Consider the following 72089-nt stretch of genomic DNA (forward strand, 5'->3'; position numbering starts at 1 on the left):
ATCATGACCTGAGCCGAAGGCAGATGTTTAACCATCTGAACCACCCAGTTGCCCCAAACCATGATCCCTTCTTACTAATATTTTGATAAGTCAGTCCATTGACTGTCAAAAAGCAGCTTACTCTAAAATTAATAGAAAAGTGCCCAATGCACACTAAATAAATGGCCTGACTACTTTAGTAGTTGTACAAGATAATTGATATTGGTAGGATCAAGCCCCTATGACGCACTGCTGGAGAACTGATATCAGACGTCAAGAAGCCATTTCATGCGCTGCCACTGCAATGCCTTCATGTTCCTGGATCATATTGTTCCCATTATCTGATTCTAGACACACCACAGGAATATCAGTGGGGGCTGAGGTCAGCTTAGCTGCTTGCTGGGCTAGAACAGGTATCACCCCAGCATGCTCATCTGACAGGGTCCCCCAGCTGCCCAGATTAATCCTTGTGAATCTGTGCACAGGACTCAACAATGGATTCTTCAGTGTGTCCTTCAAGTGCTGCTCCAAGGGGGCCTCCACCCCACCCGTCGACTACCTGGCTCGGGATCCCCCATGCTGTGTATTTCAATGTTCAGAAACAGATCTGTGTTTCCATTTCTGGCAATACTAGATGGTAGATATTCTTCAAAACCCCCAACTAGGGGACATATATGAAGCCTGGATGAAAATACAACAAATTCCTTCTGTCTGTCCATCTGTCTATTTACTGAAACAAACTCCTTTAAAATATACAGCTGGATTTGAAGGCAGTAAAGAACTCCAGGGGTCCAAAGATGGAGGGGATGCTGTGAACCAGAGTGATGAGCAGACGATGATGGTGCTGGCTGCCCTGCCCAGATTGAATCATTTTTGGACCTTGGTAACCAGGAGACTACTGGGCAGAGTTTACTAAAAAACAAAACAAAACACAAACCAAACCAAAACAAAACAACATTAAAAACTGGGGATCCTGGGTGGTGCAGTCTGTTAAGCATCCAATTCTTGGTTTGGGCTCAGGTTGTGATCTCAGGGTCATGAGATTGAGCCCCGAGTCTGGCTCCACACTTAGCAGGGAGTCTGCTTCAGATTCTCTCTCTCCCTCCGCCCCTCCCCACTCCCTAAAATAAATAAAAATAAATCTTAAAAAAATTAAAAGTATTTTTTTAAAAAAGGGAAAGTGATATGTGATGAACCAGGAGTCTATGGAAGTCTATCACCAGCAGGACCAAGAAAGAAGCCTGAGGCCCAGACAAGTCTGGAATCCTTCTGGGGCTACCCACTCAGTGAAATGGCAGGAAACAATCCTCCTACCAGCAATGGAGATACTAAACAGTTTGATAGACTTGGACTCGCTTAGAGTGAGAAAAAAATCTCCCCTTAGTTACAGGCGCTCCCTCTCACAGACCAGGGCTGGAATATCTGCTTTCCCCCTGCACTGACAGAAGCTACAAATGACTCTCCAACTGCCAGACCTAATGGACATTTTTCCCTCCTTCCCCTTGTGGATTGTCCTGAGGCATTTGACACTGTTGTCCATCAGTTCTTTCTAGAAAGTCTCTAGTGTCCTCACTTCAATAGCATTGCCCTCTCCCGGTCCTCTTTTCACTCCCCGGGGATAATGTTCCTCTGTCACCTTAATGTTCCTCCCCTGATCTACTGGATTCTTTCTAGGGTGCCACCCTCAGCCCATAACTTATCACATATGGCTTTCCTTTTTAAATTTTTAATTTTATTTATTTATTTATTTATTTATTTATTTATTTATTTTTAGGTTTTTATTTATTTATTCACAAGAGACACAGAGAGAGAGTTAGAGGCAGAGACACAGGCAGAGGGAGAAGCAGGCTCCATGCAGGGAGCCTGACGTGGGACTAGGATCCCGGGTCTCCAGGATCACACCCTGGGCTGAAGGCGGCGCTAAGCCACTGAGCCACCAGGGCTGCCCTAATTTTTAATATTAAAAAAAAAAAGTAAAGTAACCTCTACACCCTATGTGAGGCTCGAACTCACAATCCCAAAATCAAGAGTCTCATGCTCTAACAACTGAGCAAGCCAGGTGCCCCACTGCATATTGCTTTCTGATTGATCTTACGTGATCTCATAGATTTAATCACACCACTTTTAATCTGCATCCTTGCCCAGAACTTTAGAGTACTTTATCCAAATTCCTGCTGTGCAAGCTCTCTTGGATGTTCCCCAGATACATATAACCCCAAAAGTCCAAAACAAAGCTCATCAGTCTTTCCCCTAAAATGTTCTCTATCTTTCATCTACCAAAGGACACAGAGCTGGAACCCTAAGGATTATACTAGAATTCTCCTCTCGCCATCCAGACACTGAGCCCTGGTAGTTCCACTTACTAAATATACCTCAAACCCACCACCCATTTCCCCAGCCCTGCTACCACTGCTTCAGTTCAAGCCATCTTTTTCTATAGATCGTTGCAAAAATCTCCCAACTGGGTTTTAGCTTCTACTCATGCCGACTTCACATCCATACCCAGTGCCACCTGAATGACTTACCTAAATGGTAAATCTGACATTGTTAAATTTGTTTTCTATTTTTATTCTTTTTTAAGATTTTATTTATTTATTCATGAGAGACAGAGAGAGGCAGAGACATAGGCAGAGGGAGAACCAGGCTTCCTGTGGGGGGCCCCGATGTGGGATTCGATCCTGGGACCCAGGGATCACACCCTGAGCTGACTGCTGAGCCACCCAGGCATTCCTGTTTTCTATTTTTAAAAAGTATTTTTATTTTTTATTTTAATTTTATTTATTTATTTATTTATTTATTTATTTATTTATTTAATTTTAATTTTGAAAATAGTTTTTGAGACATAAGTGACCTATAACATTGTGTGTTGCTTTGATACATTTACGTATCACAATATGGCTACCACCATGGCTTTAGCTAATACCTCTATCATATGACATAATTATCATTTCTTCTTTGTGGTGAGTGCATTTAATATCCAGCCTCTTTGGAAAAAAAAAACAAAAACAAAAACTAGTCTTTTGCTAGTCTCTGAAGCATATAATATTGTTGACTATAATCACTATGCTATGCATTAGATCTCCAGAACTTATTCAGCCTCTAGTTACAAGTTTGTACCCTTTGATCACTATGTCTCCGATTGCTCCATCCGCCAGCCCCAGTAACTACTACTTTACTCTCTGTTTCTGTAAATTCAGCTTTTTTAGATTCCATGTATACTTAATACCTCGAAATACTGTCTTTCTCTGTCTGGCTTATCTCAATAAGCTTAATGCCCTTGATGTCCATCCCTGTTGTTGCAAATGGTAAAATTTCCTTCTTTCTTGTGGCCGAAAAAGATTGTATATACATGCCACACTTTTCAATCTTGGAAAATAGTATATATATACAATGGTGTATATATACCACACCTTTCGTATGCATTCATTCACTGATGGACACTTAGGTTCTGTCTGTGTCTTGGCTATCATGAATAATGCTGCAATAAACCTGGGAGCCCAGATATATTCTCCATCTGTTTTCCTATCTTTTGGATATATACCCAGAAGTGGGATTGCTGGATCACACGGTAATTATATTTTTAATTTTTTCAGGAACCTCCATACTGTTTTCTGTAGTGGCTGAATCAATTTATATTCCCACTGTCACTTTCTTTTTTAAAACCCTTGCACACTGCCTCATTTCCTGCCAAGCTGTAGAGCATGGCATAGCTGGCTTGGAATAGCAAAAAAGCCCTTCGTGAGCTGGTCTTTGGACAGCTGTCTAGTATCTTTCCATACCAACTGTGCCCAGCACGTTCTTCACCAGCAGTTCCAGTGCGGCTTGCAGCAAGCCACGCACAGCGTGCTGTTTATTATCTCTAGGCCTTTGTTCATGCTGTCCCCTCTGCCTTTCCTGCCTCCAGCCTCCTGGTCAGTTGTTATTTGTCCTCCTCGTCACGCCCAGGCCCTCTCTTCCAAGAGAACACGTCCTGTTACCATGGTCCCCTATGCATACCACCAGCATAAACATTTTTGTCCCTGTATGTTTTTCTCTCCAACTGAGCTGAAAGCTCCTTAAGGGAGGAGACCCCCATCTTGCTCAATGTGGCATCTTAGCATATAATAGACACTCAATACATGTTTACTGTCTGAACTGGAACTGAAACACAGAAAGTAAATATCCGTAAATCAGGTAATGACATATTGATCTTATAAAAATGAGAAATGCTCTTTAAGAAAAAAAAACAAAACAAAAACCTTTTTCAAGGAATACATCAAGGTATGAAGAAGAAAGTGGTAAATTCCCCAGAGTCCCAACATTTGGAAAGAGCCAGCAGCAACAGATCCAATGACGGAAACAGAGACCATAACAATCCAGGCACCCTGAAATAATTTCCTAAGAATACAGTTGGATTAGATATGTTAGATCTAATAGGGTATGTGAACTGAAATGACACTGTACTGCAACTTGAGGAAAATAAACAAAACTGGAGTGAATCTGGAGGAATATTCTGAACCATCCATGAATGTTTCCACACCATGAGCAACATTAGTGAGCTTTTAAAAGTGATTCAAACTCCCAAGCAAATGATCTGCATTTGGTAGAGTAGTTAACAACTTCAATTACTGTGTAACTTTGGGATTGGTTAAGGTGTTCCCAGGAGGAAAGGAAAGTTTTACTCAGAAACAAAATGTGTTGAGTTAAGCAATGGGGAGTTCAAAAACAATTATTATTAAGAGCTTCACTGTTTTTTTTTTAACTGTGCAAAATTGGTTTTCATTACTTTCACTCTTGGTTCAATAAAAAGGCTTTTAAATTGGCTCTTTTTAGAATTTAATAAGCTCCTTAAAAGCGATGCAAATATTTCCTAAATCCTGAAATAAGCTTTCTACTGCATTCAGATGTGCCCATCCAAAAAGTTTGATTGCAATCAATAGAATTTAAGAGATGCTCCTAACTGAAGGATTACTTAGGGGGAACATTACAGAATATAATGTAGGAGAGCCACCTTCCCTGCTTCTCAGGAGCTTACATTCTGGGACAAACATGTTCTTTTGTTCTGTAAATATTTTTCACAAAAGGTGATAACGAGTCTGGCACTGGGCAGTACACAGTAGTGATGTTTCTGTAGCACCAACAGTAAATAGAGACTCAACGGGTCACTACTATATAGTTACATAGCTCAAATATCTCATCTTCACCTTTATGGCAGCATCAGTACCAGAGACAGGAAAATCATAAGAGGAACTAGGTTGAGTCAGTATTGCCAAGACTTTTTTCAGTTGCCTGGTCTCACAACTTCAGAGCAAATGGCAGTTTCTGTTTTAAGTAAATTGATCGGGGAATCCCTTTGAGGAATTCACAAGAAAATAGCTAGTCCTCCATCCTTCCAAATCCAGCAATTGGTTTTGGCAATTGGTTTCTCGACTCTGAACCAAAGGGTTCTGCTTTGTAGGTGCTTTCTACAGAGTGATCAAACAGTTAAAAGTCTGGACTCTGGAGCCAAGCTATCAGAGTTTCAATCTCAGCCTCTCCCCCTTAAGAGCTCTGTGATTTTGGACTACTCCACATCTTTCTGCTTCCATTTTCTCATCTTTATAACGGGGATAATACTACTATCTATTGTAAGGGAGCAAACTTTGGTATCCCAAGCTCTATTGCTTATTTCAAGCTGGTTATTTTTAAGAGACCATGGACACCCTTTTGTAAGAGACATTTACATGTATAAGGGAAATCTCCATTTGTAATGGATCTCCCTCTCTGTAGCAGGAAGAGGAGGATATCTACAAATCTCTAGAAACTCTGTGGAGAAGGGAGGGAGTTAAATCTGCATAACAACCTTACCCTTCATTACTGAGTTTTTCCTGGTACCCTTATAACTGACTCCCATCTCTTTTGTTTTTAGCTCAAGATGGTTTTTAAGGTGATGGCTTCAGTCATTTGTGGGAGTTACTCAGTTTTCCTGGGTCTCTCCCATAAACACAGGAGGCATACATATTGTTAAACTTGTGTTTGATTTTCTCCTGTTAATCTGTCTCGAGTCAGTTTGATTTTTAGACCAGCTGAAAGAATCTTTGATGAGTAGAAGAAAATTTTTGCTCCCCAATAGTATATAAGGTTAAAATCAATAGTAAATGCTTGGTAATTTGTAACTATCTTATTTTCCAAGGGAGGGAATGGAGAGAGAAAAGGGCCATGGATAGAATAGGAGTTAAATGAACACACTTAAGAGGTGGGAGTGTGTGTGTGTGTGTGTGGGGGGGGGGATGATGGGAGAGGGGGAGGCAAGAAGGCAAGCCAGAGAAGAAAGTAGAGAAGGGGCAGTGAAACTGGAAGATGGATAACAGGGTGGTGTCCTAGAAAGTAGGGAAAGACGAAATCTCAGGAAACAGGAAGGCAACAGCTTCAGACACTGTAGACAGTTTAAGAAGGAAAAGACCACTGTATGTAGGAGGTTCTTGCTGAACATTAACAGGTCAGCACCACTAGTCAATATTCCTTTCTTGTTATGTGGTTTGCTTTGAAATAGTATAACTGTTAGCCCTTTGCTGGAGCGGGTGGGTGGGGAGTTTTTCCTCTACCCTTCTAGGTTCTTAGTTGAGACCTCCTCCTGCTCATGATAAAAAGACAAATTAACAGGAGAAAACAAAGATACATTTAATAACTATATACCACCTGTACACATGGTAGAAACCCAGGCAAACCGAGTAACTCCCTAAAATGGTCCAAGCCACCATCTTAAAATATCACCTTCAGCTAAGATAAAAGAAATGTTTTGGGGTGGGGGAGCCAGTTATAGTAGGTGACAGTAAACAAGAGTAGGGTTCTTGTGAAGATTTAAGTCCCTGCCTTCCCCACTGATCAGTTTCTAGAGATTTAGAGTCCTCTTCCTCTTCCTGGTACTGAGAGGGAGACACCCTTACAAATGGAGATTTCCCTTATACATGTAAACATCTCTCACAAAAGGGAAGCTTTTGCTCCCATTTCAGAGCTTCTTCTGTATCTACAGTTTCTTAAAAATAACCAGCCTAAAATAATCTTTATGCCATAAAGGCATATTTTGGGGTGGCATGTTCTGCTCCCCTTTATCTGCTTCCTCCATGATCATATTTGGTCACTTTCTAAAAAGGTAAAATATTGTGTAACCACATACTGTCTGGCTCTATAGCAAGAGCTAGAGCAATGATTCTCAAGTTCGCATTTTCAAAATGCCAAGACATGTAGTTTTTATAATAATAATACAAACTCTCTACCATGATGATGACTAATAATAATAATCAAGAGCAATTTAGCACCGTATACTTTTTCAAGAAATTTTCAAAACCATGATCCCATTGAATTACATCTCAGAGTACCACAATGAATATAAGGTCCCACAAACATATTTAAATTAAGCAATGAACCAAAAAGATGCCTAGTAATTCATTTAATATTATGTGACAAACTGTTTCTGGGTACACGCTTTTTGCCACATACTAAGGTAATAATCTGGGAACTGATGGATGGAAAGACCTAGTCCTGACCTCAAAGTTCAGAAGAGAAAGAGATAACCAACCTTAATGTAATGTGATCACTCTGTGGAAGAGCAAGACATAAAATACAATGTGGAAAAAATAAAGGACCCACTTAGCCTGGGGGAGTTTAGAAGGTTGAACTGAAGAGGTAACATTTGAACTGAATCTTGGAGGCTGAGTAGAGATTTGCTGGGTGGAAAAGAGAGAAAAGGAAACCTTGCTTTTTAGAAAGTAGTCAGGTATTTTGACATCAAAACAAAATATCCCTAAAGGGTTGTGCAAACCTACAGACTTTCTTGCTAAGACAATTACAATATTCAGACACTTTAAGTTTACACAGAACCAGATGGCCTGGGCAGCCAGGTGGCTCAGCGGTTTAGCGCCGCCTTCAATCTAGGGTGTGATCCTGGAGCGCCCGGATTAAGTCCCACATCAGGCTTCCTGCATGGAGCCTGCTTCTCCCTCTGCCTGCGTCTCTGCCTCTCTGTCTCTCATGAATAAATAAATAAAATCTTAAAAAAAAAAAAAAAGAACCAGCTGGCTTATTTGGAAGGAAATTTTTTTAAATTTATTTTTTATTGGTGTTCAATTTGCCAACATATAGAATAACACCCAGTGCTCATCCCATCAAATGCCCCCCTCAGTGCCCGTCACCCAGTCACCCCCAGCCCCTGCCCACCTCCTTGGAAGGAAATTTTTTAAAAAATTTTTATTGATTGATTCATGAGAGACACAGAGAGAGGCAGAGACACAGGCAGAGGGAGAAGCAGGCTCCATGCAGGGAGTCCGATGTGGAACCCTATCCCCAGTCTCCAGGATCACGCCCTGGGCCCAAGGCAGAGGCTAAGCCGCTGAGCCACCCGGGCTGCCCTGGAAGGAAATTTCAACTTTTAACTATATTTTGTTTTGTAGCACTGTGTGCCTAACAATGAAATATTAAAAAGAAAAAAGCGGGTTCTATTTTAACTGGATCTTTGCAGTGCACCAAAAGAGGAAGGAAGATAGGCTACAACAGGGTCTGAGAATATTCAGTAAGAATAATTTTCATATGAGATCATAAAAGAGTCTGCATCTGGTGTCTGAGGGTGTGTCAGGGATCCCCAAGACCACAAAATGTTTGATAATTCACTGAGAGGACTCGTAGGACTCAGCATGTAGTCTGGGCTAAGATTTATCATAGTGAAAGGACATGAAGCACAGTCAGCAAAGAGAAAAAACACACAGGGAGACCAGGTGCAATTTTCCAAAAGTCCTTTCCCAGTGGAGTCACAAACAAGTTACAATAACACGTGTGAAATGTTCCCAACCCTGAAAGCTCATTAGAGACTGAGCCCCCAGGGTTTTTATTTGGGGGTGGTCACGTAGGCACCCCTTGCCTGGCACGTACCCAAATTCCAGCCTCTCAGAAGGAAAGCAGGTGTTCAAGCATAAACCTTAATGTTTGCACAAACTGTTTAGGCCCAGCGAGCCACTCTTATCAGTTCTGGAAATGGTGGGAACTCTCCCGAAATTCAAGTTCCCAGACTCCAATCATGGGCCAACCTTGAAAGGAGACCTTTCTAAGGATAAGCAGTTAGGCATCACATCTGTGTTAACTCTTTTCTGTAGTAGGGGCAATATTTTTCTCGTATTTTTCCTCCCCACAGGTTGTGTCATTCATTAGTCCAGTCTTTTAAGATCTGAAGCAATGGCCTATGAGTATGCATACTCTTTACATATTTGGGCTTGAGGGTGTGTGTGTGTGTGTGTGTGTGTATGTGTGTGTGTTTTAAACAGTCATAGTACCGAACATGGCCTAGACATTTTAAGACATTTTAGTTGCAAATATTTGCAAATATTTGTCTGGCTTTCCATGGCTAATACTTTTGAAGTCCTTAACCAGATGAGTAATTACAAGAAAGTATTATGGCCTAGTGTCAATGTTCTATTTTAAAATCATTCTTCAGCCATTAAATTTTCTTCGCTGGCTCCTAACATTGGTTTTCTATATGCGAGTACTCAGGGCGAGAACAGTAAAACACACCGCTGAACAACATTTCTTCTTTACTCCAGTCACAGTTGTTTCTTTAAAGTCCACACCTCATCTGTCACATGTGGAACAGTAACTACATTTTTAGTTTGCTTGTGGCTCTGATTTTTACTTTTCTTTCTTGGTTTGCTGTGTGCTTTTTGTGTATGTAACACATAATCCTATATAAAAGCAAAATCAAAGCTTCTCAGGCAGGTAAGTATTTGAAATCAGTGATAATCACATTTTATTCAAATGAATGTTTCACTTCCTGATAATTCTTCTAGATGATCTGATGCCCAAACCTTACAAATCAATTACCTTCAACTTTTACTCCTGGGAGATTATTTCAAATAATGAAACTTCCTATATATGCTCTTCTTCAGATCTTTATCCCCCAAAACTTATTTTGATTGATTATGTATTTATTTTTTATTTATTCTTGGAATAAACATTTATTTAATGTACATCATATGCCTTCTAGGTGTCAAGTACACAAATAATAAAGAAAACAAGGTCACAACCTTCAAGGAATTGAAAGTCTAATAGGAAAATCAAACAAATTTTAAACCTTACAAATATCTAGAAAACATCTGGTATACAAGTGTAGAAGAGGAAAAATTTTTATTCTACCATTCTAGGTTCTTTTGGCTGGTCTATTAAATTGACATATTAAATTGACATAGAGAGATGAACAGAAGAAAAGCAAACTTAATTTTGTACTTATGGGATCCCCACAAGTACATGAGAGGCCCAAAGATAGTCAGGCAATTGAGATTTATATGTCATCCTGAGCTAAGGAGAAGGGAGCAGGGTCTGGGGCTTCAAAGCAGAGGAAGTAAATTTATAGGAAGATGAGATGAGCAAATGTTTGGTAAACAAATATTTGTCATGCCAGGTAGATGCAATAGGACACAGAGAGGACTTGGAACAAACAGACCCTGGTGAGCCCCCCCACCCCCCTTACCACACCTAGCCCAGACTCTTTGTAGCTATCTCTGGCAATAGCTCTCTTCCTGGACCAGGCCCTCTCTCTAAATTGTTAGAGGCAGTTAGGAGGGAGCTAAAAAACTCTTCCTGAGTCCTTTGGGTCTTGATTAGGACAATGTTAGCTAATCCCAATGGGGGATTAGGAGGGCCTGACCAAAGGATAGAATTACTCCTAATTCAAGTCCACATTTTAAGCTGTATTCAAAACATAGAGACTATGATTGGTTTGGACAACATATATAAAATGCTATCTCTTGGGATCATCTTGAGTAACATATATATTGTCTAGCAAAGAGTGGCCAGTCACACAATACATGCTTTGTGTCACTTCCCTTTCACCATCCCCTATAGAACACACCTTGAACTCGGGGCACCTGGGTGGCTCAGTGGTTGAGCATCTGCCTTTGGCTCAGGGTGTGATCCCGGAGTCCTGGGATCGAGTCCCACATCGGGCTCCCTGCAGGGACCCTGCTTCTCCCTCTGCCTATGTCTCTGACCCTCTCTGTGTCTCCCACAAATAAACAAATAAAATCTTTTTTTTAAAAGATTTTTATTTATTTATTCATGAGACACACACACACACACAGAGAGAGAGAGAGAGAGAGAGGCAGAGACACAGGCAGAGGGAGAAGCAGGCTCCATGCAGGGAGCACAACGTGGGACTCGATCCCGGGTCCCTAGGATCAGGCCCTGGACTAACTGAAGGCAGCACTAAACCGCTGAGCCACCGGGGCTGCCCCATAAATAAATAAAATCTTAAAAAAACACCTTGAACTTTTGTTTCCTTCCCCTTATTCATGTGCCGCAGGCTGCTCATGATGGCAGTGTGGGTGTGGGTGTGAATGTGAGGAACTAGTGATGGTGAGGACAAGTTAAGAAGCTTTGATGGAAAGGAGACTGAAGACCATATGAGGCAAAAACCAAACCAACCAACCAACCAAACAAAAACACCTCTTTATGGGGCATTTTTTTTCCAACTAATTTTTGCATTTGAAAAAAAAAAATGTGAGTTGTAAAAAAGGACCAATGCCAAAGTCCATTTAAAAAATTGAAAATTCCACCCTATTCTACTCCCATCTTCATGAATAACCAGTGCTAAGAATTTGTGTATCTCTTTCCAGAATTCTTTTATATACCAAAACACATATACGCAGAATTTGGTTGTTTGGTTTTACAAAAATATCACATTATACATACTGTTGCGCAACACACTTTTTCCACCCAAATATATCCCTTGGAGATCGTTCTTGTTAGTACATGAAGAGTTAACTTGTTCTTTTAACCAAGGTATAGAATTCCATAGTATGGCTAAACTGTACATTTAAACAATCTCCTACTGATGGACTTTAAGATTGTCATTACTATTATTATTTTTATTATTATTACAAAGTACTATAATTGCCATCTTTGTGCATTTATCTTTGAATGAGCGTACAAGTATTTCTGCATTATAGATTCCTAGAAGTAGAGTCAACAGTATATATTTCAAACTTTCATAAATAACATTGGGTCTTTCTTTAGCCTAGTGATTCCCAGTGGAGTGAGAGAGACCTGCCTCTCTGTGTTGCCTGGGAAACTTGTCAAAACCACCTGTGCCCACTTCCCCTGGGCCATCCAGACATGCTCACCCCCAGCAGACTGGTAAGTAGGGAAAGGGGGAGAAATGATGTGTATAGTTCCCTAGGTGATTTTCCGCCATGCCTTCCTCTCTTGAGGACCATTGCTATGGCTGCTCTAATTAGGAGATTGATGCTGTGAGTTAATTCCCTTCCCACCGGAGAGAATTGTTGGCCACAATCCCTGCAAGAGAAAGTGTTCCTTTAATATTTGTGAACCCTGTATTCTTCCAGAAGCAACTCTTTTTTCCCTAGAGTCAACATCATTTACTGTGAACATCTCCCTGTTCAAAAGAATAGGTCAGTGATGGTCCCCAGTGCAGGCCTCCGGTCAAAACCATATTTAAGTACTTACAGCCAAAGGGCCTGACTTGCCTCACTTCTGTCCTGACCACATACTCTGGGCAACTTTCTGGAACACTCATCAGTAAGAATGTTGATTTTTTTGGGGAAACAAAAAAAGTAAATAGAGAAAACAGTAATGATTGCTCTCAGCAATATAGGAACCGAGAATTGAACATAAAAGGCAAAAAGATTGTTAGCTCTCTCAACGACTTGCAGATGGACAATTTCATGTTTCTGTAACTTCTCTGAAAAAGAAACTTTAACCTAAAGGGGCAACACACTTTACTAAAATTCAAAGGCCCAAGATTTAAAAGAAAGGACTAAGCTTTAAGAACTGCATTATTGGTGAACCCTCTTGCTCTGTCATAGACCCCAACAATTAAAACCAGCAAAAGGGGCCTGGGTGACTCAGTACATTAAGCCTCTGACTCTTGATTTTGGCTCAGGTCATGATCTCAGGGTATTGAGATGAAGCCCCTCACGGGGCTCCCTGCTCAGCACAGAGTCTGCTTGGGATTCTCTCTCTCCCTCTCCCTCTGACTCTCTTCCCCACTCACTCTCCCACCCTCTCTCTAAAATAAATAAACAAATAAAATCTTTTAAAAAAAACAAAACAGAAATAGACAAGACTGCTTACCTCGTGGTCTTACTGAAACCCATTGTGCTTATTTATTATCACACTTTCTTGAGGCATTGGCAATTTTGCAATGACTGGAACATTCCAACCACCAGAACGGAAAAACCCTGATAGCAACAGAATGCCTAGGAACCACACTTCACGTGTCCCCTTCTCTGTCCATGATCATGGGCTGAATATATAACACCCTGACCCATGGTCATGTGCTCTCTGCACACTCTCTTGCACATGCCCCTTGAGCCTCTCTCTATAAAACTCTAGATGTCCATTTTGCTGGTAGAGAGGCGGTTGTTAAGATTTGAGCCTGCCACCTCCCCCGGCTGTTGGAACCCAAAATAAATTTCTCCTGTTCTCTTTTCCAAAACCGAGTTTCTTGAATTATTGGCTTCTCTTGCAATGAATTTATCTGAGTTTGTTCCGGCAACAGTGTTGGCAAATCAGCCAGGAGCTGGGCTTTTGATGTGTCCAGCCCCCTGGGGATCCCCAGAATGAAGCAGGTGGCAGTGGCAGTGCCAGGGCCCACCTGTTCGTTTCCTGAGTTAGTGGCTGTGATAGATCAATTACATGATTAGTTAAGAAGAAAGAAAAATGGAAGGTGGGGATATTAAAAAAAAAAGTTTTCAAGCACAGGAAACACAACAGTATAGAGGATGATCAATAGCTGCTCTGTTTTCACCATGAATGAGTCCCTTAGACATAGATTTGAATGACACATGAAGGCAGATTTACTGCATTTCTTTTTTTTTTTTTTAAGATTTTATTATTTATTCATGAGAGACACACAAGGAGAGAGAGAGAGAGAGAGAGAGAGAGGCAGAGACACAGGCAGAGGGAGAAGCAGGCTCCACGCAGGGAGCCTGACGTGGGACTCGATCCCGGGACTCCAGATCACACCCCAGGCCAAAGGCAGGCACTAAATCGCTGAGCCACCCAGGGATCACCCCTACTTCTGACAAAGACTCGCTCCTTGACCAAACGTGAGTCAGGCTCCTCTGGGCACTCTTCTCAACTAGGCCCGAAATTTGTTTTTTTTTTTTCCCTTGGTCCACTGAGATTCGTTTTAATAAGAACCCTGCTAGGTCAATTTAGCAAAAATCCCCACTCTCAATATCAGGTCAAATTCCTCATCCCTCACCCTCCATATTTTATTATTCTGGTCTGCCTGAAGGCAGGAATCCTGTCCAATCAGTTTAGCCAGAATGTTCCTTACCCCTGATGTTACTCCTTCTAGTAATTTTCTGTCCACTTACCCCTACCCTGCTCCTTGGCCATCATCTCCACTTGTCCTTTGTATTCAGAGTTGAGCCTAATCTCTTTTTTCTTGTTATCCGCACCCCCCCACCACCACCACTGTGGTCCCTCTTAAATAGAAGGAACACTTTATGTGAAGTTATTAAGAAAAACACAGTAAATAAAGGTAAGGTTGTTATGCAGATTTAGGTCATTGCTTTCTTCATTGTTAAGAGTTTCTAGAGGTTTAGTCATTCTCCTCTTCCTATTAAAGAGAGGGAGACACCCTTGCAAATGGAGATTTCCCTTATATATGTAAAAGTCTTTTTCGGAAGGTTAACTTTTACTCAGTTTTCAGAGATTTTCCTATGTGTGCAGGAGGGTTCATTTTTCTCCACATTCTCACCAGCACTTGCCATTTCTTGTCTTTTTGATTTTAGCCATTCAGATTAGGTGTAAGGCCATATCTCATTGTGGTTTTGATTTGCACTTCCCCGATTAGTGCTGTTGAGCATCTCCTCCTGTCTCTGTTGGCTAAATAAATCTGTCTTAGTCCACTATAACAGAATACCATAGATCAGGTGGCTTATAAACAGCAGAAATTTATTTCTCACAGTGCTGGAGGCTGGGAAGTCCAAGATCAAGGCACCAGCAGATCTGGTGTCCAGAGAGCCTGCTTTCTGGTTCACTGACAACTATCTTCTTCCTTTGTCCTCACATGGCAGAAGGGAACAGGGAGCTCTCTGGGATCTCTTTATAAGGGCACTAAACTCAATCATGAGGGTTCCACTTTTGTGATCTAATATCACCTCCCAAAGACCCCCACATCCAAATACCATCATATTAGGATTAGGTTTCAACAGACATAAACAGTTAGTCTATAGCATTCCATCCATCCAACTGGAATGGTATGTAGCCATTAAGATGACAACTGGTCGTGATTGGCAATAAAAAATCTATCACATATTGTTCATCAAATATAACAAGTCATAGGACAACACATAACATATGATCCCTGTTATATAAAATTATACACATAGGGGTGAAAATGTATAAGAGGAAACATCATTTTCACATATCAGAGATGTCCTAAGGCCTCGACTTCCTGTTTATATAAAACTTGCATCATTGGGAGACCAAAAGTTGACTTTGTTCCCTGAGGAAAGGACTCAATACTTTTCCTAAATGTCCTGGAAAAATTTAAAAAATCATCAAAATGCTTCGTTTACAATGCTTTAGTCCCAGAGAGTGTTTGCCTATATGAGTATGCCCTATATGATGAAGAATTTGAAGTTTTATTAGGAAGAAAATCAGTTCTTTTTTTTTTAAAGATTTTATTTATTTATTCATGAGAGACACAGAGAGAGAGTCAGAGACACAGGCAGAGGGAGAAGCAGGCTCCATGCAGGGAGCCCGATGCAGGACTCGGTCCCAGGACCCCGGGATCATGACCTAAGCCAAAGGCAGGTGCTCAACCACTGAGCCACCCAGGTGCCCGAAAATCAGTTCTTTAAGTGGCACACCTTAATTTCTCATTTTGGACAAGTCATACAATGCTATCTGAAGACAATGCTACATTTGGATTCACATATTCAAATACTAGAACCTCCAGATTTTTTTTAAAAAATAGCCCAAGAAAAGTAGGGACGGTTCATTTTCTCTGAAAGTGTCCTTATGTTCTATGTCTCAAAGGTGGCTCCTATGGCTTCAGGCAGACCCTTTCATCCTGTCACTGAGCCCTGTTACTTCCTTGGGTTCTTTCAGGGCAACTTCTTTGTTACAAAAATAGAAGTGTTGGCCAAACTATTTAACAGCAACGGTGTACCAGCCTCTAAGTTTGAGCTTCAGTATAAAAGGAGCGCTATGTTTCAGGAATTCATTTTAAAGTTTCACCTCTTGGTAAAATATTCAGTGTGCTTTGGGATATCAAATCCCCTATGGGGTTTGTCTGTTTCACAGGCCTCTGAACTCATGTGTTCGGGGAAGAAAATATCAGGCAAAACTCGAAGCTAGAATTTAGACTGGAGAATATAATTGTAGATAAGATTTTAATGGCACATGTTAATTGCTAAGAGACCTGGGAGGGCCCCGTAGAGTATGCAGCATCCAGAATAAATGGCTAGAACACAGCATCTAAAAGAATCAAAGCATCCTCTCGTACCCCCATCCTTTCCAGTAACTTTCATATATTTTGCTTCTGTATCTCCCTATAAATGGTGAGCACATTGCTGCGTTATTGGGCAGTCTTGAGTCGTCTAAGAGAAGCTCCTCTGGTTAAAAAATAATAATGCCATTGTTCCTTCTGTGCATGACACAGTAGCTTTACCCTCTGGCAAAATGGTGTCTGGGTTGCCTGCAGCTCTCATATAGGGGTGCAGGGGTAGATACTCGAGCCCTGCAGAGCCACACTGGCCTCATTTAAGGCTTAGTGCTAAACACCAAGTTAGCTGGCGCATTGGTCACTGCAGAGGTCCATGGTCCCCAAGCATCTATACTTCATTTGCCTTCACCCTTGGCACTTCAGTGCACACCAGCCTGACTTCTACTTCCAGCACCTTCATTTCTTAGGCTGAGGGCATGCTCTGACCACCAGAGCCAGCTTTCCCTGCCAGGAATTAATGCCCCATCCCCTCCTAGCAACCTCAAAAAATGATGGACAGGAGTTGACCACATATAAATACAACTTTAAGAGAGTAGATCCTTTTTTTTTTTTTTTTTTTTAAGAGAGTAGATCTTAAAAGTTCTCACCACAGGAAAAAAAATGTAACTATGTAAGGTAACAGATGTTAATTAGACTTATTGTGGTGATCGTTTTGCAACGTATATAAATATCGAATCATTATGTTATGCGCCTAAAACTAATATCAGTTTATATGTCAGTGATAGGTCAGTTAAAAAAAAATACATCGACTTTCTAGTCCCCCCCCAGGCAGAATAATTCATTTTCCAAAGTTCCCCCACAGGGCTAGGACAATGACCCACAGTAACAACTCGCCCAATGATGGACTATGCTTTCTGTTGCTTTCTGTTCTCTGCCCTCCTTTCCCACTTCTCTGGGATCACCTTCTGAATAAACTACCTGCTTCCAAATCCTTATTTCAGGATCACTTCTGGGAGATCCCAAATGAAAACACAAACAGTGATGAAGTGCAGGAAGGAAAGCAACCAATATCCCCTTGGGTCTTGGGTCATAAAGATGGGGGAAGACAAGCATAGCCTTTGGAATCTGACATGGCTGGATTCCAATCCCGAGCTGTCTATATCCGAATTCTGTGACTGCCCAGGTTTATATATTATCTCAGAGCCTCAGTTTACTCACTGGTAATGTTCTCCCCCTTGGGCTGTTGTATTTGACAAGATAACAGGTGTAAAGGGCTCGGAATATGGGATGAATTTGGAAGTGGATGAGATTATAATGACTGCAAACCCCCCAAGGCCTGCCCCCCAGGCTACAGGATGAAACATAAAGCTATACTTTCCATAGTAAATAGCTTCCCAAAGAGAATATTTTTTCACACTTAAGGGCATTGTTCCAATTTCTCCCAAACACTCAACGTGGAAACACCCCCTACTCCGGCCTGATTCCTGCAAACGATATCTTTTAACATCTAAGAGATGAAAATTCACCAAGTTTCTTGAGAGGTTAATGTCTGCTCTAACTCATCACCTGAAATCAAGCCGATAATCCTCAGTCACACAGATCATGTGGGATTTTTTTTCCACATGTAAATATACGTGGGGGGAACAATAAGCCCATCACATAGAAGTGGTAAGCTTTGGGGAATGTGGGGAAGTGTGAAGAATATCTCTCATCCGGGATCCCTGGGTGGCGCAGCGGTTTAGCGCCTGCCTTTGGCCCAGGGCGCGATCTTGGAGACCGGGGATCGAATCCCACGTCAGGCTCCCGGTGCATGGAGCCTGCTTCTCTCTCTGCCTCTCTCTCTCTCTCTCTCTGTGTGTGTGTGTGACTATCATAAATAAAAATTAAAAAAAAAAAAAAGAATATCTCTCATCCCCAAGGGACCCCAATGTCCACTGTGATCTCATCCAATCCCTGGGGGGTACTTGGGGCTTGTATTTTGAGATTCACACCCATTGTGAAATCAATTATGTTTATTACTGCTTTGGTGTGTTTTAATGGTGAGGATACCCTCATCTCCCTTAAGGGCTGAATCATAAGGATGCTTTGAATTTGCACTGTACTTGTACTCCTCCAAGTGTGTCAATACATGGTATCTTATTTTATTTTGTATTCCAAAAGTTCTCACATACAGAAATTGGTCCTTTTTCTCAATCAGAATTTTTGTAAGCTGTTCCACACTTCTCCTGGTTATGTCCCTCTGGGATTTATAAACCAAATAAATCCCTCCCCCATATTAACACCTTTCAATATCTGCAGACCACAGCCATGGCCTGTTCCCTTCCCTCCTTTTGTTCTTTTATCCATCAAATTCACCTCAAACTGATTTGAAAATCAGGGTTGGGGAACTGGGTAAAAGCGCCATAAAGCACCATAAAACTCCATCGGCAGTGTCTTCACATAGATTTCTACATTTCCTCATCCGTCTTTCCTCTGATTTCTTATCAACATTTTTGTGCCCCTTCTCTGGTTTCAAGAGAAAACAAATATTCTAGGTCAAAATGTCAGCAACACCACAGTACGAAAGAAAATTTCAACCCTCGGGCCTGTAAAATCTAAGACAGAAAGAACTCCAGCCGTCTTGGACTGTCTCTCTCCTCCATTCCTGGTTGAAGGCATTGCAATCCTTTGCAACATGTCCACAAAAATCAAAGAACACAGCTAATGTGGATTTAGCATTTCTATTCCTTGTAGTCCATTCAGACATCTTAATCTGACAGGACTGACGGCTGAGCAGACTTCCCTGTAACTGTACACACACACACACACACACACACACTCACGCACATACGTGTCATTCTGCCTCTCTGCACTTCACCATCCCATTCTCACTGCGAGTCTGGTCTCCACGTGACTGTGCCATAGCCAATCTCCCACCAGGCTGTGTCCTAGATTCAGCTTCTGCCTCAATTAAGGAAACATGGGAGACAAAGCAGCACTTATTTTTAAATTAAAAAGCCTCCCGGCTTCCTCCCTTACAGACTGCCCTGAGTGTGCTGCCCTGATCAAAGCCGCTTTGAACACTCCTCTGTCTGGCAGGCAAGGGAAAGGAGGTTGCCTGTAGAAACCGTTCATGTAAAACATTAGAGCATCAGGAACATGGGAGGGGCCAAAGTCCGTGTGGAAGAGGCTCATAAGTTTGTCTTGGTTTCAGGAGTTCTCGAAGGCCATGATTAAAAACAGAAGGTCCGTGGTTCTAACTCTTTTTACTTATTCTAATTCTTACAGGCATTTCTTACAAAAAAAAAAATCATTCCTTCCTTCATTTGTTTGTTTATGTATTGCTTTTTCCTATCCTTGTCCACTTTAATTCTTCTCTTTTTTCTTTTTAAAGTAATCCTCCCACACAATATCTTTCTCAAAAGATTCTTTTGTTCCAGTTTTTATTACCCTTCCCAGTCTTTTAACTGCATTCCTTGCTTCTCTTTCTATTCTAAGAAAAAGAATCACTGACCGATTTGTCATTTCTTACCATTTCTCACCCCCTCTAAAATTGACTTGAAAAAAAAGTGTTTAGAGTGGTAGGATTCATAATAGACCCAAATTGGAAACAAGGCAAATATCCATCAACGGAGAATAAACAAGTTGTTATCTATCCATACAATGGAGTATGACTAGCAATAATGAAGAAACAACTACTGATAAACACAACATGGGTGAATCTCAAAATAATTGAACAAAAAAGAAGCTACACAGAATGGAGTATGTACTGTATAGTTCCATTTAGATGAAGTTCAGGAATAGGCAAAACGAATCTGTGGTGAGGGCCATCAGAATAGCCTTGTGGGGAGATAGATTATTGAACGGAAAGAGGCCTAAGGGCACTTTTGGGGGTGATGGAAGTATTCCTTACCTTGACAAGGGTGTGTTTTACATTTGTCAAAACTCATCAAACTGTATGCTTCAGATCTATGCATTTCACAGTCTAAATGATGTCTCCATTTTAAGAGATATGGTTTAAAGAATTTTAAAAAGGAGGCAATTATTAACTGTGGCACTTACATTATGTGGCTTATAACATCACTATTTAAAATAATTTTTCTGGGGCACCTGGGTGGCTCGGTTGGTTGAGCATCTCCCTTCAGCTCAGGTCATGATCCTGGGGTCCTGGGACTGAGCCGCACAGAGGGCTCCCTGCTCGGTGGGGAGCCTGCTTCTCCCTCTGCCTGCCACTCCCCCTACTTGTGCTCTCTCTCTCTGTCTCTGTCAAATAAATAAATAAAACCTTTTGTTTTAATTTATTTATTTTTAAAGATTTTATTTATTTATTCATGAGAGACACACAGAGAGAGAGAGAGGCAGAGACACAGGCAGAGGGAGAAGCAGGCTCCCCACAAGGAGCCCGACGTGGGACTTGACCCTATGAGCCTGGGATCAGGGCCTAAACCAAAGACAGATGCTCAACCACTGAGCCACCCAGGCATCCCAAATAAAACCTTTGTAAAAAATCATTTTTCTGAAGACCAATACTGTGGGAAAGTTCTTAAATGTGAAAGGGGCAGGATGCAAAATCCTACGTAAGAATGGCTCAGTTTTTCATAGGGAATGTTTCCTACAGCATATGCCTGGAAAAAATGGAGGAGTTAAAAATGATTTAAAGTGAAAGCACTCCTCTTCTTTCCATATAAGAAGTTCTGCCTTCCTAAATGTTTGATTCTGACAGTTACACAGAGCAGGACCGTGAAGAAAAGGCAATAATTCTTCCAGAGAACCACAGGCTGTAGCTTTTTGTCTACTATGGTCACCCAAAGGGTTGTACGGCCTTGCCTGGAAAGTGAATGGATCCTGGAAGTCTGCTTTGTTTTCTTCCCAAAGTCCCTCTGTTTGGTTTAGCAAATCTCTCACTTGCTTTCTATTCCTTTGTCCAAGTGACCAGAACCCTGTTAGCCTGCCCTCCAGTGGGCTGATGACCCATAACTCCCTTCCTTCCTTTTTTTTTTAAGATTTATTTATTTATTTTAGAGAGAGAGAGAGCAAGAGCACGTGCAAGTGGGGATGAGGGGAGAGCAAAGAGGGAGGGAGAGGAAGAGGGAATAAATCCCAAGCAGATTCTTGCTGAGCGTAGAGCCTGACAAAGAGCTCATCCCAAGACCCATGAGATCATGATCTGAGCCAAAAACCAAGAGTCCAATGCTCAACTGGCTGAGCCACCCAGGAGCCCCACCACTGGTTGCTTCTTAAACCAGATGTGGTCAACCATGATATCCAGGCCATAGGCACAGGGTTTTCTAACCTTCACTAATCTAAGTAATTTCAGAAAAAGTGAAATAACCGTGGGAGAACTAAGATTCCTGCAAAATGCAACTGACAAGTCCACAGTATTTTCAATAAGCACTGATGGGGGTGGTGGGGCTTCTTCTTCTTTTTTTCCGCCCAGATAGAGTTTAACAGAAGAAGGTGCAAAACCTACAGGAAGTGATAAAGGGTTTATTTTGGTGATTCTTAGACTTTTTTTTTTTTCCCAGAGAGGATACAAAGAAGCTGATCACTCTTAAAAAGAAAGAGTAAGAGAATAGGTCACAGGTGAAAAGAACTAAAGCACGATGGGGTCTTTGATGCATACCAATCAAGAAGAAAGTGAATTAAAAAAAAGCATAAACATTTGAGAAGGACAAACTACATTTTCTCATTCTGTCCTTATTCCTTAATTCACTGATGAGTATATCTTTAGGAGAGAATCAATCCTCATTTTTGTGGAGATAGAGGAATACTTGTCTTTGAATGACTACTTTAATTCCTCTTTGAGGAAGGGGTGTTCCGGGGATTGAAATGAATAAGTAGAGCACAGAGGATTTTTAGGGCAGTGAAGATCTTCTGTATGATACTATCATGATGGATACATGTCATGATATATTTGTCCAAACCCGTAGAATGTGGAACACCAAGAGTGAACTCTAATGTAAACTATGAACTTTGAGTGATAATGACATGTCAATGTAAGTTCCTCAATTGTAACAAATGTACCCCTCTGGTGGGGAATTTTTTTTTTAATTTTTATTTATTTATGATAGTCACACACACAGAGAGAGAGAGAGAGGGGCAGAGACACAGGCAGAGGGAGAAGCAGGCTCCATGCACCGGGAGCCTGACGTGGGATTCGATCCCGGGTCTCCAGGATCGCGCCCTGGGCCAAAGGCAGGCGCCAAACCGCTGTGCCACCCAGGGATCCCTGGTGGGGAATGTCGATAGTGGAAGTGACTAGGCAGGTGTGGGGGCAGTTGGTATGTGGGGAATCTCTGCACCTTCTTCTCAATTTTGCTGTGAACCTAAAACAGCTGTAGAAAAATAAAGTCTTTAATAAAAGAAAAACCTATAAAGAAATATAACAATAGTAATTTCTAAAAGAAGTGCTGTATTGGGGTAGACACTGTTATTTACATACACAGTATCTATTTCCCTCTGTCCTTCTGAACAGAACCCAATTCTGTTCAAGCATCCTCCTCACCTCCACAGAGCCCAACTGACCCAAGACCCCTTCCTTAGCTCCAGTAATAGGTCTTGATTGCTCTCAGCTATTCAAGGCAATTGCACTACATTAGCCAGTGATTGGTCCAGAAATCCAAGTTTAAAGGCAATCAGTGGATGGCCTTCCCCAAGCAACTGCACCCATGTGACCTTAACCCACCTGATCACACTGTAGGAAAGGACTTTTTGGCCATGGTTCGGGGAGATGCTTTCTTGTTATCTCCCACTGAACATGATGAGCATGCTGGTACTGGCAGCCACTTTGCGACCATGAAAGAGGTCAGACTGAGGACAACAAAGAAAACAAACAAAAACACATGAAGGAAGGCAGAGCTAAGAGAACTGAAAGAAGGAAAGCAGAGTGCTGCTCAAATGGTGCCTTGAGCTTGCATTACCATTGGGCATTTTGACATTTTTAAGCCGGTTTAAGCCTTATTTCTGTTACCTGCAACAGGAAATAATCTGATACAGGTTTTCCCTACTTGAGAAGTATATGTTGGTTTCTACGGCATTTTTTTTGCTCATATAGATCAATAATTACCTTGGCTGCACTCTGTAGCAACCAAGTATTTTCAAAATCCATCACGCGCAGTTAATTGTGTCAGTCATTAGTAATAAAGCTCCAATAAGTCTAACCAAGATTGTAAACTCATAGGGCTTGATAAAATCTGCCAAAATGGTCAGTCATTTATTTACTCATCCAACAAGGAATTATTGAGAACCTAATATGCATCAAGCATTAAGTAATGAGAAGTGTGCTACACCCTGATTCTGTCCCTTTAAATTACATTTGAGTACAAAGAAAATAGGGCAATCTGTGATTATGCATATATTCATTACAAACTACTGCACAAATATTTGGCTCATAACTATGAGTTAAATGGTATGACATTTCCATGAGAAAATTAATTACTTGAACATGTGCTGTATAAAATATGTCAAATCACTTATTTGGATGTTGTAGATTGCACATTAGTTTTTAACCAAAGGAAATACATGAGAAATAAACATAAAATGCACACTCTATGTATTGTAAATGTCATGTTATGCCCAAGGGCCTCTTGCAAGTGAACAATTCTTTTCTGGATGAGGAGAGTGGTGTCTGAAAGATCATAAGATCACAGATCCAAAAAAGAGAGTCACGTTGCAATGGCTTCTTCATGCATTTAAAGGTTGCACCTATTGATAACATGTCTATTTAAAGACTATGTTTCATACAAATAGCTATGTGTGAAAGAATGGGTAGATTAATCATTTCAGAGCCCAACCTGTCATCTAGAATCGTTTGGAAGTCTATCTGCCTAGGAATAAAAAATAAAGATTTATGGTTTGATATGAGTACCTACAGTCTGATGCTTTTTATGGTTTCAACGACTTTGAGAAAGATCTATATAAAGATCTCTAAGTTAGAGACTATAATAAATGCCACTGAAGTAAACATATACTACTACAATAAATGATAGAGTAAGAAAACTAAATGAAAAAAAGAGAAAAAGAATTAGTAAGGTCAGACACATACACAAACAAAATGTAGCCTGTGTTGTTTATTGAGAGCCAAGAAACATTCATAAATGGAAAGGAAATTCCCCAAGGAAGCATATGGGCTTCACTATGTATGCTTCGGAGGGAATATGCTTATTCAGCCGGGCATACAGTAGGACCTTCTCTGTATTAATATAGATACAGGATAACTGTGACATCCATCCTATAAACTAATCATGTTATACCAGTTTTATATACTCTGGTTTTAGGCTGAAGGATTTATCCTATAAAATAGCCAAGGTCACATAATTAGAATGTCTTATGTCAAACTTCTGATTCTAAAAATGATATTTGTCCTTCAAGTCACAGAATTTACACATGGTCTGATTTATTTCTCAATTTCTTAGCTTCAGTACAAGGGTTCTCTAGGCTACAATTATTTACTTGAACACATTTGCACTGAGACAGTACATTTTTTGTAGGGCACCGAAGTACATGCTTTTGCTCTGATTAAGTCTTCTCTTTATGTATGAATGAGTGTTTTCACAATTGCAGTGGCTAAGGATGAGTTCATCAAGAGTAATGTTCTCAGAGGCTGTGGGCGTTTTGCTTTAGGAGGCAATAATGAGAAATTTTCCGTGCTAACTTGGACACAGCTGATGATTTGAACTACTTTAAAGTATGTGGGTGGAGGCCAGAGTTTTGTTAATAATAATCATAAAAAAGGAATATGTATGGAGCAGAGAGAAGGGATGCATAAAGAAATGTTCTCTGGTCAAACCAGTAACCTACACTTCTGGTGGCTAATTTTATGTATTAATTTGACTGGGTGCCCAGATACCCGGTTAAATATTCTTTTGGGTATCTGTGACGGTATTTCTGGATGAGATTAGCATTTCAGTTGGTAGACTGAGTAAAGCAGATTGCCCTTCCTAATGTGGGCGGGCCATATCTAATCCATTGAAGGTGTGAATAGAACAAAAGGCTGAGTAAGGAGAATTTTTTCTCTGCCCATCTTTAAGCTGGGATGTCAGTCTTCTCCTATCTTCAAACTCAGACTCAGACTGGAACACACCATCAACTCTCCTGGTTCTTAGGCCTCGAGATAGCCCGGAACTATACCACTGGTACATCTGGGTCTCCAGCTGGCCAACTGCAGGTCTTGGGACTTCTTAACCTCCATAATCACATAATACAATTCCTTATAATAAAATGTATATTCTATTTTTGTTTCTCTGGGGAACCCAGATGAAGTCACCTACGTGCTGAACCTGACAGCTAGAGTACATAATTTTTTAGCATACCCATCTGTCTCTGAGAAAATATGTCATGATTTACTTGAGTCTTTCTTTCATTTTAAGATAAACAACTAATGATTAAAAAGAATACAGTTCGGGCAGCCTGGGTGGCTCACCGGTTTAGCACTGCCTTCAGCCCAGGGTATGATCCTTGAAACCCAGAATCAAGTCCCATGTCAGGATCCTTGCAGGGAGCCTGCTTCTCCCTTTGCCTGTGTCCCTGCCTCTCTCTCTCTCTCTCTCTCTCTCTCTGTGTCTTTCATGAATAAATAAATAAAATCTTTTTTTTTTTATGATAGTCATACATGCACCAGGAGCCCGACGTGGGATTCGATCCTGGGTCTCCAGGATTGCGCCCTGGGCCAAAGGCAGGCGCCAAACTGCTGCGCCACCCAGGGATCCCATAAATAAAATCTTTTAAAAATAAATAAACAAATAAATAAATAAAATACAGTTCGACTTTAACAACATGATTCAAATAACTAAAATATTTCATGTAGGAATTAATATTTTCACTTACTAGCAAATGTTAAATACCACAGTTTGCACTTTGCTTCACTGTTTTAAATTTTATTTTATTTTATTTTTTTGGTTTTTTTGTTTTAAATTTTAAAAACAAATACAGACTCCAAGTGATAAACCCAGAAGGATCAAATTGAACCATCTCATCTTCTTCTGGTTCATAATTACTGTGCTATCATTGCTTATGTCTCTTTTTTTTCCCTTTTTTGAAAAACTTATTTATTTTAGAGAGAGATAGTGAGAGGGTGGGGAGGGGGGCAGAGGGAGAAGGAGAGAGAAACTTAAGCAAGACTCTATGCTGAACACTGAGTACCACACAGACCTTGATCTCATGAGCCTGAGATCATGACCTGAGCCAAAACCAAGAGTTGGACACCTAACCAACTATGCCACTCAGGTTGTGGGTGCCTATTATTGATGCGCCTATCATTGTTTATTTCTTTTTTGTTTTGAAGATTTTATTTATTTATTCACAAGAGACAGAGAGAGAGAGAGGCAGAGACATAGGCAGAGGGAGAAGCAGGCTCCCCACAGGAAGCCTGATGAGCGACTCGATCCCAGGACTCTGGGATCATGACCTGAGCCAAAGGCGGATGTTCAACCGCTGAGCCACCCAGGTGCCCCTCATTGCTTATTGCTAATCAACTATTTAATCTCAGGAATATGCATTATCATAGTAATTAGAGACAAAAACTGTGCCTAAATTCTGATAATTATGAACTATTACATTAAAAAAATTTATTTATTTATTTATTCATGACAGAGAGAGAGAGAGAGAGAGAGGCAGAGACACAGGCAGAGGGAGAAGCAGGCTCCACGCTGGGAGCCAGACACAGGACTCGATCCTGGGTCTCGATCCCGGGACTCCAGGATCGCACCCCAGGCCAAAGGCAGGCGCCAAACTGCTGAGCCACCCAGGGATCCCCGAACTATTACATTCTTACTCTCCAATCAGACAGAAGATAAATATTGTAGGATCTCACTTATATGTGGAATATAAAAAAGGTGAACTCACAGAACCAGAGATTAGAATGGTGGCTTCCAGATGCTGAAGGGTGGGGGAATTGAGAGATATTGGGCAAAGGGTATAAGATTCCAGTTATTAGATTAATAAATTCTGGTGATGTACAGCATGGTGATTTTAGCTAATAATACTGTATTATATACTTGAATGTTGCTAAGCCAATGAATCTTAAATGTTCTCAGCACCAAAAAGGAATGGTAACTATGTGACAGCATGGCGGTGTTAGCTAATGCTATTGTGGTAATCTGCAACCTATAAATGCATCAACACACTGTTTTCCTTTTTTTTTTTTTATTTATTTATGATAGTCACAGAGAGAGAGAGAGAGAGAGGCAGAGACACAGGCAGAGGGAGAAGCAGGCTCCATGCACCGGGAGCCCGATGTGGGATTTGATCCCGGGTCTCCAGGATCGCGCCCTGGGCCAAAGGCAGGCGCCAAACCGCTGCGTCACGCAGGGATTCCCTATTGTGGTTACATCATATAAAATCCTGTTTATTGAAGCTGTCAAGAAATTCAATTTAAAAAGAAAAGGTGAGATTCAAACCCAGATTCTCTAATTATGAATCCCATCCTCTTTACCCTACTCCAGGAGTCCTTTCATCTGTTAATGAAGGTCCAAAGGAGAATGTTTAGGATTTTCTTTTTTTTCTGCCTCCTGTATGTTCATCTGTTTTGTTTAATAAATTCCATATATGAGTAAAATCATATTGCATTTGTCTTTCTCTGACTTATTCCGCTTAGCATAATACCCTGTAGTTCCATCCATGTCATTGAAAATGGCAAGATTTCACTCTTTTTGATGGCTGAGTACTATTCCATTGTATATATATTTCACATCTTCTTTATCCATTCATTACTCGATGGACATTTGTGCTCTTTCCATAGTTTGGCTATTGTTGATAATGCTGCTTTTAAACATTGGGGTGCATGTGCCCCTTTGAATCTGTATTTTTGTATCCTTTGGGTAAATACCTAGTAGTGCAATTGCTGGGTTGTAGGTTACTTCTGTTTTTAACTTTTTTGAGGAACCTCCATACTGTTTTCCAGAGTGGCTGCACCAGTTTGCATTCCCACCAACTGTGCAAGAGGGTTCCCCTTTCCCCACATTTGCACCAATAGCTATTGTTTCTTGTGTTGTTAATCTTAGCCGTTCTGACAGGTGTGAGGTGGTATCTCATTGTGGTTTTGATCTGCATTTCTCTGATGATGAGTGATGCTGAGCATCTTTTCATGTGTTTGTTGGCCATCTGGATTTCTCCTTTAGAAAAATATCTATTCATGTCTTCTGCCCATTTCTTAACTGGATTATTTGTTTTTTGGGTGTTAAGTTTGATAAGTTCTTCATAAATTTTGGATACTAACCTTTTATCACATATGTCATTTGCAAATATCTTCTCCCATTCCATAGGCTGCCTTTTAATTTTGTTGATTGTTTCCTTTGCAGTGCAGAAGCTTTTTATCTTGCTGCAGTACCAGTTGCTCATTTTTGCTTTTGTTTCCCTTTCCTCCAGCATAGTGTCTAGTAAGAAGTTACTCTGGCTAAGGTCAAAGAGGTTGCTGCCTGTATTCTCCTCTAGGATTTTAATGGATTCCTGTATCACATTTGGGTCTTTTATCCATTTTGAATATATTTTTGTGTATGGTGCAAGGAAATGGTCCAGCTACATTCTTCTGCATGTTGCTGTCCAGTTTTCCCAACACCATTTGTTGAAGAGACAGTCTTTTTCTTTCCATTGGATATTCTTTCTTGCTTTGTTGAAGATTAGTTGACCATAGAGTTGAGGGCCCATTCCTGGGTTCTCTATTACATTCCATTGATCTATGTGTCTGTTTCTGCACCAGTAACGTACTATCTTGATCACTATAGCTTCGTAATATAGCTTGAAATCAGGAATCATGATCCCTCCAGCTTTTCTTTTCTTTTTCAGGAATGCTTTGGCTATTCAGGGTCTTTTGTGGTTCCATACACATTTTAGGATTGTTTATTTTAGCTCTATGAAAAATTCTGGTGGTATTTTGATAGGGATTGCATTAAATATGTTGATTACTTTGGGTAGCACAAACATTTTAACAATGTTTGTTCTTCCAATCCATGACCATGGAATATGTTTCCATTTCTTTGTGTCATCTTCAATTTCTTCATAAGTGTTCTAGTTTTCAGAGTACAGATCTTTTACCTCTTTGGTTAAGTTTACTTCTAGGTATCTCATGGGTTTGGGTGCAATTGTAAATGGGATCAATTCCTTGATTTCTTTTTCCATTGCTTCATTATTGGTGTAGAGAAATGCAACAGATTTCTGTACATTGATTTTATATCTTGCAACTTTGCTGAATTCATATATTAGTTCTAGCAATTTTTTGGTGGAGACTCTTGGGTTTTCTACATAGAGTATCATGTTGTCTGCAAATATTGAAAGCTTGACTTTTTCCTTGCCAACTTAGATGCCTTTTATTTCTTTTTGTTGTCTGATTGCTGAGGCTAAGACTTCTAGTACTACGTTAAATAGTAATGCTGAGAGTGGACATCCCTGTCTTGTTCCTGATCATAGAGGAAAAGCTCTCAGTTTTTCCCCATTGAGGATGATATTAGCTGTGGGTTCTTCATATATGGCCTTTATGAAGTTGAGGTATGTTCGTTCCATCTATTACTACTTTATTGAGGGTTTCTATTAAGAATGGATGCTGTATTTTGTCAAATGCTCTTTCTGCTTATATTGAGAGGATGATATGGTTCTTATTCTTTCTTTTTTTTTAAAGATTTTATTTATTTATTCATGAGACACACACACACACACACAGAGAAAGAGAGAGAGAGAGGCAGAGGGAGAAGCAGGTTCCATGCAGGGAGCCAGATGTGGGACTCAATCCCTGGTCTCCAGGATCGCACCCCCAGGCCGCAGGCAGCGCTAAACCACTAAGCCACTGGGGCTGCCCCCTTTTATTTTGTTAATGTGGTGTATCACGTTGATTGATTTGCAAAATGCTGTACATCTTAAACTTACGCAATGTTATGTGTAAGTTATATCTCAATAAACCTGGGAAAAAAAAGAAAAGATGAAAGGCTAAAAGTAGTTCAAGAAGTTAGAAAACAACAAGTAGGGAAAAAAATAAACTTTAAAAGGGAGGAGCAGAAATTACTGAAAAAAAATCTCAAATCAAAAGGAGGGATCCCTGGGTGGCGCAGTGGTTTGGCGCCTGCCTTTGGCCCAGGGTGCGATCCTGGAGACCCGGGATTGAATCCCACATCAGGCTCCCGGTGCATGGAGCCTGCTTCTCCCTCTGCCTATGTCTCTGCCTCTCTCTCTCTGTGACTATCATAAATAAAAATTTAAAAAAAATTAAAAAAAAAAAAGGAACAGCAAGGGATCCCTGGGTGGTGCAGCGGTTTAGCGCCTGCCTTTGGCCCAGGGCGCAATCCTGGAGACCCGGGATCGAATCCCACGTCGGGCTCCCGGTGCATGGAGCCTGCTTCTCCCTCTGCCTATGTCTCTGCCTCTCTCTCTGTGTGACTATCATAAATTAAAAAAAAAAAAAAAAAAGGAACAGCAAGATACAAAATGTTTCATATGAATATAAAGAAGACATACATGCATGATAGATCAGGATAAGCTTACTCTTATTCTTAATTGTTATGTTAACAGATAATTATTGTTAAAGTTTATACTTCTCATGTAACTTTATTTTTTCTAATACAAATTATTAGTGGGAGGAAAAAAACTTACTCTCCATACAAATGCATATACTACCTGAATCCATAGGTTTTGGGGTCTGACCATGTAACTGGGAGTTCTCCAAACTGACTTCCATGTAGAATACAATATTTATTAGATGGTAAGTAATAAAACCGTGCTAATTTGAGGCTTTTGACTTATTATTAAAACATAACCATAACCACAGTTTCTGTTTAGACCTTAAGCAAGCTCTGTTCAACATAGTAGCCATTAACCATATGTGACTAATGAGCACTTGCAATGTAGCTAGTCCAAATGGAGATGTGCTGTAAGTGGAAAATATACACCAAATTCCAGGGACTTAGTATGAAAAAATTATACAAAACATTTAACAATTTTTATATTGATTACATATTGGAATGGTAGTATTTGGATATACTGGATTAGATATATTATTAAAATTCATTTTACCAGGGCACCTGGATGGCTCAGTTAAGGATCTGCCTTTGACTCAGGTCATGATCCTGGGATCTTGAGGTTGAGCCCTGCATCAAGCTCCCTGCTCAGTGGGGAGTCTGCTTCTCTCTTTCCCTCTGCCCCTCCCTACAGCTTTTGCTCTGTCTCATGGTCTCTCTCTCTCAAATAAAATCTTTTAAAAAATTAATTTTGCCCTTTTCTTTTTACTTTTTTAATGTGCCTACTGGGAAATTTAAAATAACATATGAGGCTTGGATTATATTTCTTTTGGACAGCACTGCCCCCAGACCCAGAAAAGATTTCAGGAGAGTGGGGAGGGTATTTTACCACTGACATTTTTTAGAATTGTCGGTGCAAGGTGAAAATAAAAAGCAGAATGAATTCTTGTCAGCTTTAATATTGTTTTAAAATTCTCTATTGCCGGGCAGCCCGGGTGGCTCAGCAGTTTAGCGCTGCCTTCAGTCCCAGGGCCTGGTCCTGGAGTCCCAGGATCGAGCCCCACGTGGGGCTCCCTGCATGGAGCCTGCTTCTCCCTCTGCTGTGTCTCTGCCTCTCTCTCTCTCTCTCTTTCTCTCTCCCTCTCTGTGTGTGTGTGTCTCATGAATAAATAAATAAAATCTTAAAAAAAAAATCTCTATTGCCAATGTATCCACTTACTGCTTGCACTCAAGGCCCAGTGCCCCTAACTACTTGATATGCCACTAAATCAGATCAGTCAAGCTCACACTACGGAAGGGTCCTCCCCCAGATCACAGACTACTCAGTTGAGCATTTGCTGTCCTCTCATTTTCCACTGTCCCTTCAATTTTTCTGCCCTCCTCACTCCCACTTCTAGGTATCATTAACATTGTTCTTTCTCACCAAATATTCTATCTGAAATATTTAAGCATCTATCTCTTCTGCTTGTTGAAATTCCACTGCTTTTTTCCAGTTCAAGGCTCCTCCCTCAAATCTTCCTCTAAGACTCCAGTCCTCAGGGATCTATTCTTTTTCCAATTTCTCTCCTGTGTTCTCTAACTTTTTTTCCAGTTCAAGGCTCCTCCCTCAAATCTTCCTCTAAGACTCCAGTCCTCAGGGGGATCTATTCTTTTTCCACTTTCTCTCCTGTGTTCTCTAACTTGTTGAGACAAGTCTGGTCCATACTACCCATTTGAATGGACAAATGGCATTTTGTCATTGCTTAAAAGTTTTTATTAGTGTGTATGTTCACTGAGAGGTTCTTAAATAGCTAGAATTTTTTTAAAAGATTTTATTTATTTATTCATGAGAGACACAGAGAGAGAGGCAGAAAGAGAAGCAGGCTCCCTGCAGGGAGCCCAATATGGAACTTGATCCCAGGACTCCAGGATCACACTCTGAGCAAAAGATAGATGCTTAACCACTGAGCCACCCAGGCATCCCAAATAGCTAGAATTTAAATGTCTTTTTCGTCTCATTCAGGACCTAACACAATGTTATGACATTTTATATGTTCAATAGATAATTGTTGAATGAGTGAATAAATAAATGAATGATTGGCATCATTGGTTAGATTTATTTTATTTTTTATTTATTTTATTTTTTGTATATTTTTTATTGGCATTCAATTTGCTAACATATAGCATAACACCCAGTGCTCATCCTGTCAAGTGCCCCCCTCAGTGCCCATCACCCAGTCACCCCATCCCCCTGCCCACCTCCCTTTCGACTACCTCCTGTTTGTCTCCCAGAGTTAGGAGTCTCTCATGTTCTGTCTCCCTCTCTGATATTTCCCACTCATTTTCACTCCTTTCCCCTTTATTCCCGTTCACTATTTTTTATATTCCCCGGATGAATGAGACCATATAATGTTTGTCCTTCTCCTATTGACTTACTTCACTCAGCATAATCCCCTCCAGTTCCATCCACGTTGAAGCAAATGGTGGGTATTTGTCATTTCTAATGGCTGAGGAATATTCCATTGTATATATGGACCACATCTTCTTTTTTTCATTCATCTTTCGATGGACACTGAGGCTCTTTCCACAGTTTGGCTATTGTGGCCATTGCTGCCATAAACATCGGGGTGCAGGTGTCCTGGCGTTTCACTTCATCTGTACCTTTGGGGTAAATCCCCAGCAGTGCAATTGCTGGGTCGTAGGGCAGGTCTATTTTTAACTCTTTGAGGAACCTCCACACAGTTTTCCAGAGTGGCTGCACCAGTTCACATTCCCACCAACAGTGCAAGAGGGTTCCCCTTTCTCCACATCCTCTCCAACATCTGTTGTTTTCTGTCTTGTTAATTTTCCCCATTCTCACTGGTGTGAGGTGGTATCTCATTGTGGTTTTGATTTGTATTTCCCTGATGGCAAGTGATGCGGAGCATTTTCTCATGTGCTTTTTGGCCATGTCTATGTCTTCCTCTGTGAGATTTCTGTTCATGTCTTTTGCCCATTTCATGATTGGATTGTTTGTATCTTTGCTGTTGAGTTTAATAAGTTCTTTATGATCTTGGACACTAGTCCTTTATCTGATGCGTCATTTGCAAATATCTTCTCCCATTCTGTAGGTTGTCTTTTAGTTTTGTTGACTGTTTCTTTTGCTGTGCAGAAGCTTTTTATCTTGATTAAGCCCCAATAGTTCATTTTTGCTTTTGTTTCCCTTGCCTTCATAGATGTATCTTACAAGAAGTTGCTGTGGCCAAGTTCAAAAAGGGTGTTGCCTGTGTTCTCTTCTAGGATTTTGATGGATTCTTGTCTCACATTTAGATCTTTCATCCATTTTGAGTTTATCTTTGTGTCTGGTGTAAGAGAATGGTCTAGTTTCATTCTTCTGCACATGGCTGTCCAATTTTCCCAGTGCCATTTATTGAAGAGACTGTACTTTTTCCAGTGGATAGTCTTTCCTGCTTCGTCGAATATTAGTTGACCATAAAGTTGAGGGTCCACTTCTGGGTTCTCTATTCTGTTCCATTGATCTATGTGTCTGTTTTTGTGCCAGTATCACACTGTCTTGATGATCACAGCTTTGTAGTACAACTTGAAATCCGGCATTGTGATGCCCCCGGCTCTGGTTTTCTTTTTCAATATTCCCCTGGCTGTTCGTGGTCTTTTCTGATTCCACACAAATCTTAAGATGATTTGTTCTGTCTCTCTGAAGAAAGCCCATGGTATTTTGATAGGGATTGCATTAAATGTGTAAATTGCCCTGGGTAACATTGACATTTCCACAATATTAATTCTTCCAATCCATGAGCATGGAATATTTTTCCATCTCTGTGTCTTCCTCGATTTCTTTCAGAAGTCTTCTGTAGTTTTTAGGGTATAGATCCTTTACCTCTTTGGTTAGGTTTATTCCTAGGTATCTTATGCTTTTGGTTGCAATTGTAAATGGGATTGACTCCTTATTTTCTCTTTCTTCAGTCTCATTGTTAGTGTATAGAAATGCCACTGGTTTCTGGGCATTGATTTTGTATCCTGCCACACTGCCAAATTGCTGTATGAGTTCTAGCAATCTTGGGGTGGAGTCTTTTGGGTTTTCTATGTACAGTACCATGTCATCTGCAAAGAGGGAGAGTTTGACTTCTTTGCCCATTTGAATGCCTTTTATTTCGTTTTGTTGCCTGATTGCTGAGGCTAGGACTTCCAGTACTATGTTGAATAGCAGTGATGAGAGTGGACATCCCTGTCGTGTTCCTGATCTTAGGGGAAAGGCTCCCAGTGTTTCCACATTGAGAATGATATTTGCTGTGGGCTTTTCATAGATGGCTTTGAAGATGCTGAGGAATGTTCCCTCTATCCCTACACTCTGAAGAGTTTTAATCAGGAATGGATGTTTTTATTTTTTCAAACGCTTTCTCTGCATCTATTGAGAGCATCATATTGGTTCTTGTTTTTTCTCTTGTCGATGTGATCTATCATGTTGATTGCTTTACGAGTGTTGAATCAGCCTTGCATCCAGGGGATAAATCCCACTTGGTCACGGTGAATAATCTTCTTCATATACTGTAGGATCCTATTGGCTAGTATCTTGTTGAGAATTTTTGCGTCTGTGTTCATCAGGGATATTGGTCTATAATTTTCCCTTTTGGTGGGGTCTTTGTCTGGTTTTGGAATTAAGGTGATGCTGGCCTCATAGAACGAGTTTGAAAGTATTCCATCTCTTTCTGTCTTTCGGAACAGCTTTAGTAGAATAGGTATTGATTCTTCTTTAAATGTTTGATAGAATTCCCCCGGGAAGCCATCTGGCCCTGGATTTCTGTGTCTTGGGAGGTTTTTGTTGACTGCTTCAATTTCCTCCCTGGTTATTGGCCTGTTCAGGTTTTCTATTTCTTCCTGTTCCAATTTTGGTAGCTTGTGGTTTTCCAGAAATGTGTCCATTTCTTCTAGGTTGCTTTATTTAATTAATTAATTAATTAATTAATTAATTAATTATTTTTATTTATTTAAAGATTTTATTTATTTATTCAGAGAGAGAGAGAGAGAGAGAGAGACAGAGGCAGAGTCACAGGCAGAGGGAGAAGCAGGCTCCATGAAGGGAGCCCGACATGGGACTCGATCCCGGGTCTCCAGGATCACACCTTGGGCTGCAGGCGGCTCTAAACTGCTGTGCCACCGGGGCTTCCCTAGGTTGCCTAATTTATTGGTGTATAGCTCCTCATAATACGTTTTTCAAATCGTTTGTATTTCCTTGGTATTGGTTGTGATCTCTCCTTTTTCATTCATGATTTTATTTTTTTGAGTTTTCTCTTTTGTTTTTAATAAGGCTGGCTAATGGTTTATCTATTTTACTAATTCTTTCAAAGAACCAACTCCTGGTTTTGTTGATCTGTTCTACAGTTCTTCTGGTCTCTATTTCATTGAGTTCTTCTCGAATCTTTATTAATTCTCTTCTTCTGCTGGGTGTAGGTTTTATTTGCTGTTCTTTCTCCAGTTCCTTTAGGTGCAAGGTTAGCTTGTGTATTTGAGTTTTTTCCGATTTTTTGAGGGATGCTTGTATTGCAATGTATTTCCCTCTTAGGACTGCTTTTGTTGTATCCCAAGAATTTTGAATGGTTGTATCCTCCCTCATTCTCATTAGATTCCATGAATCTTTTTAATTCTTCTCTAATTTCCTGGTTGACTCATTCATCTTTTACCATGATGCTCTTTAACCTCCATGTGTTTGAGTTTTTTCCAAATTTCTTCTTGCGATTGAGCTCAAGTTTCAAAGCATTATGGTCTGAAAATATGCAGGGGACAATCCCAATATTTTGGTATCAGTTGAGATCTGATTTGTGACCCAGTATGTGGTCTATTCTGGAGAAAGTTCAATGTGCACTTGAGAAGAATGTGTATTCAGTTGCATGCAGATGAAAAGTTCTGTAAATATCTGTGAAATCCATATGGTCCAGTGTATCATTTAAAGCCCTTGTTTCTTTGGTGATGTTGTGCTTAGAAGATCTTTCATGTGCAGAAAGTGCCGTGTTGAAGCTTCCCAGTTAGTGTATTTATTATTATCTAAGTATGTCTTTACTTTGGTTATTAATTGATATACTTGGCAGCTCTCACATTAGGGGCATAAATATCCATGATTGTTAGGTCTTCTTGTTGGATAGACCCTTTAGCTATGATATAGTGTCCTCTTCATCTCTTCCTATAGTCTTTGGGATAAACATTAGTTTATCTGATATGAGGATTGCTATCCCTGTTTTCTTTTGAGGGCCATTTGAATGGTAAATGATTCTCCAACCTTTCATTTTCAGGCTTGAGGTGTCGTTAGGTCTAAAATGAGTCTCTTGTAGACAGCAAATAGATGGGTCCTGCTTTTTTATCCAGTCTGAAACCCTGCGTGTTTTGTTGGGATCATTAAGCCCATTCACATTCAGAGTTACTATAGAAAGATATGAATTTAGTGACTGAATAATACCTATTCAGTCCCTATTTTTTTGGATTATTTCTTTGGGCTTCCTCTTTATTTTACAGGGTTCCCCTTAATATTTCTTGCAGAGCTGGTTTGGTGGTCACATATTCTTTCAGTTTTTGCCTATCTTGGAAGCTCTTTCTCTCTCCTTCTATTCTGAATGAGATCCTTGCTGGATAAAGTATTCTTTGCTGCATGTTCTTCTCATTTAGGACCCTGAATATATCCTGCCAGCCCTTTCTGGCCTGCCAGGTCTCTGTGGAGAGGTCTGCTCTTAATCTAATATTTCTCCCCATATAAGTTAGGGATCTCTTGTTTCTTGCTGCTTCAAGGATTTTCTCTTTATCTTTGGAATTTGCAAGTTTCACTATTAAATGTTGAGGTATTGAACGGTTTTTATTGATCTTAGGGGGTGACCTCTCTATCTACTGGATCTGAATGCCTGTTTCCCTCCTCAAATTAGGAAAGTTCTCAGCTGTGATTTGTTAAAATATGCTTTCTGGTCCTCTGTCCCTCTCGGCACCCTCTGGAACCCCAATTAAATGCAGATTTTTCCTTCTGAGGCTGTCATTTATTTCCCTTAACCTTTCCTCATGGTCTTTTGTTTTTCTCTTTTTTCCTTAGCTTCCTTCCTTGCCATCAACTTGCCTTCCTTGTCACTTACTCTTTCTTCTACCTCATTAACCTTTGTCATTAGGACCTCCAGTTTGGATTGCATCTCATTCAATTGATTTCAGCTTGATTAGATCTACATTCTGCATTCATGAAGTCTCTTGACTCCTTTATGCTTTTTTTTCCAAAGCCACCAGTAGCTTTATAATTGTGATTCTGAATTGGCTTTCTGACATCGAATTGTAATCCAAATTCTGTAACTCTGTGGCAGAGAGGACTGTTTCTGATTCTTCTTTTGTGGTGAGTTCTTTTTTCTAGTCATTTTGCTCAGTGCAGAGTGGCTAAAAGCGAGTTGTACTGGAAAAAGAAGGAAAAAAAAGTAAAGCAAAAAAAAAAAAAAAGTTGAGGTTCCCTCTGGTTCTATATACTTGAATTCCTCGACTTCCCCTGGAGCTTTCCAGTGCTTCTGGGTCAAGAACTTCCTCTTCCTCTGTCCTTCCAGCGGGTCTTCTGGGCGAGGGGTTGCTCTGCTGATTCTCAGGTGTGTGCACCTGGGGGAGCTGCCCCACCTCCTGCTAGGTGCACGGCTCAGTGGTAGTTGTTGACCCCATGAGGCCTCTGTCCACTGGCAGCCCCTCTCCATCCCAGGCACAGGGTGACACTGGGAGGAACAACAACACTGGCGGTGGCCAGCTCTCCATCTCTGGAGTCAGGTCCTGCAGTAACTACTGCAGTCTCCCAGTCCACACTGGCCTGGGTGTTCCCAGGGCGGCAGGGGGCACTGATCTGCACAGCTCAGGGGTGCCTGGTGGCAGGAGAGTCCTCACTGTCCTGTGGCTTCCCCGCCTCCGCCTGTCCCAGGGGGAGCACAGGATCCTGGGCTGTGTCCCCCGGTGCTCTGGGATCCGGGGCCTGTGCTGCTGGAATCTTGCTCCCACGGCCGCAGCCCCCAAAGGCAGCAGGGGCAGCCCCCTCCACCGGGAGCCCCCTCCACCGGGAGCCCACCGGGAGCCACTCTGCACTGAGCCCCCTCCACCGGGAGCCCCCCCAAATGACCCCGAGGCCCCACCGGGCACACTCCAGCCCTTTACCAAGATGGGCCCGCAGTGTGCGGTGTGCTCTCCCCCAGGCACCCCTCCTCTGTTAGTGACCCCGGGAGATTGGAGGCTCCATTGGCCCGTCTAGGATCCTGCCTGATTTCCCTGCTGAGCGCCTCTCCATCAGGGAAGAATCTGGGGCAGATTGTTAAAGTTCCTGCTTCTCCTGGGTTGGGCTCTCCTGTCCTGGGCTCTCGCCACCCCCTTTAGCCCGGCTCCTCGCAGGGCCCCTCCCCCACTGGATTCTTTTTTATTTATTTTTCAGCCTTCCTACCTTGTTAGAAGCGCAAACTCTTCTCTCTGTAACATTCCAACTGTTTTCTCTTTAAATCTCAGATCAAATTCATAGGTGTTTCAGATGATTTAAAAGTTATCTAGGTAAGTTGGTGAGACCTGGTGACTTGGGGACCCTACTCCTCTGCCATCTTGCCCCTGTACTTATAGGTTAGATTTATTAAAACAAGTTCATCTGTGAGTGACAGCTCACCCAAAACAACAAATGTTTGTACAAGATAGACATCTTTTTTTCCTCATAATTTCTCTCACCTCTTTGTAATAGGCACAGAGCTCTTTGGGTACTCAGGTGTGTAGGGTGCCTTGACTCCTTCCACCTTTTGCCTGCCATTCCTAGGATATGGCCCTCATGCTTAGGGTTCAAGGGAATATTTTAACAGTATCAAAATGAATGAAATATTTAAGAATATATTTAGCAAAGAAAGTACACAACTTGTACACTGACAACTATAAAATTCCACTGGAAGAAATTAGAGAAGATTTAACTAATGGAAAGACAACTTATATTCATGTATCAGAAGACTTAATATTGATAAGATCAAAATAGTTCCCCAAATTGATCTACAGAGTCAGTGTAATCCCTATCTAAATTCTAGCTGACTTCTTGGCAGAGATTGACAGGCTGGTCCTAAAATTCATACAGGAATTCAAGAGATATAGAATAGCCACTGTAATTTTTTTTTAAAAAAAAGAAGAATCTTTTTAAAATCTCTAAAAAGAACAATCTTTAAAAAGAAGACCGAATTTTGCAGACTCAAACTTCCAAATTTCAATATTTGCTTCAGAGCTACAGTAATCAAGACAATGTGGTACTAACAGAAGGATAGACCAGTGGAATTAAGAGTTAAAAATAAACATTCACATTTACAATGAATTGATTTTTGATAAGTGTACCATGATGATTCAGTTGGAAAGAATATTCTTTTCAGTAAATGGTGTTGATATCCACATGCAAAGGGTTAAGTTGCACCTCTACCTCTACCTCTCACCATATACAAAAATTATTAGATCTAAATCTAATAGCTAAAACTATAAAACTCTTCAATGGAAACGTAGGAGTAATTCTTTCATGACCTTAGATTTAGACATGACACCAAAAGCAAAAGTAACAAAAGGAAAAATAGGTGAATGGGTCTTCATCAAAATTAAAAACTTGCGTATCAAAGGACATTATTGAGAAAGTGAAGAGGCAATCAAACAGAATGGGAGAAAAGATTTACAAATCATATCTCTAATAAAGATTTTGTGTTCAAAATAATATACAAAGAACTCTTCCAGGGATCCCTGGGTGGCGCAGCGGTTTGGCGCCTGCCTTTGACCCAGGGCGCGATCCTGGAGACCCGGGATCGAATCCCACATCGGGCTCCCGGTGCATGGAGCCTGCTTCTCCCTCTGCCTATGTCTCTGCCTCTCTTTCTCTCTCTGTGACTATCATAAATAAATAAAACTTAAAAAAAAAAAAAGAATGTGCGAGAGGCAGAGACATAGGCAGAGGGAGAAGCAGACTCCCTGTGGGGAGCCTGTCGTGGGACTTGATCCTAGGACCTGCGGATGGCACCCTGAGCTGAAGGCAGATGCCCATTCACTGAGCTACCCAGGCACCCCTCCCCCAAGTTTTTAATTTTTATTTATTTATTATTTATTTTTCTCCTCAGTTTTTTAAATGGCAAAAGACTTCCATAAACATTCCTCCAAAAAAATACACAAATGGCCAAAAATCACATGAAAAGATACTAACATCATTAACCATCAGAGAAATAAAACTCAAAACCAAAATGAGATCACATTTCATACTCACTAGGATGGCTCTAATGAAAAGATAAAATACAAGTGTTTGTGAGGATTAGAAGAAATTATAACCTTCATATGTTATTGATGGGAATGTGAAATGATATAGCTGCTATGGAAAAGTCTGGCAGTTCCTCAAAGGTTTAAACATAGATTTACCAAGACCCTGCAATTCCACCCCTTGGAATTTACCCAAGATAAAAGAAAACATATGTCCATACAAAAACTTGTACTTGGATGTTCATAGCACCATTATTCATAATAGCCCCAAAGTGGAACAAACCCAAATGGCCATAAACTGATGAATGGGTAAATAAAATGTAGCATAACCATACAATGGAATATCATTTGGTATTTTAAAAAGAAACACTAATACACAGTACAACATGGATGGATCTTGATGCTAAGTGAAAGAAGACAGCCACAAGAGACTACATGTTGTATAATTCTGTGTATTTGAAATGTCCAGGATAGGCAAATACATAGAGACATAAAGTAGATTAGTAATTGCCTAGGTCTAGATACTTGTGAGAGGAGAGTGAATGCTAATGAGTTTTGCTGGGGGATGATGAAAATGTTCTAAAATTGACTGTGTGATGTTTGCACAACTCTGTGAATATGCTAAAAGCTATTGAATTTTATACTTTAAATAGGTGATTTGCATGGTATATCATTTATATTTCAATAAAACTTTTATTAAAAAGAAACAATCCAGCATCTTAACCCAAGGAATTATATGGAAGAAGAATCAGGAAAAAAAGTGATAAGGGGAGCACATCTATGATTTCTTAGGAAAGTTCATGGACAGATTCATTTAATCTGCACAGTTTATGAGATTAGAACTATTATTACCTCCACTTTATCGGAGAAAAACTGAAGCACAGTCCTTTAAATAACTTTCTTACCCAGAAGCAAATAGGTTTAAAAAAAACAGGCAAAAGAGTATATCCCGTGTATTTGGAAATTAAGAACCCATTGGTTAAAAAAAATCATAAGAAAATTATAAAATTCTTAAACTGAAAATCAATGAAAATGTTATATATTTAATAATGTTAAATAGAGGGCAGCCCAGGTGGCTCAGTGGTTTAGTGTCACCTTAGGCCAGGGTGTGATCCTGGAGACCTGGGATGAAGTCCCCCGTTGGGCTCCCTGCATGGAGCCTGCTTCTCCCTCTGCCTGTGTCTCTGCCTCTCTCTTTTTGTGTCTCTCATGACTAAATAAACAAAATCTTAAAAAAAATAATAATGTTAAATAAACACTTTTGGTCTTGATCAAAAAAGAGCAAACACCCTTCCCCCTATTTCTCCCACAAAGTATAGCCTGGATACTATATATATATATATATATATATATATATATATATATATATATGACTTTCAAATGGGGACCAGTTAGGAACCTAGGGACTCAAGGAATGACACAGTAATGAGCTCCCTAGGCATACTTTTTGCCTGTGTCTATCAACACAGAAATGCCAGCAGACACAGGCCAAAAAAAAAAAAAAAAAAAAAACCCTAAAAAAGCTTTCTCTCTCTAACCATAGAACCAGGAAAGGGGCGACCTAGCAAGAAAACTTTTGGGCAACAACCACTCTGTTCCATCCAAACACCTTGGAAAAGATTTTCATCCCACTACTCAACACACCAGAAAAGGCCAAGGGGAGAGTTGAGTGGTCCCACCACTCAACACTCTCGCCAAGCTTTAATGAAGTGACTCAACGCCTCTGCCAGGTTGGTAAAATGTAAGGTCAAGTGGTTAGACTTTCGTCCCAGGCAGACAACAATGAAGTATCTCCCATAATGCCAGTGGAAATCACATGAGGAACTAGAACTTCCACTCCCACCTGGTGGTAAGAAAGAACCCTACCCTGTCTCTCCTTGCTGGAATGGTTTCAAAGAAGGCCTAGTAGAGAATCATGACTTTCACCACCACCTGGTGGCAACAAAGTCCCACTTCCAACCCCAGGGTGTCAATAGAGGCCAAGGGGGGACATCTGGACTTCTGCTCACAACCTGGCCGGAAAGAGGTTGTGTCCATATTCCTCTTAAAGCATGGTGTCAGAGGAAGTCTACTAAGACAAGAATTAAGTAAGATCCAGTGTGTCCTAACATAACACTAAAAATGTTCAGGCTACAATCTAAAATGACTAATGATCCAACAGCCAGGAAAATCTCAACTGGAATAAGAAGACAGTCAGCCGATGCCAACAATGAGGTGCCAATAGGTAAACTAAAATTATCTAAGAAGGATTTTAAAGTAGCCATTTCAAAATTACTTCAAAACACAATTATGAACATGATTAAAACAAATGAAAAAATAGAAAGTTTAAGCAAAGAAATGGTGTCAATAAAGAAATAAAAAGAAGAATCCAACAGAAACATTGGAACTGAAATATACAGTAACCAAGGTTAAAAAAAAAAAAAAAAACAAACCTCACTTGATAGGCTGAACATCAGAATGGAGGGGATAGAGAAGGGAATTGATAAACAGAAAGAACAATAGGAATTACCCAGTCTATACAAAGGAAAGGGAAAAAATAAATAGAGCCTCAGGGAACTGTAAAACTATAACAAAAGATCTAACATTCACGTCTTTAGAGTTATGAGAAGAGGAAAAATGTAAGATTGAAAAAGCATTTGAAAAAATCATGGCTGATTTCCTCAAATTTGGCAAAAGGCATAAGCCTACAAATTCAAGGAGCTTAATGAATTCTAAACAGAATAAACTCAAAGAAATTCATGCCACAGCACATGATAATCAAAATTCAAAAAACTAAAAATAAAGAAAAATCTTGACATCAATGAAAGAGCAATGATACCTTATCTATAGGGAAAATCATTCAAACGGCAGTGGATTTTTTTCTTTTCTTTTTTTTTTTTTTTTGGCAATGGATTTATTATCAGAAATTGTGGGGGATCCCTGGATGGCGCAGCGGTTTGGCGCCTGCCTTTGGCCCAGGGCACGATCCTGGAGACCCGAGATCGAATCCCACGTCGGGCTCCCGGTGCATGGAGCCTGCTTCTCCCTCTGCCTGTGTCTCTGCCTCTCTGTGTGTGTGTGTGTGTGTGACTATCATAAATAAATAAAAATTAAAAAAAAAAAAAAAGAAATTGTGTAGGTCATAAGAAAGTGGCACAAAATTTTTTATGTGCTATAAGAAAATAACTGTCAACTTAGAATTCTATAACCAGTTAAAATACTCCTAGGAATGAAGGGGAAATCAAGATATTTTCAAATAAAGAAAAACTAAGAGAATTTGTCACCAGCAGACTTACTCTAAAAAAATAGCTAATGGAAATTCTTGAAAAAGAAGAGGAATGATAAAAAATAAGAATTTAAAATATCAACAAGGAATAAAAAAATAAGAATAGTAAAAATATAGGCAAATAAAATAGTTTCCTTCTCTTGAATTTTCTGAATTTTTACTTTTGGAGCAAAAAAAAAAAAATTACATTATGTGATATGGTTCTCAGTGTATGTACACAAAATACTTAAAATAATTACAAATGGGAGGGAGGAAAGGAATTCACAGGAAGATAAGATTTATATATTGGTAAAATGTAGCCATCAGTAGAGTATGAAAACTCATCTATGTATAAGTATGTAACACTTAGGGCAACCATTAAAACTCTGTAGAAAGAGATATACTCAAAAAATACTCTAGGGTCAGGGGGACAGGGTTAGAGATGCTACTGGTATCTAGTGTTACAGGCCAGAGATGCTGTGAAATGCCCTACAACACACAGTACAGTCCTTCACGACAAAGATTTATGTCAATAGTACTAAGGCTGAGAAGCCCTGGCTTACATGCTTACCAGTGCTGGATATTATCATTCTTTTTAATAACATTTTTTGAAGTTTGTGTTTATGTTTCCTTTTACCTGGTCTCTATGTAGGCAGGGATAATTGGTTTTCCACAATCATCATTGCTTCATCATTCTTTTAATCTTACCTATCCTGTAGTTTGGAAAATGATACCTTATTTTATTTTGCACCTCTTCAGAAGAATGGAGCTGTTTTTACTTCTTATTTTAGGTATTATTTGAATTTTTTATAATGAACCTGTATTATTTTTATAATTTTTTTGACAAGCTATTAAAGATTTTTAAAAACTACAAATAAATCAAAATGAGATTCTAAAATATGTTCAAATAACCCAAGGAAGACAGGTAAAAGAAACAGAAACAAACAATCCACAGAAAACAAAAATTAAAATGGCAAACTAAAGCCTTAACATATCATTATTTACATTAAATGTAAATGGTATAATTACAGCAATTGAAAGGCAAAGATTGACAGAGTAGAGTCAAACATAAAACACAACCATGAAACTCACTTCAAATACCATATAGATAGGTTAAAATTAAAAGAATAAAAATATATACACTATGCAAACATCAATTAGAAGAAAGCAGGAGTGGCTATGTTATTATCAGACAAAATCATCCTCAGAGCAAAAAAATTACCTGCCTGAAAGGAATTTTAGAAAATGATAAAAGAGCCAGTCTACCAAGAAGACATAGGAATCCCAAATTTGTACGCATAAACCAACAGAGCTGGAAAACATGTAAAGCAAAAATTAATGCAATTACAGTTGGAGAGTGCTCACTTCAGCAGCACATATGCTAAAATTGGAATGGTACAGAGAAGATTAGCATGGCCCCCACACAAGGATGACATGCAATTACATTTGGAGACTTCAACACCTCTCTTATAAACAACTGATAAAACTTCTAGGCAATCAACAAGGATATATAAGAACTTAACACATCATCAACCAACAGGATCTAATTAACATTTATATAACATTCCACCCAATAACAGCAGAATAAACATTCTTTTAAAGTGTCCATGGCAAAAAGATGGCAGTGACAGTGAAGAAGGAAGCCCCTGCCCCTTCCAAAGCTAAAGCCAAGGTTTTGAAGGCCAAGAGAGCAGTGCTGAAAGGTATCCAGAAAAGAAGAAGGAATGGGTGGAGGATATTCACACAACACTCAACTTCTAGTGGCCCAAGCCACTATAGTTCTAAAAGCAGCCAATATATCCTTAGAAGAGCACCCTCAAAAGAAACAGATTTGACTATTGTACCATCATCAACTTCCCCCTGACCACAGTCAGCCTTGAAAATGATAGAAGACAACAGCACACAATGTTCATTGTGTATGTCAGAGCCAATAAGCACCAAATCAAACAGGCTGTGAAGAAGCTCTACAACATTGAGGTTTCCAAGGTCAACATCCAATCAAGCCTGATAAAGAGAAGAAGGCATATGTTCACCTGGCTTCTGACTCTGACACTTTGGATATTGCCAACAAAATCGGGATCATCTAAACTGAGTCCAGCAGGCTAATTCTAAATAGAAACATTTTATCATATACGCAAAAAATAACAAATTATCTGTGGAACATAGAACAAGACCATTCATATTCTGAACCATAAATCTCAACAAAATTAAAAGAATGGAAATCAGAGTGTGTTCTCTGATTACCAAAGAATCAAACTAGAAACCAATAGCAGAAAGATAACAGAAAATATCTAAGCACTTGAGAACAAATAGTATACTTTTAAATAATCCAGGGATCAAAAAGGAAATCTCAAAGAAAATAAGAAATACATTGAATTGGATGGAAATAAAAATCTAGCATATCAAAATTTTTGAGATGCTGCTATACCAGTGCTTTTTTATTTTTTTTACCACTAAATGCTTACATTAAAAAAAAGGAAAAAAAATCTCAAAACAGTCACCTAATATTAAGAAACTTCATAAAGGAATACAAAATAAGTCCAAAGAATAAAAAAATAAATAAACAACAATAATAAGAGCATAAATCAATAAAATTGAAAACAGAAAAAACAATATAGAAAATCAATAAAACAAGGAGCTGATTCTTTGAAAAGAACAATAATAGTGACACATCTCTAGCAAGACTGGCAAACACCAAAGGAGAGAAGGCACAAATTACTAATACCAGAAATGAAACACAGGATATCACTGGAGATCTTGCAAACATCAAAAGGATAATAAGGAAATAGTATGAACAACTCTACACATAAATTTGGTGAATTACATGAAATAGAGCAATTTTTCAAAAAACACGAAGTACCACAACTCACCCAATATGAAATAAATAATTTGAGTAGCCCTCTAACAACTATAGAAATTTATAACTTTAAAACTCCCAAGAAAAGAATCCCCAGGCTCACATAAATTCTAGCAAACATGAATTCTAGGTGAAATCTATCAAACATTTTTAAAAGAACACCAAATTTGTAAAATCTTTTCCAAAAAATAGAAAGGAGAACCTTTCTGAACTTATTTTATGAGGTAGTATCATCCTGACACCAAAGTCAGTCCCAAAAAAGACAACTGCAGACAAACAGCTCTCATGAATATAGGCAGAAAAGTACTTAATGAAGTATTATCAAATAGAATTGAGCAACACATAAAAATAGTCATACATCATGAATGATGAGGACTTATTCCAGAGATGCAAAGCTGGTTCCATATTTGAAAATCAATCTATGTGAACCACCATATAAATGGTCTAGAGAAGAAAAGTGAAATGATCATATCAACTGATGCAGAAAAAGCACTTGACAAAATTTATCATTCGAGGATATCAGCAAAAATGTTGAAGAGAGGAATTTCACAAATCTGCCCTTCCATAAAAGCAATTAAAAACTGGCAAAAGCAACTTTTTCAGAATTCTGGAAACTAACTAAAAGCTTACAGTGACAAGGAGAGTGTTTAATCAAAAACAAAAACAAAAACAAAAAACAAACAAAAAAGCCAAATCTCAGTAAGAATAGTGGCTTTGTGGAATTTTTTAAAAATATTTTATTTATTTATTCATGAGAATACACAGAGAGGAGAGAGAGAGGCAGAGACACAGGCAGAGGGAGATGCAGGCTTCATGCAGGGAGCCTGACGTGGGACTCGATCCAGGGTCTCCAGGATCACACCCTGGGCTGCAGGTGGTGCTAAACCGCTGAGCCACAGGGGCTGCCCAGCTTTGTGGAATTTTAACAGATCATGGTTACATCCCCCAATCCAAGCCCAGTGGCAGCCTGAAAATAACACCCCACTTTCCTGGTAGTGGCGTGGAGGGGGGCAAAACAGACTTCATTTACAAAGAATTGTAATTAATTGCTTTGACTCACCTGGTAGCTCCTTGGAAGATCAGCTCACAAAGTTTGCCTTAATCTTGCCTACCTCAAAACTCACCCTGTTTATGAACAAGTTAAACACAGAGTTACTGCATGACCCCGCAATTCCATTCCTAGATATATACCCAAGAGAAGTGAAAACCTATGTTCACATAAAAACACGAGTGTTCATAACGGTACTATTCATAATAGCCAAAAAGTGGAAACAACTCAAATGTCCATCGACTGGTGAATGAATAAACAAACTTTGAGATATCCATACAATGGAAAATTATTCAGTCATGAAAAGGAATGAAATATTGACACATGCTACAACATGAATGAAATTGAAAACATTATGCTAAGTGAAAGACACAAAAGTCACATATTGTGTGGATCCATTTTTATAAAACATCCATATTAGATACATCTATATACAGAGAAAGTAGATCGGTGATTGCGAGGGGCTGAGGGGAAGGAGGAATGGAGAGTGATTGCTTAATGTGTATGGATTTCTATTTAAGGTATTAAGAGAGTTGAGAAGTTGGATGGTGGTGATAGTTACACAGCATTGTGAATATACTAAAAAGAACCTTGAATTGTACACTTTGAATGGTTTAAATAATTAATTCTTTGTTATGTTTTATCTCAATAAAATTTTAATTTTATCTCAATAAAAATAATGCAAAAAACATTCAACGCATATTAATGATAAAAATGCTCAGAAAATTCGGAATAGAGTGGCTCCTGGGTGGCTCAGTCGGTTAAGCATATATCTGCCCTAGGCTCAGGTCATGATCTCAAGGTCCTGGGATTGAATCCCATGTCTGGCTCCCTCTCAGCAGGGAGCTGCTTCTTCCTCTCTGCTGTTCCCCCTGCTTGTGCTCCCTCTCTCTCTCTGTCAAATAAATCAATAAAATGTTAAAAAAAATTAGGAATAGAGAGTAGCTTCCTCAATTGATAAAGAATGCCTTCAAAAATCCTATAGCTGCCGTGAAACACATGGTGAAAGACAATGATTTCCTTTTAAGATCCAGAACAAGGCAAAGATGTCTGCTCTTTTTGCTGTTATTCAGCATAATACTGGAATCCTTGCCAGAACGATCAGGCAATACAAACCATACAGATCAAGAAGGATGAAACCAAAGCATCCCTATTTTCAGATGACATGATGATCTACATAGGAAATGCCAAGAAATCTACATAAAAACTCCTAGAACTAATAAGTGAATTTAGCAAGGTCATAGGAAACAAGATCAACATATAAAAATCAATAGTATTCCTATGTACTGTCAATGAACATGTGGACAACAAAAGGAAAAGCAATACCATTACAACCACTCAAAAATAAAAGAGAAATACTTTGGGATAAATATAACAAAATATATACTATACTTTTATGTTAAAAACTACAAAACATTGATGACAGAAATAAAATATTTAAATAAATGGAAAGCCAGCATATCCATGGATTGGAAAATTCAACATAATAAAAGTTTCATTTCTCCCCAAACTGATACACAGGTTTCATGCAATTCTTATTAATATCCCAGTAAGACTTTTTGTAGATATAAACAAAATTTTCTAAAATGTATTTGGAAAGGTAATGGAACTGGAAGAGCTAAAAGGATTTTGAAATAAAGTTGGGAAATAGAAAATTGGAAAGGAGCACTCTATATAATTATTATTATATAGCTACAGTAATCAAGACAGTATAATATGGGCAGAGGAATATACACATAAATCAATGAAACAGAATACAGAACCCCAAAATAGAACGGGTAAGCAAGACTGGCTGATTTTTTTTTGACAAAGATGCAAAAGCAATTTGATGGAGAAAAGATCATCTTTTTAATAAATGGTGCTAAAGCAATTGAACATCCATAGATAATCAATCAATCCATGAAATGAACCTCGACTTAAGCTTCATAAATTCTATAGAAATCAACTCAAAATCAATGATATATTTAAATGCAAAAGACAAAACTATAAAACTTTAGAAGAGAGCATGGGAACAATCCTTGGATCTGAGGCTAGGCAAACGTGAAACCAAAAGCACAGTTCTAAATAGAAAAAAGTTTTAAAACATGTAAAAAAAATGGGGGGGGGGGCACTGGGGCGACTCAGTGGTTGAACATCTGCCTTTGACTCAGGTCATGATCCCGGGTCCTGGAATAGTGTCCTGAGTCAGGCTCCCCATAGGAAGCCTGCTTCTCCCTCTGCCTATGTCGCTGCCTTTCTCTGCATGTATCTCATGAATAAATTAAAAAAAAAATTTTTAAAAAGTAAATAAAAAAAGAAAAAAGTCAATAAATTGGACTTCATCGAAATTTAAAACTCTGAGAGACTATTATAAGAATGGAAAACTAAGATATATACCTGGATAAAATAATTGTAAAATATATCTAATAATGGAATTGTATATAGAATATATATAATTTTACATTCTCACCAGCAATGTTTAGAGATCCAGGTTCTCCACATCCTTGCCAGCATTTGATACTGTCTTTGATTGTTTATATTTTAGCTTTTCTTTTCTTTTTCTTTTTTTTAAGATTTTGTTTATTTATTTATTTATTTATTTATTCATTTTTAAGATTTTATTTATTTATTCATGAGACACACACAGAGAGAGGCAGACACATAGGCAGAGGCAGAAGCAGGCCCCTCTCAGGGAGCCTGATGTGGGACTTGATCCCAGAACCCTGGGATCACAACCTGAGTGGAAGGCAGACGCTCAAACCCTTGAGCCACCCAGCTGCCCCATATTTTACTTTTCTAACAGTGCTATTGGCTAGTGATGTTGAACATCTTTTTATGTGCTTATATCTGTATATCCTCTTCAATGAAATATCACTTCATTGCTTTTCTTTATCTTCTAAGTGGATTGTTTGCTTTTTACCATCAAATTATAAAATGGTACAACCATTCTGGAAAATAGTTTGCAATTTCCTTAGAAAACTAAACATATACTTACCATATCATCCAGCAAAAGGACTCCTGGGCATTTATCTCAGGGAAATGATAACTTATGTCTGCACAAAAATGTGTACACAAGTGGAGCCTGGGCGGTTCAGTCTGTTAAGCAGTTGACTCTTAATTTTAGCTCAGGTCATTATCTCAGGGTCTGGGAATCAAGCCCCATGTCAAGCTCTGTGCTCAGCAGATACTCAGCTTGAGGATTCTCTCTCCCTTTCCCTCTGCCCCTTCCCTTTCTCTCTCTCTAAAATAAATAAATCTTTTAAGAAAATATATACACAAATGTTCATAGCAGCTTTATTTGTTTTTTTTTTTTTTTTTTATTTTTATTTTTTTTTATTGGTGTTCAATTTACTAACATACAGAATAACACCCAGTGCCCGTCACCCATTCACTCCCACCCCCCGCCCTCCTCCCCTTCTACCACCCCTAGTTCGTTTCCCAGAGTTAGCAGTCTTTACGTTCTGTCTCCCTTTCTGATATTTCCCACCCATTTCTTCTCCCTTCCCTTATTTTCCCTTTCACTATTATTTATATTCCCCAAATGAATGAGAACATATAATGTTTGTCCTTCTCCGACTGACTTACTTCACTCAGCATAATACCCTCCAGTTCCACCCACGTTGAAGCAAATGGTGGGTATTTGTCATTTCTAATAGCTGAGTAATATTCCATTGTATACATAAACCACATCTTCTTTATCCATTCATCTTTCGTTGGACACCGAGGCTCCTTCCACAGTTTGGCTATAGTGGCCATTGCTGCTAGAAACATCGGGGTGCAGGTGTCCCGGCGTTTCATTGCATTTGTATCTTTGGGGTAAATCCCCAACAGTGCAATTGCTGGGTCGTAGGGCAGGTATATTTTTAACTGTTTGAGGAACCTCCACACAGTTTTCCAGAGTGGCTGCACCAGTTCACATTCTCACCAACAGTGTAAGAGGGTTCCCTTTTCTCCGCATCCTCTCCAACATTTGTTGTTTCCTGCCTTGTTAATTTTCCCCATTCTCACTGGTGTGAGGTGGTATCTCATTGTAGTTTTGATTTGTATCTCCCTGATGGCAAGTGATGCAGAGCATTTTCTCATATGCATGTTGGCCATGTCTATGTCTTCCTCTGTGAGATTTCTGTTCATGTCTTTTGCCCATTTCATGATTGGATTGTTTGTTTCTTTGGTGTTGAGTTTAATAAGTTCTTTATAGATCTTGGAAACTAGCCCTTTATCTGATATGTCATTTGCAAATATCTTCTCCCATTCTGTAGGTTGTCTTTGAGTTTTGTTGACTGTATCCTTTGCTGTGCAAAAGCTTCTTATCTTGATGAAGTCCCAATAGTTCATTTTTGCTTTTGTTTCTTTTGCCTTCGTGGATGTATCTGGCAAGAAGTTACTATGGCCGAGTTCAAAAAGGGTGTTGCCTGTGTTCTTCTCTAGGATTTTGATGGAATCTTGTCTCACATTTAGATCTTTCATCCATTTTGAGTTTATCTTTGTGTATGGTGAAAGAGAGTGGTCTAGTTTCATTCTTCTGCATGTGGATGTCCAATTTTCCCAGCACCATTTATTGAAGAGACTGTCTTTCTTCCAATGGATAGTCTTTCCTCCTTTATCGAATATTAGCAGCTTTATTTGTAATAGTCAAAACTTGAGCCAACTAAAATGTCCTTTAATAGATAAATAGTTTAAAAAAAAACCCTCTGGTACATCAATACCATGGACTACTCCTCAGCCATACAAAAGAACAAACTATCAATACACACAACAATTCTAATGGATTGAAGGGCATTAGGCCAAGTGAAAAAGATCAGTCTCGGGGGATCCCTGGGTGGCTCAGCAGTTTAGCGCGGCCTGGGACATGATCCTGGGGCGTGATCCTGGAGTCCCCGGATGGAGTCCCATCATCATGGGCTCCCTGCATGGAGCCTGCTTCTCCCTCTGCCTGTGTCTCTGCCTCTCTCTCTGTCTGTGTCTCTCATGAATAAATAAATAAAATCTTTAAAAAAGAAAAAAAAGAAAAAGGTCAGTCTTAAAGATGATGTACTATTCGAGTCCATTTATATAACATTCTCAAAATGATAAAATTATAGAAATGGTGAACAGGTTTGTAACTACCAGGAGTTAGCAATGGTGAGTTGGAGGAAAGTATGACCATAAAAGACTAGCAGGCAAGATATATTGAAAAGTATAAGACAATTATTATATGGTCTCATTCATATGTGGAATATAAGAAATAGTGAAAGGGACCATAAGGGAAAGGAGGAAAACTAAGTGGGGAAAAATTAGAGAGGAAACAAACCATGAGAGATCCTAACTCTGGGAAACAGAGGATTGCAGAAGGGGGTTGGGGGAGAATGCGGTAACTGGGTGATGGGCATTAAGGAAGGCATGCGATGAGATGAGCACTGGGTGTTATACTATATGCTGGCAAATTGAATTTAAATAAATAAACGAATAAATAAATAAATAAATAAATAAATAAGAAAATTATAAGCTCTCTCAAATAAATAAATAAAAATCTTAAAAAAAAATCTCTTTCCAAAATCATGACAATTCTTCCACGGAACAGAAATATGAAACACTCCAGCTTTCCAATGTTACGAGGTTAGTATAACCTTGATAACAAACACAGATAAGAGTACAAGAAAGAGGGGATGCCTGGGTGGCTCAGTGATTGAGCATCTGCCTTCCGCTCAGGTCGTGATCCCAGTGTCCTGGGACTGAATCCTGCATCAGGCTCTCTGCTCAGCGGGGAGTCTGCTCATCCCTCTCCCCCTGCCCCTCCCCCCTGCTCATGCTCTCTCCCCCCTCATACCCTGTCTCTCGAATCAATAAATAAAATCTTAAAAAAAAAAGAGTACAAGAAAGGAATACTACAAGCAGCATAATTTCACTTACCAACACAGATGTAAAAACCCTAAACAAATCATATGCCAATGAACTACCAATGAACAGAACAGATAAACATCATAACTAAGCTATGCTTATCTCAGCAAGGCAAAGTTGGTTTAATATTAGAAAATTCATGATTTTTATTCACTGATTAAGAGAGAAAAAAATTATCTTACTAAATGCAGTAAAAGCATTCAATGTAATTCAATACCTATTTGGAATAAAATTGCCTAATGATCTAGGATTAAAAGATAACTTAATAAAATTATTTACCAAAACCCAAAAACCAACCAAATACCTAAATCTGAAACATAAGAACTTCACCTTTAAAATCAGATCAGAAAGAACTCAAGGACTATTACCACCTTATGTTAACACCAAACTAAGGATCCTGTTTAAGTAAAAGGAGAAAGAGAACTTATAACGTTTATAGGTTATAACGGTTGAAAAGGGGGAAAAATAATCATTATTTGAAAAGTAATGGATTGCTAACACAGAAAATCCAAGGAGATTAGCTGACAAATAATTAGAGTTAATAGAATAATTGAGGATGGTTGGTTAAAATGGAGAGATCTAAAATTAATTCCATTTCAGGGTGCCTGGGTGGCTCAGTCAGTTAAGGTCTGCCTTTGGCTCAGGTCATGATCCCAATGTCCTGGGACTGAGAGCCGTGACAGGCTTTCTGCTCAGGTGGGTAGCATGCTTCTCCCCCTACCCTCTGCTCATGCTCTCTCTCATTCTCAAATAAATAAATAAATCTTTAAAGTTAAATTAAATTAATTTCATTTCTATACAATAGTAACAGATAGAAAACATGTTTCAAAATATACCACTAAGAAAAGCAAGAAAAGATATATAGAAATAAATCCAATATATTCATTACATTTTTTTGGTAAAGATTTTATTTATGTATTCATGAGAGACACAGAGAGAGGCAGAGACACAGGCAGAGGGAGAAGTAGGCTCCATGCAGGGGCCCTAAAGTGGGACTCGATCCCAGGACCCCGGGATCATGCCCTGAGCTGAAGGCAGACACTCAACCACTGAGCCAGCCACCCAGGCATCCCTATATCCATAACATTTATAGAGAAAGTTATGAAGCTTTCCTGAAAGCTAAAGCAACTGTTCTTCCCTAAAATGACAGAAATATGGAGGTTTATTCCCTATACAAATCAACAAGAGGCCTCTGCACTGCAGACAATAGGTACATCGGAAGACAGAAGTACTTGGTACAAACCAAGGAGATAGGTGACCAAATCCCTAAATGCTAAATACTGAGAGTCCACCCCGTCTCTCCCAAGTCCTCCTCTCTGGTTGGATCACAAAACTCTGACAGCCAAACATTTACCCTCCAATTAGATGATCCTCCTCTAATTCCCTCTGGGGAATGAAGAAAGACTTAAAGATACTGACCTTAGGGATTACCCCCCAAATGATGCACTCAAATTACTCTACAGTAAAGCTCAAAGTCAACAAGTCCCATTCATGGGGTCAGAGCTTTCAATCAACTTTTAATCCTAGACTTTTAATCATAGGCACTCAAACAAGGTCAAACAAACATCACAGGAAAACCTCTAATACAGAAGATGGAGTCCAAAACAAACAGACTGTAAACACACAAAGGGATGAAAGCAACCTAAAGGAAATATAATCTATGCAAGGAAAAGAAAACTTTAAAAATAATTATCCTTAATATATTAAAAGAGATTGGAAAAGATATTGTATCTATGAAACAAGAATATAGTTCTATTTTTAAAATAGAAAACGAAAATGAACTCTTGGCAAGTAAAAACATAGTAAGATGGTAGCAGAAATGAAACACGCAATAGTGATATTGAAAGACAAAAAAAGAATAATGGTCAGGAAAGAAATGTAAGAAAATGAAAGGACCATACCAAGAGGTATGACATCTGGAAAATAGGAGTTACAAAAAGAAAACATATTGAAAGCAGGGGTGAGAAAATCATCACTGAAAGAATTAAAGAGAATTTCTCCAAAGTCAAGGACATGAATTGTCAGATAAAAAGACCCACTTAAAGCAAAGCACAATTGAAGAAAATACACCTACATCAAGGTAACTTCAAAACAATGGGAACTAATGGAAGCTTCTAGAACAGAAAAAAAAAGGTTTTATACAAAGGATCAGCTATCAGAATGGCTTTATCCTTCATAGCAGCAATGAAATCAAGCAAACAATGGAGCCATGCTTCAAAATTCTGAAAGAAAATTATTTCCAGTCTAAAATGCTATACTTGACTAAACTATCATTTTAGAATAGATAAATAAAGGTAAATATGCAAGGTCTCAAAATACTTATTTTCCAAGCACAGTTTCCCAAGAATCTACTAGAGGAAGTGCTCACCAAAATGAGATGACCAAATCAAGACAAAAGAAGATATGAGACACGGGAAATAGGAGATCCAGCGTGGAAAACACCAAGAGAATCCCCATGTAGACAGTGAAGGGATTTCCTGGATGACAACTGTGCATCATCAGACATATGCAACCAGGCCAAATTGGAGCAGATGACCCAATGTGATAGAAATGTTGAGGGATGACATTACCAAGATGCCCACTGCCTTTGCATCTTTTAACCTGAGAACAGCATTTGTGAGTGAACCTGACCAAGATTTTTCTATGTATTTGACAGAGGGAGAGAGAGAGAGAGAGAGAGAGAGAGAGAGAGAGAGAGAGAGAAAACAAACAGGTGGAGCAGGAGAGGGAGCAGGTTCCCCGGTTAGCAGGGACTCAGATGTGGGGCTTGATCTCAGGACCCTGGGATCATGACCTGAGCCCCTTGTTTTTCTTATAAGAATACCTAATGGGGCAGCCCCGGTGGCACAGCGGTTTGGCGCCTCCTGCAGCCCGGAGTGTGATCCTGGAGACCCCGGATGGAGTCATGGAGCCTGCTTCTCCCTCTGCCTGTGTCTCTGCCTCTCTCTCTGTCTCTCATGAATAAATAAATTTTAAAAAATCTTTAAAAAAATAAGAATACCTAAAATTGAAATTAGGGCCCACCTGGATAACCCAGGATATTTCCTTTTTTCAAAACTCTTAATTATATCTGCAAAGACACCTTTTCCAAATAAGGTCACATGTATAGGTTCCAGGGATTAAGATGTGGCCATATCTTTAAAAAAATTTTTTTTAGATTTTATTTATTTATTCATGAGAGACACACGGGCAGAGACATAGGCAGAAGGAGAAGCAGGGTCCCTGTGGGGAGCCTGATGTGGGACTCTATCCCAGAACCCTGGGATCATGCTCTGAGCCAAAGGCAGACGCTCAACCACTGAGCCACCCAGGGTCCCAAGATGTAGCCATACCTTTGGGGGAGGGTGGTGAGGTAAGGTGGGGAGAGACACCATTCAACCCACTACAAGTAGTTAGCAAATCTCTCAACTCAGTGTTTCTCATATTATAATTAAGATACAGACCACTTCTAATATGAAGCCATTTTCATAGAAAACAGGACAAAACAAAAAACTTATAGTGTATTTTGGGTGTGTGTGGAATTTGACAAATTGATTTAAAATTTATATGGTAGAGTTGAGTCAAGAATAGCACACACATCCCTGAAAAAGAGTGACAATGTTGAGGAATTCTGCTCCAAGTCTTATAAATGTATAGTAATTAAGGTACCATGATATTAGCTCAGAGATGGACAAATGAGCCAAAAGAACACAGTAACAGCTGGCAACACACTAAAACATATAGAGACACTTGACATGACAGAGGCATCACTGCAAACTAATTTAGTTATATGAAAAAAATGGATCTTGGGGCACCTGGGTAGCTCAGTCAGTTAAGCATCCACTTTCAGCTCAGGTCGTGATCCCAGGGTCCTGGGATCGAGCCCTGGTTTGGGCTCCCTGCTCAGCAGAGAGTCTATTTTTCCCTCTGCCTCTGCCACTGCCCCTGCTTGTGCTCTCTCTCTCTCTCTCTCTCTGTCAAATTAAAAATTGATGTTTACCTCATGTCAAAATAATCACTTCCAGGTTCATGCAGAAATTTATATAATTGAGCAGCAAAACTTTAATATAATTAGAAAACACAATAGAATGTCTAATGGTCTCAGGAATCCAAATATCCATCAAGAGGAATACAATATTTGTGGACACTGCGATGCACTTCCAAGACTCCCTTCAAGGGAAGACTTGGGGCCTCAGCTGCTGGAGGTGCTGTTGACAGCTGACCTTCAGCTGTCAAGCCCTTCAGGGTCTGCCTCAGCTTCAGAGAACTGCCTCAGACAACGTCACTTTCCTTACTGGGATGGCCACATCCAATGACTGGTCAGCCCAACTTGGGACAACCATGCATGTTCTGAAGGGCCACTTCATTTTATTTGCTCATGATACTGTGAGACAGGAATTTGGTTTCGGCTTAGGTCACTATTTCTGCTCCACATCGGATCTTCTGAGGTCATTCCCTCAGCTGCATTTGGTTGGTAAGTAGGCTGGACTCGAAGGTCCAATAAAGCTTCTTTCATTCACGTGGGGGGCACCCAAATGCTCCCCTGAGTGGACTCAGTCTTACCATTTGGTTAATTAGGACATCCTCACAACATGGTGCTCTGGCAATAATCAGATTTCCTTTTATTTTTTAAAAAAGATTTTACTTATTTATTCATGATAGACATAGAGAGAGAGGCAGAGACACAGGCAGAGGGAGAAGTAGGCTCCATGCTGGGAGCCCGATGGGGGACTCGATCCCTGGACTCTAGGATCGTGCCTTGGGCCAAAGGCAGGTGCCAAACCGCTGAGCCACCCAGGGATCTCCTCTTTTTTAAAAATATTTTATTTATTTATGAGAGAGAGAGAGAGAGAGAGAGAGAGGCAGAGGGAGAAGCAGGCTCCATGCAGGGAGCCCGACGCGGGACTCGAAGTAATCAGATTTCTTATATGGTGGCTGGCTTCTAAGAGGGAGCATCCCAAATAGTGAAGTCAGAAGCCATAGATCTCTTAATTCCTAACCTTGTTAGTCACCCAGCATTGCTTCTCATTCATTCTATGAATCAGAGGGCCAGCTCAGATCCAAGGGGAGGAGAAACAGACTCCTCTTGTAGGTGAGGGTAAGATGAGATCACATGGCAAAAGAGCCTGTGGGATGGGAAAGATTTTTGTGGCCATCTTTGGAAACACAATTTATTGTAGCCATCACAATCAAGCAAGTTGTATGCTGTCCAACTCCAGGAGTTACCATTTGCCCGGACCTCAAAGCAAATAGCTCCCCCCACAGTTGTGCAGTACACAGCCAGCATAATCGATCCTCATTGCCCTAGACTGTCTCCCACATATCATGCTGATCACAAAAAGCAAGTCGCAGATGAATACACACTATTTGCATGAAGTTTAAAATGTCAAACTGAAGAATGCATTATTTAGTGCTACATAAAAATGTAGTAAGCCTATAAAGACAAACAAGGATATAACAAACACAAAATTTAGAAAAGAGCTGGAGGATGTAGTTTTTAAGATCAAAGAGGAATATAGAAACTTCAGTGGTCTTGGTAATAGTCTACTGCTTCAGCGAGATGGTAGATAAATGGGTGTTTGTTACATATCTTACACTCTTTCATACGTACAAAATAATCCATACTCACTCAAGAAAAAACAAAACAATAACATAATAAAATAGAAAAAGTAAAGTTTAGCTCAGGATAGTAGTGGCCTCTGGAATAATGGAAAGGATTCTGCAGAAGAAGGATATACAGGGGATCTAGTAGTATTTCTTAAGTTAGCTTGGCTTGTACTTGTCACATTGTTCTTTATACCTTACAAATAGATTGCATACCTTCTTTTTTATTTTTTTATTTATTTTATTTTTTAAAATATTTTATTTATTTGTTCATGAAAGACACACAGAGAGAGAGAGAGAGGCAGAGAGACAGGCAGAGGGAGAAGCAGGCTCCATGGCAGGGAGCCTGACATGGGACTTGATCCTGGGTCTCCAGGGTCACACCCTGGGCTGAAGGTGGCACTAAACCGCTGAGCCACCCAGGCTGCCCATCTTTTTTTTTTTATTTGACAGAGAGAGAGAGAGAGAGAATGAGACGGAGCACAAGCAGGGGCAACAGCCGGCAGAGGGAGAGAGAGGAAGAAGCAGACTCCCCGTTGAGCAGAAAACCGGATGTGGGCCTGATCCCAGGACTAGGGATCGTGACCTGAGCCAAAGGCAGATGCTTAACTGACCGAGCCACCCACGCACCCTGATTGCATACCTCCTGTTGTTTGTGGCTGTCAGAAGACGTAGACCATAGAATCAGCAGTGGACAGAATGGTGGCCTAACAAGAATTTTTCCCATCTGGCTGTACCTCAGAGAACATAGAGAGAGACAAAGTCTAAACTTCTCATTCTAGAAAGGCCATAGGTAAGCTTATAAGTGAAGAAAAATATTCAGCTTCTCCTTCCAAGTTACAAGATAACATTAAATTCTCAACCAAGAGTGCTAAATATACTAAAAGTTGAGGTGGGGGGGAATCCCTGGGTGGCTCAGGGGTTTAGCGCCTGCCTTTGGCCCAGGGCGTGATCCTGGAGTCCCGGGATCGAGTCCCACGTGGGGCTCCCGGCATGGAGCCCGGTTCTCCCTCTGCCTGTGTCTCTGCCTCTCTCTCTCTCTCTCTCTCTCTCTATGTCTATCATAAATAAATAAATCTTTAAAAATAAATAAATAAATCTTTAAAAAAATATTTAAAAAAAAAGTTGAGGGGTACCTGGGTGGTGCAGTCGTTTGGGCACCCGACTCTTGGTTTTGGCTCAGGTCATGGTCTCAGGGTTGTGGGGTCGAGCCCCACATCACTGGGCTCCGTGCTCAGCTCAAAATCTGCTTGGAATGCTCTCTGCCCCTTGTCTCTCTTTCCTTCTAAAATAAATAAATATAAAAATATTTAATAATAATAAAAGTTGAGATGGGAGAGCAAGCATTAAAATTGCAAAAGATACAGATTTCAGTCCTGAATATCATCTGAAATGTTTGCAGATCTCATCATATACCATACTTCTATGAAAAAAAAATTGAGGAAGAGCCCACTGTTCAAGGATCACTCATGGAGTCTGTATCAGGTTAAATACAAAAGACTACTCAAGGGCAGCCCGGGTGGCTCAGGGGTTTAGCGCCGCCTTCAGCCCAGGGCGTGATCCTGGAGACCTGGGATTGAGTCCCTCGTCGGGCTCCCTGCATGGGGCCTGCTTCTCCCTCTGCCTGTGTCTTTGCCTCTTTCTCTCTCTGTGTGTGTCTCTCGTGAATAAATAAAATATTTAAAAACAAAACAAAAAACAAAAGACCACTCAAGACAAGTGAAAGGGGGACCACTTCTGTGTTTAGAATCTTTCATTGTAATTGGAAGAGCCTATTTTATTATTCTTTAGATTCCTAAATTTCTACCTAGCATTTTCAAGAGTCACTCAGTATCAAAGATGGCATAAATAATGCAGTGTTTGTAACATGTTCTCTCTTTTCAGAGAATCGAGATGGTGCTCTAAAGAGGTAGTTTTTAAGAAAACCAGATGTGCACATATGGAACCATTTAGGTCATTTGTTGTGACAGCAAATAAGAAATCGAGTAAGCTATATTTCAACAAAGAAAACTTCTCTGAGCAGGAAGACAAAGACTTTAAAAGACATTGTGTCAGGATGAAATCTCATGGCTTGGTTCTTCACAAAAACCTTAGCTCTGTTTCCTGCAGACTAGTCTACAGATGTACTGGAGTTTATTATGTGAGTTATAGGCACAGGATTTTTCCCAAATATACCCAAACACAGAGGCAAAGGCAAGAGAATGCTTCTAAATTTGTATTTATTTTTTATCTTAATTTTTATTTAAACTAAATTTAGTTAACATATAGCGTATTATTAGTTTCAGCGGTAGAGCTTAGTGATTTATCAATTACATATCACGCCCAGTGCTCTTTCCATCAAGTGCCCTCCTTAATGCCCATCACCCAGTTACCTCATGCCCCCACCCACCTCCCTTCCAGTGACCCTCAGTTTGTTCCCCAGAGTCAAGAGTCTCTCGTGGTTTGCCACTCTCTCGTTTTCATCTTATTTTATTTTTCCCTCCCTTTCCCTATGTTCATTTTTAAAGCCATCTTGAGTAAACAGTGTTTGAAGTGTTTTCCTCCCACTTTTCCATTCTTCTAGAGACAGCTCTCCACATATAAGAGAAACTGCTCCTTCTCCCCTTCTACCCAAGTGCTCCCATTGGGTAAGCCAGCCATACTGGTGACTATGTGACCCCATGACCTCATAGCCCTCATTCCCCTTTTAATTGGAACTTGGGAAACAGTAGCAGTCCTTCTCAGGGAGCAAACCTGGTCCCAACCTCCATAATATCTCACCTGGATTATTGCATTAGGCAACTTGCGAATTTATCACGTGTCAGTCCAATCAGTGAGCTCAACCTCAAGTAATTTAACATATTTGAATTTTCGAACCCGCAAAAATGTTAAATATCACAGTTTGCACTTTGCTTCACTGTTTTAAATTTTAAAAACAAATACAGACTCCAAGTGATGAACCCAGAATAATAGAATTGAACCATCCCATCTTCTTTTTTTTTTTTTTTACCATCCCATCTTCTTCTGGTTCATAATTACTGTGCTATCATCGCTTATTTCTTTTTTAAAAGAAAAAAACTTATTTATTTATTTTAGAGAGAAAGAGTGAGAGAGCAGCGGGGAGGGGCAGAGGGAGAGGGAAAGAAAAACTTAAGCAAGACTCTGTGCTGAGTGCCGAGCCCCACGAGGAGCTTGATCTTATGACCCTGAGATCATGACCTGAGCCAAATCAAAGAATTGGACACCTAATCGACACCTAACCTGCCACTCAGGTGCCCCATCATAGTTTTTAAAAAATATTTTATTTATTTATTCATGAGAGACACACAGAGAGAGGCAGAGACATAGGCAGAGGGAGAAGGAGGCTCCCTGTGGGAAGCCCGATGCAGGACTTGATCCCAGGACCCCGGAATCATGCCCTGAGACAAAGGGAGACACTCAACCACTGAGCCACCCAGGTGCCCCTTCCCTGACTATTTAAATCACGACATTCCCCCCCACCCCCATCCCCACTCCTGATCCCCCTTCTATGCTTGATCTTTTTCTTCCATAGCATTTATTACTTTTTAATATACTATAAAAGACTGCTTTTTACTTTTGTATGCTGCCTGAATTTCCTCCCCCAGAATATGAAAAGAAGTTTTTTTTCTTGTTGTTCTTCCAGCATCCAGAACAATGGCTGGCGATATAATAGGTGCTCCATAGATACTTGTTTTGTGACTTGGATGAATGAAACGTGGGAAGATGAGAGCTGGCAGCTGAGTCATCCGTGGTCTGGTCTGGTGGAAAAGCCTGTCTGGAAGAGGAAATCTGATACAGAGAAACCAGTACTCTCTACCGTAGTGGGGCAATAGCCTCGGTCCCTGTTTCTCCCAGAAGCCAGCTGCATCTCTGCCTTTACCAGAGTTTTCTACATGAACCAGCATATCCTTCATTTTGCCTCAGGCGGTTCCAGGTGTTCTTCCATCATTTGCAACTACAAGAGTTGTAATATGTGAGCGTTCTTTGCACAGACACATACAGGGCAAATTTTCATTTGCAGCCATTTGAAATCTCTATGTTCACCAACTTTGTGCAAAGCAGGATGCAGAGACAAGGCAGGGTGTGTGGCCTCCTGCCTCCTGCTGTATCCCGTCCAGCCCTTTGCTGATCCAGCTCTATAGCCATGCCCACCCCAAGCACCTGACCTCTAGTCCCTCACATATGTGACTGTATTGTCCCACCTGCTCTTTCTACCACAACACCACTAATACTATCTTGTGGGTCAGAAATTGATAACAAAGAATGAGGAAACCAAGGATATTGTGACACATTAAGAACATTTTCATGACACACCAAAGTGTCCCAACCTGCTCATTGGGAAACAGCAGGCCAGAAAAGCATCGCCTAGGCTGCTCCCTTTGCAAAACAGCCAGCCAGTCAAATGAAAAGGGATTCAGAAGATTTAAGAGACATATTTATTGCAAGTTTAAAAGTCTGAGTGAAGACAGACAATGTGACAAGAGACCCAGTCTATAACTTCTTAGCCAGTGGGGCTGCACACTCACATACCAGGACTGTTAATGAGCCCCATCATTCGTGCACCCCATCATTCGTTTAACAAACATGAGCTGGATTCTGTGTTTGCATCAGACACTGCCAGCTGCCAGGCCATGAAAGGGCTCCTAGTCTAGAACGAGAGGCAGAGGCAGACACAGAAGCAGACACACAAAAATAGAGTGGTAAAGAAGTACAGGGCGCAGGATATTTTGTAAGCACTGTGGAGCAACAGCAACTTATCTTGTTTGGAGAGCCCAGAAAAACATTTTAGAGATCATGTTTGGAGATTAATTATATTTTCTTAAATTTTATTTATTTATTTGACACAGAAAGAGAGAGAGAGAGAAAAAAAAAGAGAGAGAGAGAACAAACAGGGGGAGGGGCAGAGGGAGAGAGAGAAGCAGACTCTTATTCTCATTTTTAAAAAAGATTTTATTTATTTATTTGAGAGCACAAGCAGGTGGGGAGAGAGAGCAGCACACTCCCCACTGAGCAAGGAGCCCGACCTGGGGCTCAATCCCAGGACCCTGGGATCATGACCTGAGCTGAAGGCAGACACTTAAGTGACTGAGCCACCCAGGCTCCCCGTTCTGAGATTAATTTTATTTTTTTATTTTTATTTATTTATTTATTTTTAATGATATACTTTTTTAAAAGGTTTTATTTATTTATTCACGATAGACATAGAGAGAGAGAGAGAGAGAGAGACAGAGACAGAGACAGAGACACAGGCAGAGGGAGAAGTAGGCTCCATGCCAGGAGCCTGACGTGGGACTCGATCCCTGGACTCCAGGATCCTGCCCTGGGCCAAAGGCAGGCGCCAAACTACTGAGCCACCCAGGGATTCCCCTGAGTTTAATTTTAAAGGATGAGTGGAAGTTAGCCCAATAAACCAGGGGAAGGACATTCTAAGAAGAAAGGCAGCATGAGCAAAGGCATGGAGCACTTTAGTGCAGCTGGGGTACCGTTCCTATTGAGATCCCATAAATAGACATTCTGGACTCCTTTGTGTGCTGAATTTATGAATTATGGGATACAACATAGAAATTCTTAGATCCGAAAACAAGCTAGAAGATTCTGTTCAGAAGTGGCATTCAGGGATCCCTGGGTGGCGCAGCGGTTTGGCGCCTGCCTTTGGCCCAGGGGCACGATCCTGGAGACCCGGGATCGAATCCCACGTCGGGGTCCCAGTGCATGGAGCCTGCTTCTCCCTCTGCTTGTGTCTCTGCCTCTCTCTCTCTCTCTGTGTGACTATCATAAAAAAAAAAGTGCCATTCAGTTCAACAACATTTATTAAGCTCTTTGTGCTAAGCACTGTGTGAATGCAAAAATAAGACATTGGGGCACCTGGGTGGCTCAGTGGTTGAGCATCTGCCTTTGGCTCAGGTTGTGCTCCTGCGGTCTTGGGATCGAGTTCCGCATCAGGCTCCCTGCATGGAGCCTGCTTCTCCCTCTGCCTATGTCTCTGCCTCTCTCTGTGCCTCTCATGAACAAATAAATACAATCCTTAAAAAAAAAAAAAAAGAGGAAGAAGACATATTCCAGTCCTTACCAAGCCTACAGGCAGATGAGATGAGTCCACAAATGACTGGCATAATCAACAAGGATACAAGATATAAATAAAGGGAAGAAGAAAGGAGAGTGTTGGCAGGATCTTGAACTTGGACACCTCTTATGCACTATCTGTGCATTTTTTTCTGTGTTATTTCACTCAATGCTCATATTAATCCTACAAAGTAGCCTTTTTTTCTTATTTTATGGATGAGAAAAACTGAGGAGTCCATGGTCACACAACTGACAAGGGAAGGAATACCACCCTGCTAGACTCCAAAGTCCACGCTCTTCCCTTACCACCTGCCAGCCCCCAAAGCACCATAACAGAAACATGAAAAGAATATTGCCAATGAGGGATTTGAAGAGAGAGCAAGGGTTTCTGGGTTGAGGAATCAGGGGAAAATTTATGGAATAGGTGATGTTTGAGGGAGATCATGGGGGAGTTTTAACTGGCAGAAGATTATAGGGAGGGTTTCTAGGTGGAGGAAACAGCAAGGTCAAGGGTCCCAGGGTCTGGGAAAGGCCCAAGGACATACAGGGTATATTTTATCTCAGTTTTCCCAGGAAGCAGACTCTGAGATAGAGGTTTGCATTCAGAAAATGTCTTAGGGAGTCATCGAGATCAACCTTTGTGGGAGAGTGAGGGAAAGAGGATAAGGAAAAAGAGGGTGTTGGGCTACAGTACAGTCACCAAAAAAAGGCTTTGCCAATTTCATGAATTGTTCTGAAGGTGGAATGACTATTCAGAGTTGTCTTGCTTTGAGACAAGGGGGATAGACCTTTATAGACTGCTTTGTGCCTGTCATTGGGTATAGGATCTCCCCGGGAAGGGAATGTGAATCTTGGGTGAGGTGGCCCTCTTCATTGGAGAGCAATCCCCAGAGAGGGACTCATATGAAAGCCAGCATCCACCAACACTCCCAGCAGCTGGGGAAGTGAGTAACTTGGTCCTGAAAGGAAAATTCTGGGTGAAGTTCACTTACAGGAAGGGTGTCCTGAGCAGCAAAGTGGGGTGATCTAGCAAAAATGAGAGTGTAAGACTAAGGAAAGAATGGAGTTGGAAAGCCAAGAAGGGGGTGGACATTGAAGGCCACATGCTGTGTTTTGTAAAGAACAAAATGTAAGAACTGCATTTTACATGAGGCAAGGCCACGGCTAGAAGTCGGAGCTATCATAATGCATGGGACATCTGAGGATAGGCAGAACCAAGAGGAGAACCAATGGTTTTTTCCCACAGTCCAGGTAGAAGGTGAAGAGGGGAGAAGTGAACAGATGGTCAGAGTAATAGAAGGAAGGGAGGGAGGAGACAGAGGATTTGAAGTCACACAGACATTGCACATTAAACACTTTCTACAAAAGGCTTATGAGACTGAAAAGGAGATAATACTTTACTATAGTACAACTGTTCGGTGGAATGTTATCCAGATTTTCTTTTTTTGGTGAAGATTTTATTTATTTATTCATGAGAGACACAAAGAGAGAGAGAGGCAGAGACACAAGCAGAGGAAGAAGCAGGCTCCATGCAGGGAGCCTGATGTGGGACTTGATCCCAGGTTTCCAGGATCACACCCTGGGCCAAAGGCAGGTGCTCAACCGCTGAGCCACCCAGGGATCCTCATTATACAGATTTTCAATGTAAAGTCCACGTAGACAGGGGTTTTTATTGCTTTCCCAGCATCTGGAACAGTACCTAGCTCAGTGGTTGAGCACCTGCCTTTGGCTCAGGTCATGATCCTGGGGTCCCGGGTTTGAGTCCTGCATCAGGCTGGTACACAAGTATGTGTACCAGTCGGCTTTGGCTGTGACCATGCTGAGTCACAAAAATCCCCAAATCTCAATGGCTTACCACAACAAATGTTTATTTATTGCTCACTGTTCTATACTCCATGGAAACAACATTGCTCCAGGCTGTGGGTTGGCTTGGTCTGCTCCATGTGTCTTCCTGTAACAGGGACCAGACTAAAGAATATGAGAGACATACTATGCTTTTTAGCAGGAGCCCAAGAAGTCTAACAGAACTTGCAATGCCTCTAAAAACTTCTGCTAGGATCTAGCACACTGTCGCTTCCACCAACCACATGCCATCGGCCTATGCAAATTATATGAGCAAGCTCCACATCAATGGGATAGGGAAACAGACTCCTCCCCTGAAGAACTGGGGAAAGGAGAGGGAATATTTGCTGAACAACAATAAAATCCACAGTAGTGCTCAATAGATATTTTTAGAACGATTGTATGAATAAATCTACACGTACTGATATGGAGAGATCTATAACACATCCCCATGAAGTGAAAAAGGCAAGTCACAAAGCAATACATACACTACGATCCAATTTATAAACACATACACACCAAAAATAAAAACCATATACTGATCTATGCACATATTTTTTCATAAATGCATACAGAAGTGGCTGGAAGTGGATCCACTAAACAGTTAACTTCTGCAAAGGGGAGTAAGATTGGGTATGAATAAAAGGGAACATTGGCTTTTATATCATTTGAAATTTCTTTCACGACAAGAAAGTATTTGTGCTTAATTTCTATGTTTTTTTTTAAATACATTGTAAAAAAGAAGAAAAAAATAAGTCAATGTCCATTGTGAAGCTTCTCACACAGTCTGGATTGGAAAAATGTCAAATGAGCAATTTGGAGGAAGGAAGTTAATGTCACAGTAAGAGTGACAAATTAATAATAAAATGTGCCCTAACTCTTATAATTGTTCAGTTACTGCTCTGACATTTAAAAAACATTACAACCTTTGTGGTAAGTGCCTTTATCTGGCTTATGAAATGATTGTGAAATGAGTTTGACAGTATCTTACACTTAGATTGTGTAAAAAAGAACATTTACTTAACCCATGCCATGTACCTAGTAGATATGCAGCATTGTTATACTTAATAAACAAAAATCCTGGCAAGTCTATTAATAGTTTAATATTTGCGATTCACGTAGGAATATCAAGTCTCTTAATGAAGAGAAATCTTCTTTAAATGTCATTCTTTATCTGAAGATGCTGCAGGAAGCCATATTATAAAATAAATCAGACATTTTATTTTCTACCTCTTTCTCTAGAACCTTACATCTTATCAAGGTCGTCATGGTTAAAAACTTTCTGAAAGACGGAATCATTTTTGTCAGGTAGCATTTTAGAACATATTTCCAAGGCTGCCATAGCTTCCCATTGCTAACATCTAAGCAACCACAAAAAGGATTGTGAAGTTTGGTGGCTGAGGTCTTGGGGAAAAAGCAGGCAAGTCCATCAGCCATCAAACTCTCATTGGTTACTGACACAGTGCATCCAGAATCTTCGATGAGTGAAATACATTTCAAAGAACTTGAGCTCTGCTCCTCCCTCAAGAGAAAACAACAAATACATAATCTAAAGATTTGGTGTTTGGGGATCATCTTTAGGGTGGTTCTTTGCTGCTAATCATTTCTGTTTGGGATGTGATGATTTTCAATTCAATGGGTTCAGAAATTCAAATGTGTTAAATGACCCAAGGTTGAAGTCAGTGACTGGACTAACTTGTGATAATCAAATTCACAGGAAGTTCACTTGTAAACCATGGAGACGCCTGGGTGGCTCAGTGGTTGAGCGTCTGCCTTCGACTCAGATCGTGATCCCAGGGTCCTGGGATTGAGTCCCACTTTGGGCTCCCTGCAGGGACCCTGCTGCTTCTCCCTCTGCCTATGTCTCTGCCTCTCTTTGTGTCTCTCATGAATAAATAAATTTTAAAAATCTTAAAAAAACAAAACAAAAAAACCCCAGACCCATGAGTTTATTTATTTGCACTACCTGACCAAATACCTCCCAGAGTATGGGGTTCGCCTGCTGTATGTACTCCCTTCCCAGAGAAGAGAGGCTGAATTAAATCCAAATGATTAGTTGACAAACACTAGATTCAAGAAGAGGGAACTGTGTGCTTTAAATAAAGGTTATTGATTTGTGGTACCACGATGACTTCAGTCCTAATGAAAATATCTGCTTGGCTGCTTTTATACCTCGGTTGGCCCATGAGAGCAAGCCTCTTCCTTGATGGTGCCAGGGGACCCTGAAAAACTATTCTCATCAGCTCCTTGTTAAGGATTTAGTTCCTGTGTGAGCCTGTGGCTATTAGGGGCGTCCTCAATTGCCAATCAGTCTTGATTTCCAATTACATTAGTGAAGATGGACTTTTTCAATTGAGAGTATTAAAAAGTTAAAACTCAAACTAGATTAAGCAAAAAATGTTCAGTTATTAACTCATCCCTGAACCAAATATTGTGGCCAAAGGGATAAAATGTGCTGATTGTCCAGGCCTGGGTTTTTCAACCACCCCTAGGATGAATCCTACCTCTAACAAATCATAAGGATGGAGGGAAGACAGAGTTTCTCCAATTGAAGAAAGATTGGATGCTGGGCAGGCAAATCATCATTATTATCAATTATCATCATCATCACCATCCACTATACCAACTTTGTGCTTGAGATTCTTGGCCACACTCCCCTTCCCAACTCAGAATCACTTTCAGTGGTTAGGGGAGCATTGGCACCGATCACTAGTACAGTGATGGATTGTCGATTCCCTCTGGGAGAAAAATAAGAAGCACAAAGCAGAGAGCATTGGTGTAGGCTAAAGACTTAACTTCATTTTGACAATTTTAAGATTTATCTTTCTATTTGCCTAGTAGCCCATTTGATGCTTCACCTAGTTCCTATTATCCCAGAAGCTCAATCTCCAAAAGATAACATGACAACTTAATGTAACAAAGAATAATTATAAAAGTCTTGTGTGCATTGATTTAAGGATTACAATTTTGGGGCAGTCCGGGTGGCTCAGTGGTTTAGCGCTGCCTTCAGCCCAGGGTGTGATCCTGGAGACCCGGGATTGAGTCCCACGTCAGACTCCCTGCATGGAGCCTGCTTGTCCCTCTGTCTGTGTCTCTGCCTCTTTCTCTCTCTCTCTCATAAATAAATAAATAAAATCTTTAAAAAAATGTAAGGATTACTATTTTGATTTTAAAATGATGGATTCAATATGATATATGCCTGGTGAAGACAGTAGGAATTAGGAAAGGCAGACAGAATTATGAGAATCAAGGAGTCTGGCCCATGATGTGGGGGACCAACTCACAGCAAATATAATAAGCTAGTTCCCTCAGTATTTGGGGCTAGAGTTTAGGGCTGGAAGAGAAGGAGCTCTGTAACTATGGTTACAAACTTGGTTCCAATCTAGGCTTTGGCACGCCCTAGTAATACAGCCTATGACCAAGTTACTGAAACGTAATAAAATTTCCTGAGCTCTGACTCTGTATCAAGCACTTGCATACATAATCTTAAACTTTAGAAGAACCTGGAGGGGTGTGTATGAGTCAGTCTCTCAATTATCAAATGCTGCCAATGAGAAGACATCAGTTTAATAGCAACTTCATAGGGTGAAAAACACTTTTCAAGACAGTAGTTATAAGACGCATCTCAATTTCAAACATTAAAACAAGAAGTGAAAATAAAAGGCTCCTTAGAACACAAGAAAATGGAGTAGTGAGTATCCCATTTTACATATGAAAAAGGTGAGGGTTAGGAAGCCTTATCTGGCCAAGCACACATGGCTTAGAAGCAGTGTGAAGAAGAAAAGAAGAGAATGATCTGACCAGCCAAAGCTCCTGCACCACCGCATCCTGGCCTCCAGTTCCTAGGGCCCAAGAGAAGGCGGATGGTGGATGCTAAAGGAGATAAAGCCAAAGTGAAGGATGAGCCACAGAGAAGATCTGCAAGGTTATCTGCTAAACCTGCTTCTCCCAAGCCAAAGCCCAAGCCTACAAAGGCCCCCACAAAAAAGGGAGAGAAGGTACTCAAAGGTCAAAAGGGGGAAAGCTGATGCCGGCAAGGATGGGAATGACCCTGCCCAAAACCGAAATGCCCCAACAGATCAGGAACAGAAAGCTAAAGGCACTGGACACGCCAAGTGAAACATGTGCATTTTTGATAACTGTGTACTTCTGGTGACCACACAGTTTGAGATACTATTTTTTATCAAGTTTTATGAAAATGTAGAAACTTGTTTTGCTTTTTTTTTTTTTTTTTTTTAAAGCTGCGTTAACCAGCACCCAGAACACTTCGTTGTTGTTTTGGGGGAAGAGTGTATTGTTACTAATAGAATATCTCTGGAGCTAGATGATACAAGGGGAAAAACATTTTTCCCTTCTAGTTTCAAGAAACTTCCTCTTGGTTCTCAGGAAGGGGGATTCTTTGATGTTAACACACATGAGCCACCTTGGCACAAATGCCTTGGTGGTGTGGAAAGACTAAGATTCATTTTTTACATCCTTTTCTCCCTCTCTGCCTTCAGCATAGATTTGACTCCTTTAAGCCCAGAGGCCTGTTGGAACCTGACCCCAAGACATGGTTCCCAGTA

At 40.2% G+C, this 72089-nt stretch overlaps 1 protein-coding gene, 1 non-coding gene and 1 pseudogene across 2 annotated transcripts; 2 read left to right on the forward strand and 1 right to left on the reverse strand.

Moving 5' to 3' along the window:
• Positions 1-252: 252 nt before the first annotated feature.
• LOC119868276 (ragulator complex protein LAMTOR5-like) lies at positions 253-23489 on the reverse strand. The gene is made up of 2 exons (XM_038588787.1): positions 23448-23489; positions 253-534 (listed from the first exon to the last, which is right to left on the reverse strand). The coding sequence occupies exons 1-2, from the start codon at positions 23487-23489 to the stop codon at positions 253-255; spliced, it is 324 nt and encodes a 107-aa protein (XP_038444715.1).
• A 22143-nt stretch (positions 23490-45632) lies between these two features.
• LOC119868594 lies at positions 45633-45741 on the forward strand. Its single transcript, XR_005386586.1, has one exon. It is a non-coding gene; the product is annotated as a U6 spliceosomal RNA (small nuclear RNA).
• A 152-nt stretch (positions 45742-45893) lies between these two features.
• LOC119878018 lies at positions 45894-46362 on the forward strand (annotated as a pseudogene).
• Positions 46363-72089: the final 25727 nt, after the last annotated feature.

This window comes from Canis lupus, chromosome X, assembly GCF_011100685.1.
Source record: "Canis lupus familiaris isolate Mischka breed German Shepherd chromosome X, alternate assembly UU_Cfam_GSD_1.0, whole genome shotgun sequence".
In the NCBI taxonomy this organism is placed as follows: Eukaryota; Metazoa; Chordata; class Mammalia; order Carnivora; family Canidae; genus Canis; species Canis lupus.

Excerpts from the sequence above, each read along its gene's own strand:
- LOC119868276 (XM_038588787.1), bottom strand. The coding sequence starts at position 23,489 with ATGGATTTTGAAAATACTTGGTTGCTACAGAGTGCAGCCAAG. Across the intron at positions 535-23,447 it reads TGCTACAGAGTGCAGCCAAG|TCGACGGGTGGGGTGGAGGC; the intron begins GTAATTATTGAT and ends CGAGCCAGGTAG.